The sequence below is a fragment of the Oryza sativa genome, chromosome 8 (assembly GCF_034140825.1).
Source record: "Oryza sativa Japonica Group chromosome 8, ASM3414082v1".
In the NCBI taxonomy this organism is placed as follows: domain Eukaryota; kingdom Viridiplantae; phylum Streptophyta; class Magnoliopsida; order Poales; family Poaceae; genus Oryza; species Oryza sativa.
Window position 1 is genome coordinate 4,510,551 of NC_089042.1, and position 62,220 is coordinate 4,572,770.

At 40.7% G+C, this 62,220-nt stretch overlaps 8 protein-coding genes across 9 annotated transcripts; 5 read left to right on the forward strand and 3 right to left on the reverse strand.

Moving 5' to 3' along the window:
* The first annotated feature begins 946 nt into the window (after positions 1–946).
* LOC9269960 (disease resistance protein RGA5-like) lies at positions 947–10,917 on the forward strand. The gene is made up of 4 exons (XM_015794206.3): positions 947–1,846; positions 6,762–8,862; positions 10,428–10,491; positions 10,588–10,917. Exons 1-4 carry the CDS (start codon positions 966–968, stop codon positions 10,593–10,595), a joined length of 3,054 nt encoding a protein of 1,017 aa, XP_015649692.1. The 5' UTR covers positions 947–965; the 3' UTR covers positions 10,596–10,917.
* Positions 10,918–13,692: 2,775 nt separating this feature from the next.
* Positions 13,693–25,626, forward strand: LOC107281895 (disease resistance protein RGA5-like). Its single transcript, XM_066303336.1, has 4 exons — positions 13,693–14,515; positions 20,748–22,815; positions 24,869–25,018; positions 25,485–25,626. Exons 1-3 carry the CDS (start codon positions 13,695–13,697, stop codon positions 24,956–24,958), a joined length of 2,979 nt encoding a protein of 992 aa, XP_066159433.1. The 5' UTR covers positions 13,693–13,694; the 3' UTR covers positions 24,959–25,018; positions 25,485–25,626.
* Positions 25,627–26,591: 965 nt separating this feature from the next.
* Positions 26,592–27,116, forward strand: LOC136351417 (disease resistance RPP13-like protein 4). Its single transcript, XM_066303510.1, has one exon. It carries the CDS (start codon positions 26,592–26,594, stop codon positions 27,114–27,116), a length of 525 nt encoding a protein of 174 aa, XP_066159607.1.
* Positions 27,117–27,771: 655 nt separating this feature from the next.
* LOC107281879 (disease resistance protein RGA5-like) lies at positions 27,772–30,558 on the forward strand. Its single transcript, XM_015793641.3, has 3 exons — positions 27,772–29,799; positions 29,994–30,126; positions 30,247–30,558. The coding sequence occupies exons 1-2, from the start codon at positions 27,898–27,900 to the stop codon at positions 30,102–30,104; spliced, it is 2,013 nt and encodes a 670-aa protein (XP_015649127.2). The 5' UTR covers positions 27,772–27,897; the 3' UTR covers positions 30,105–30,126; positions 30,247–30,558.
* Positions 30,559–31,640: 1,082 nt separating this feature from the next.
* On the forward strand, positions 31,641–34,186 carry LOC107281896 (uncharacterized). The gene is made up of 4 exons (XM_015793708.1): positions 31,641–31,986; positions 32,532–33,046; positions 33,423–33,607; positions 33,703–34,186. Exons 1-4 carry the CDS (start codon positions 31,641–31,643, stop codon positions 34,184–34,186), a joined length of 1,530 nt encoding a protein of 509 aa, XP_015649194.1.
* Positions 34,187–34,205: 19 nt separating this feature from the next.
* Positions 34,206–34,616, reverse strand: LOC107281897 (protein Rf1, mitochondrial-like). Its single transcript, XM_015793710.1, has one exon. It carries the CDS (start codon positions 34,614–34,616, stop codon positions 34,206–34,208), a length of 411 nt encoding a protein of 136 aa, XP_015649196.1.
* A 993-nt stretch (positions 34,617–35,609) lies between these two features.
* On the reverse strand, positions 35,610–41,103 carry LOC4344798 (protein RAE1). Its single transcript, XM_015795639.3, has 12 exons — positions 40,917–41,103; positions 40,535–40,601; positions 40,317–40,403; positions 40,171–40,236; positions 39,881–40,074; positions 39,273–39,414; positions 39,071–39,151; positions 38,525–38,653; positions 37,505–37,582; positions 36,961–37,032; positions 36,201–36,281; positions 35,610–36,111 (listed from the first exon to the last, which is right to left on the reverse strand). The coding sequence occupies exons 2-12, from the start codon at positions 40,583–40,585 to the stop codon at positions 36,064–36,066; spliced, it is 1,029 nt and encodes a 342-aa protein (XP_015651125.1). The 5' UTR covers positions 40,586–40,601; positions 40,917–41,103; the 3' UTR covers positions 35,610–36,063.
* A 3,536-nt stretch (positions 41,104–44,639) lies between these two features.
* LOC9271290 (transcription factor TGAL10-like) lies at positions 44,640–54,271 on the reverse strand. Of its 2 annotated transcripts, XM_015794973.3 has the most exons (9): positions 53,576–54,271; positions 52,364–52,445; positions 46,645–46,870; positions 46,428–46,541; positions 46,241–46,300; positions 46,064–46,141; positions 45,908–45,965; positions 45,249–45,826; positions 44,640–45,158 (listed from the first exon to the last, which is right to left on the reverse strand). In XM_015794973.3, the coding sequence occupies exons 2-9, from the start codon at positions 52,414–52,416 to the stop codon at positions 45,006–45,008; spliced, it is 1,320 nt and encodes a 439-aa protein (XP_015650459.1). In that variant the 5' UTR covers positions 52,417–52,445; positions 53,576–54,271; the 3' UTR covers positions 44,640–45,005. The 2 variants fall into 2 exon arrangements, with proteins under 2 accessions (XP_015650459.1, XP_066159434.1); XM_066303337.1 differs by lacking the exons at positions 52,364–52,445; positions 53,576–54,271 and having other exon boundaries at positions 46,645–47,092.
* Between the last annotated feature and the right edge of the window lie 7,949 nt (positions 54,272–62,220).

The window sequence follows — 62,220 nt, forward strand, 5'->3', positions numbered from 1 at the left end:
GTGGCCTGATACTACTCCTAATGTGCCTGATATACGTTCCTTCCCACACACCACTTAACTTCTCTCCCTAACACAACAAACAAACGAGTATGGGCTTGAATATGAACAGATGCACCAAGTGAAGCATGTTTTATGTGCATGGAGTCAAATCTGGTTTAGTTTGATGATTTAATATTCTATATTTTCTATCCTTGAATAATTAGGGCGGTTTTCCGTGGAGATCGAGGGCAAGAAATTGTGGAGATTTTGCTTGTTCTCCTACATAGCGTACGATTCGAAATTTACATTATAATATTTAAAAATTAAATATCGAGGATGTGCACAGTACACCAACACTGAACACAAACAATGAACACGAGGTTCATTGACACATCCACGTATCGTGAAATCTGAATGAACCAACCCGTGAGCTCTCTGTCAAACAATTCCTTACCTACGTACTATTTGCCACTCTCTTAAAATGCCAGTGCTTAAATGCCACTCTCCCAAATTTCATTCCTAAATGCCATCCGGATCCACATGTCAGCCTCACTTTCCATTCAAACAAAAGTGATGCGGGACCCGATACTGAGTGAGACTGGCATATGGGCCCGGATGATATTTAGGAATGAAAATTTGGGAGAGTGGCATTTGAGCACTGATATTTTGAGAGAGTGGCAAATAGTAAATTACGTGGGAGGCTGAAAGAACAGCTCTATATGCTTACAAAATGCAACATTTTCTTTCTAGACACATATCTACACAGGATATGGATGACGTATAACTGCTACAAAACAAGAGGCGAGGGAGGCAGGTTACAGTCAGCCGAACGGAGAAAGTGCTTTCAATAGGAAAACGATGAGAAGGTTGTAAATAATTAATTAATATTGACAGTTGACCCCATAGACCTTAATTTCTTTCATGACAATAAATAATAGAGCCACCAATTCCTGTGGCTTCTACTACAGTATCTACCAGCTCAGTGCATGCTCAGCGTCGACAAGAGAGAGAGACAAGAGATCGATCGATCAGCCATGGTGGGCGCGCTTGCGAGCGCTTCCACGGGGGTGATGAACTCCGTCATCGCGAAGCTCTCCAAGCTGCTGGAAGACGAGTACGCCAAGCTCAAGGGCGTGCAGCAGCAGATCGCCTTCCTGCGTGACGAGCTCCGCGCCATGAACGCCACGCTCCGCGTGCTGGCCGATGTAGAGGAAGACCTCGACCCCCCCGTGAAGAGGTGGAGGGACAAGGTCCGTGAGCTCACATTCGACATCGACGACTGCATCGACTCGTTTGAGGTCCGTGTAATAAGCCATCAGCAGGAGAGAGGCGAGGGCCTCATCAAGGGGATCATTCGCAAGCTGAAGAAGCTGAGAGCTCGCCATGAGATTGCCAACCAGATCGAGGCACTCAAGGCCCATGTCGTCGAGGAGAGCAAGCGACACAAGAGGTATGATCTTCTCAAGCCATGGTCCAGCAGCTCTGCCACTTTTACTATCGACCCTCGACTGCCGGCGCTCTACGAGGAAGTAGATAAGCTTGTTGGCATCAAAGGGCCTAGGGAGCACATCATTGAATGGTTGACCAACAAGAGGAGTGATAGATCAAGAGAAGATCTTAAAGTCGTGTCCATTGTGGGTTGTGGCGGTCTTGGCAAGACTACTCTGGCTAACCAGGTGTTCAAGGAAATCAGACACCAATTTGATTGTTCAGCCTTTGTGTCTGTGTCCCGGAACCCTGACATAAAGAAGATATTAAGAGACATGCTGAAAGAAGTGAACAGTCTTGACAACACACAACCATGGTCTCCTAATGATGATGAGAGGCAACTAGTCAATAAACTTAGAGATACACTCCAAGATAAAAGGTATGCAAACAGCCATGGCATTTTACATGCATGATTGTGGAATTAAAATTCGTATTTGATCCTAGATAGATATAGCAGATGCTTACATGGTCTAAGTAACATTCTTTGATAAGGTTTAATGCATATAAATATTGCATCAGTTTTTTTTTAAAAAAAAAATTCTTCAATTGTTGTGATATATGCGCCCCAACCGATTTGAACTCTCAATGTAGGACTAATATATTCCCGGGTATTATGTTCACCTCCATTAATGAATGATATGATGCCCTCAGCGGCTCAGCGGCAAACCGTATGTGCAACTGATATCCAGAACCACGGCTTGTACATGATCGTGTTGTATGCCCATCCAGGGTCCTATATACACGTGCTTGTGTAGGGAAGGTTTAAACGCTAATACCAATTGTAACATCCCTAGCTTCCAAAATCCACATTAACCTAGCTCTTCCATGGAGCAGGTCCATGTAAATAGCGCCGTACCCAAGAATTTGAGGCCCTAGCAGGATTTACGATTCTGAGATGGCCTTCCGTTTTGGGCATACAACAAATTTCCTTTTTTATAAACCAAAATTTGAATACAAATTCAAATTCGTAAACCAAAATTTGTAGATTCCGAACAAATTTCATAAACCAAAATTTGAATACAAATTCTCTGAGTTTACCGATAAGCTTGTGAAAACCGGTCGGCTTTGGCGAAATTCCGAGCGAAATCATCGAAATTTCAATCAATAACTATAAATAGAGGTAAACTAAAATTGTTTTCCTTTTTTAATTCGTTATTCTTTTCTTTCCTATTGTAAATTTCAGTAAATACATGGAATACATCAGTTTTTTTGAAAATTTATATCCCAATAGGTTCTATGAATATCATACTATTTATAAGATTTTATTTGATTTTTTCCTTTTTTATCAATTTAAATTTGAATTTGGATGAAACTCATCGAAATCTCAGACGGCTTCTACTTTCGAGCCTCGTCGAAACCTCGAAATTTCGCGGAATTTGACCGGTTTTCGTCGAAATTATGAACATATATAGGATGGAGGGACTAAGAAATTAATTCACAAACCATGGTAGCACTTTGCCTAATTTTGGGAAGAAAGGGTTGTGACATTCAGTTTTCTGTAGCAAGTACAAAAAAAAATCTTCAATGTTTGAAAAGCGTGTTCTTATCATTAACATGAACTACAGTTATTTGATGCAGCCCTGATTACCATTGTACACTTATTGGAGAAAAGAAAAACAATCTTGTTATAACCAGATTAGTGAAGGAGAAATAAGACTGGAACTTGAAAAATAGAATGAGAAAGTCCTGAAACATGTTGTAACACACTGGCTTGGATTGAAATAAATTTGTTTTGAGGCCCCTAATTTTAGGGACCTGCAGGGTCGCTCATCTTGCACTTGCCTAGATACGAGCCTACACGTACCCCTAGCATCCAGGCACACTTTTATCATCATTTTGTGTAAAATGGTATAATTCAGAGGTAGAGTACTAAGGTTGGAACTCATGACTCGAGTTTATATGCCGCCCCCATCACATCTGAACTCACCATGTGGACTAATCCCACCAACATGTACCAGACGCTATGGCCAGATGGGCCAACTACTACTTGTACAATTTGTAGCATCACCCTCCCTGATTATTGTCTCACTATCTTACTTTTGCACGGTGTGCAATACGCTTTGTTTCACCATTCCCTTCCATTGGGGAGATTTGCAATAATAACACTGCAAACATTAATCCCTACTTAATTAACAAGGAAATTAGTAAATTAAAGTAATTAAGGCTAATGCAAGAATATACTCCATCCGTCTCAAATTATAGGGCACCCCTTTTAAGGAAAATCAAACTCGGTAGCTTTTGACTAATAATCATACTAACTATATCTATACTAAGTATTATACATGCTATATCACTAAATTAATATTTTAAAGTAGTTTATGTGATGCTAATTTTATATTTGTTGGGATCATAGAATGAAATAAAGTACTAGACAAAGTATGTTATTGAAGACCGTGTAAAAAAAGTATAGCCTTATAATTTGGGACGGATGGAACATTAGTCTCCCATGCTACAATAATCGATATAAACTTCCAATCGATTTTAGTCTACTACATTACAGATTAAATCATATATAGTCTATATGTAGTTGTATGTATTTTATATGTAAGCTTATATCTCACTAGGCTTGCCTTGGCTTAAAAAATTTTCTAGATCCGCCCCTGCTATGATCTATCTTGAACAGCTAGCCATGCAAAGAATTTGTATTATTCAATGGTATTCAGATCTTCCAAATTATTTCTGTGCACGGCATGTTGGCTACTTGGCTGAGCCAATGAATGGAACTATGCAATATAGGTAGACTAGACTTAAATGCATAGCAGATACTCCCTCCATAAAAAAAAAAGAGTAAATTGCACTAGCGGTCCTTAAACTTGTAACGATGTTTCACTTAGGTCCACGAACTTGTAAAGCGCACATCGAGATTCCTAAACTTGGTTTATTGTATCATCCCGGTCCAAAGCCGCGTTTAACCATGGTCTTGCCTACGTGGCGTGCCACGTAGACGATGACATGGCACAAATTTTAATTTTCCTTTTTTTCTCCCCATCTTTTCTCTCCTTCCTCACCTCGTGTGGTCGGAGGGGACGCGGGGCAGGAGCGGCGCGGGCGTGCTCGGGCGCCGGCCGACGGGAGGAGAGGAGCGGCGCGCGTGCGCGGCCAGCGGCCGGCGAGAAAGGAGCGGCGCGCGGGTGTCGGCTGGCGGGAGGAGAGAAGCCGCAGCAGCGGGGCAGCAGGGCGAGCTCGTGCTCAGCGGCGTAAGCTCGACGGCGACAACGGCCATGTGAGGGCAACCGCCGGAGTGGTGGGGCGAAGAGGCCGAGGCGCGCACGGGGGGTGGTGTCGCCAGCCGCTCCCGGGGGGAGGGGTCGCCGACCGCGGCCGCGCGTGCGGGGGGAGGCGTCGGCGGGCCCGAGCTCGACGACGGCAGCGGGGCGGTGGGGCGAGCTCGAGCTGGGCAGCGCGAGCTCGACGGCGACAACGGCCATGTGGGGGCCACCGCCGGAGTGGTGGGGCGAAGAGGAGGGCGGCACGTCATTCATGCGGAAGCGGCTGAGGTGCGCGAGGGGGGAGGTGTCGCCGGGGCAGCCAAAGCCTCATTGACGGGAGGGAGGGAGGACGACGGTGATTGGGGGAGGACACGCCGCGCGGCGCCTCCCAGCCGCGTGTCCCTTCCTCCTCTCCTCCCCTCGGCGTCGCCTCCTAGCCGCGCGTGGCCAAGCCACCGCGCCGCACCACCTTCCTCCTGAGCTGTGCAACCTCCCTCCCGTGCGCGCGCCCGGCCGTGCCGCCGCGCTCGGCCACCGCCCCGCTGCCTCGTGCCACGCCCGGCCTGGGCAGCCTCCTCTCCCACACCGAGCTCCCCTCCCTTATCCCACCGCTGCCCCTCTCCCGGCGCCATGCCAAGCTGCGCCGCGCCTACACGCCGCTGTCGCCTCAGCCGCGTCGTCGCGTGCCGGCTGCCTCGCACGCGACCGCCCGCGCCGACGCCACTGCCCTGAGCTCCCCCGTGCCGGCCTCTCCCTTCCATCGCCGCCGCCCGTTTCCGCTCGAGCCAAGACGACGCCGCCGCCGAGTTTTCCTCTCCTCTCGACAGTCGCTAGCTCCTCTCTCCTGCACCGCCGCCAGGTCGCCGACCCCGGCCACAGCCTCCTCGCACCGGTCGGCAACCGCCTCTCCCCGCCTCTCTCCTGCGCCGCCGGCAGGTCGCCGACCCCGCCCACGGCCTCCTCGCACCGGTCTCGCTGGCTCCCTCTCTCCCTTTGCCTGCCACATATGCATCTAGAGGTGGAGGAAGGAGAGAAAAAAGGAAAATTAAAATTTGTGCCATGTCATCGTCCATGTGGCGTGCCACGTAGGCAAGACCACGGTCAAACGCGGCTTTGGATCGGGATGATACAATAAACCAAGTTTAGAGACCTCGATGTGCGCTTTGCAAGTTCGTGGACCTAAGTGAAACCTCGTTACAAGTTTAAGGACCGCTAGTGCAATTTACCATGGTTTCCGTGTCCAACTTTGACTGTCCGTCTTATATGAAATTTTTTTATAATTTGTATTTTCATTCTTGTTAGGTGATAAAACATGATTAATATTTTATGCGTGACTTGTCTTTTTAATTTTTTTTCATAATTTTTTCAAATAAGACGGACGGTCAAACGTTGGACACGGAAACTAGGGTTTTTCTTTTTTTTTTGACTGAGAAAGTAGTATCTTACCAAATTGCAGGCCCACTAGTGATAGGATATTACTAAAAGGTTTCATGAACTCTCTTGAACCTCATCTTGCCATTTCATAAAGAGTCGCATTTAATTCTACCAAAGTGATTTTTATAGTCCTTGTTTAGCCAACCTCTCCTCTATAGTATGTCTGCTGTCCAGACTCTGTTCCACAGAACCAGCCATGTAAAGAATTTGCATTTCGGTGGCGCCCAACATTTTCAAATTGTCTCATTGAAAATTGTTCTCGCTGCCCCTAGGAATTGGAGTCTGTAAACTGTGCTGTGTATTCCCTGCTCAGGGTGAGCTTCCAGACGATGCTGTTGTGGCGTTGTCCCAATGGGGCCATATTGTGTATCGAGGTTCATAGCTCAACTTATTGTCGAAGGTGTTCTCCCACCGTAATTTGGAATGAATTTAATTGATCTCATACACATTCTTGCTGAGGTCAGGGTCCATTTTTGGTTGAATTTTTTTGTATGGTCCATTCTTGAAATAAATTTCTGAAAAGATCCAAATAGTCAAAATTTCAGCAAAGAGACAACCACTTCCCTCTTCCTGTTCTTTCACCTTCACCATAGCAAAATGCCTAATGAAATCATAACCTTTAAGCACTGATTCAAATCTAAAATCCTGCAGGTACTTAGTTGTAATAGATGATGTATGGGCTACAGAAGCATGGGAAACTATTAAACTTGCATTGCTGAGCAACAACTGTGACAGCAGAATAATCACGACAACACGTAACACTGCTGTTGCATCAAAGTGCTCTTATCATGGAGGCTATGTTTATCATATGGAACCTCTCAGCTTTGTCGACTCTAAAAGGTTGTTTTTTAAAAGAGCTTTTGGTTCAGAAAACCTATACTATCCTCATCTGGAAGAAGTTTCTAATGGAATTATAAAAAAATGTGGTGGCCTACCATTGGCAGTTATAACTATTTCTAGTTTGTTGGCTGATCAGTATGCAAAAGATGAATGGGTGAGGGTGCTAGCAGCAATCGGTTCTGCACTTGCAAAGGATCCTAATGCTGGAAATATGAGAAGAATATTGTCTTTCAGTTACTATGATCTTCCTTACCATGTAAGAACTTGTTTATTGTACTTAAGTCTATTTCCAGAAGATCACAAGATCAACAAACAGCGGTTGATAAACAGATGGATTGCTGAAGGCCTCATTCATGAAGAAGAGGGAAGTGCATATAAAACCGGTGAGCATTATTTCCATGAACTCATCAATAGAAGCTTGATCCAACCAGTTGATGTCCAATATGGTAAACCAGTGGCATGTCGGGTTCATGACATCATTCTTGATTTCATAACATGCAAGGCAGCTGAAGAGAACTTCACCACTTTATTAGATACAACAGAGTTCAAACCCATCCCAATTGACGAACCTCGTAGAGTATATTTCCAGAATAACAGAAAGGAAAACGTCATCATGGCAACAAACCTGAGTCTGAAAAATGTCCGATCACTTACTATATTTGGTTACTTTGTGAAAACTCCATCATTGTTGGATTTCAAAGTTCTACGTGTGCTAGATTTAAAAGATTGTAGAAAGTTACAAAACCATCATCTTACTGGTATAGAAATGTTGCTTCATCTGAAATATTTGAGTCTCGGATCAAGGTATATAACTGAGCTCCCAAAAAAACTCGGAGAATTACGATATTTGGAAACACTGGACATAAGAGAGACTATGATAAAATCCCTTCCATCAGCAATTACAACATTCCAGAGGTTAGTTCGTCTACTTATCAATCATGACACTACATTTCCAGATGGAATTGGAAGGATGCAAAGCTTGGAAGAGTTACAAACTTTTGACATTTTTACATACTCATCAAGAAATTCTTTACAAGAATTCGGCCAGCTTACAAAACTAAGAAAGTTGAGGGTGACATGGAACCTTGATAACTCATTAGAAGATCATAGAACAACCATAGAAGGTTCAATGAAACATTTATTATCTCTATGTGACCTACATTATCTCCTTATCTGGAATGATTGTCCTGGCCTCTCACTGGATTCATGGTGCCCTGTTACTCTCAGTAGCCTCCGGGAGTTCCAGATCGAATACGGTAGCATAGCTAATGTTCCGAAATGGATGAACATGCTTGCATGTCTCACAGAATTAGATCTCACTCTGTGCAGCACAAAACAGGAAGATATTGATATCCTTGGGGAGATACCTGCCCTGCTTGTTCTCAGGCTCACTACTTCTCATGGCACCAATGGAAGGATCTTCATCAGCAGCTACAATGCTTTCCGATGCTTGAAATACTTCTTTCTTCACATAAATATGTGTGGAACATTATTGGAATTTGAAGAAGGATCTATGCCAAAGCTCCAACACCTTATGATCAAGTTCAATGCACATAGATGGAAGTGTCTGAATGGTGCTTCTGATTTAGGCATCCGACATCTCTCCAACCTCACCATGGCTGAGGTCATTATTGGTACAGATTATAGTCATGGATGCTATAACCCAGAGGAAGAGTTAATGAAAAGCAGCACCAATTTTGCTGCTAGTTTGATCCAGTCTGCAGTTGAGACACTTCCCAACCGTCCTGTTCTCCGTTTTCAGTTACAGCGTGAAGCATGCATACAGTTTGAAGAGAGGAGTGTGAATTATGAAATAGAGGTCAATCTAGGCGAAGTAAGAGATGTTGGCAAGGTGGATCAAGGTGAAACAAGAGTTGGATCAACTAAAGAGCCACTTTACACGATATTTGAGGTATTAATGGATTTTATCGATCGGTTCACCATCAAATAGTTATTTATGTTTGTTTTATGATGCTTTTTACTACTCCCTCCGTTTCAGGTTATAAGACGTTTTAACTTTAGTCAAAGTCAAACTGCTTTTAAGTTTGACCAAGTTTGTAGAATAAAGTAGTAACATTTTCAACCCAAAACAAATTTATTATGAAAATATATTCAATTATTGATTTGATGAAACTAATTTAGTATTATAAATATTATTATACTACTCCATACTCATAAAGGAAGTCGTTTAGGACAATGTTTAAGTCAAACCTTGAAAATATAAATCATGAATAACTCTCAATTTGTTAAGTTTGAAAATGTAAAAATTATATGTATAGATTTGTCTTAAAAAATACTTTCATAAAAGTATACATATATCACTTTTCAATAAATATTTTTATAGAAATAAGAAGTCAATGTTATGTTTTGGAGACTGAGTCGCTGTCCTAAACGACTTCCTTTACGAGTATGGAGGGAGTATTTGTTTATAAACTTGGTCAAAACTTAAAATAGTTTGACTTTGACCAAAGTCAAAATGTCTTATAACCAGAAATGGAGAGACCAGAAATGGAGAGAGTACTTAGTTATTTTTTATAATCATACTCCATCCATTCCATAATATAAGACACAACTACATTTTAAAGTTGTTTCATAATATAAGGCATGTATGCAAGCATATCATTAACTAGCACATCTTTTTCACTAAAATATTATTATGTAAATTTAAGTAAAAAAATATTATTATGTAAATCATTCACGATCAAGATCTCTAATTTTATTGGGTGAATATATTCTATTTATTAGGGAAACCCAAACTATGAGGTGATAATAATTATTTCTTAGTCTTTGAGTTAAGGGTGTTTGTGCCTTATATTTTAGAATGGAGGGAGTATTTATTTGTACCACCACATCAAATACTAGTACTGAATATATTATTTTTCTAATGGTAGTAGTAGAACACATAAATCAACGATGGACAACACTTTCTACCACCTACGGGCCCCTTTGATTTGGAGGAAAAATATAGGAATTTTGGAGGATTTCAATCCTACAGAAAAATTTTCTATGAAGCTCTTTGAAACAAAGGATTGAATCCTATCCAATCCATTGAAATTCCTATGGAATGGACAATCCTATTTTGAAGGAAATTTAGCAAGAGCTTCAACCTCCTGGTAACTTTCTTTTGAGTCTATCTCTCTCATCCAATTTCTGTATTTTTCCTATAGTTCAATCAAACGATCATTCCTATGTTTTTCCTGCGTTTTGCAATCCTCTGTTTTACACTTACATTCCTACCAAAATTTTACGTTTTTCCTATTTCTATGTTTTCTTAATCCTGCGATTCAAAGGGGCAAATGTGCTTATAGATTAATGTATGTTTCTCGTAGATAATATGCTTTTTTTTATCATCCTTCTCATCATTCATTTTTATTTTCTTTTAGTTCCTTTCCTTTCTGTTTTTTCTTCATCTAGCATGACTGAGAAGGAAATGATACAACCTTTCTGCGTTCTTGACCCAATCCTGTGTGGTGGTAGGGACGGGAGGGGAAGGGCTCTCCGTGCCAGGGTGGTCAAGACAGCGTTAAGCAATTATCCGAAGGTATAAACAGATTCTCATGCACAGATGCACTGGTTACAACTTATAGGTCGGACTGATACAATAGTGTGACTAGTGGCTTGTTTTTCTTGATTGCAGGAGATTAATATAGGCTTGGGCGGGTCCAGAAAATGTATTAGAGGGGGCTAAATATAATAGGATAGTAACATATTAAAAGACACCAAGCTTTCCATGACCAATAAACATGAAGGGAGGCTAGGGGGACTCCACTGGTCCAGACGTTCGATCCACCCCTTGGATGAAGGAAGACCTATTGTTGAATCTTCCTTTCACCACTGTCTTTGGGTACCTTCAGGTTTTGCACATTATTCCTGCAGAAACATGTTATCATATACAAACAATCTTGAAAACAGAGGGCTCAGTCAGTCTACTGTTTGATGGTGAATTTTGTTGAATTTATGTTTTTTTTTAAGAAGGGTGTTTCGTTGAATTCTGAGGAATGGTTGATGCTAAGTGTACAGGTTGCAGCTATCCAGCTAGAGAATGATGACCACAGGACTCCTTGGTATTTGAGTTAAACTCATCAATGAGGTAAAATAGGATCTAAATGAAACCAACAACAATTAGTCTATATAGGGGTGAAAACGGATCGGATTCGGACGGATAATAGCTATACCATATCTTAAACCATTTTTTTTAAGCGGATGTGGATGACGTGCGGATGCGGATGCGGAGCGGATTATTTCGGACGTCGGATTCGGTGCGGAGTCGGTACGGGGTTCGAAAATGGATAAAAAGTTGTCGGATGTCAAGTTTGTATTCAATCCATACAACAAGAGGGCGGCAATACAATTAGCCCTAATACAATGGCAAAACATCATTAGTTCACTACGTTCATTTCAATAGTATAACTATAAGTGTTCACTGTTCAGTTCAATAGTTCACTAGTCAAAATAATCCAAGATGCATCCATGATCCATCAAAAACATAATATAAATGTTCAGTTCAATAGTTCACTGGTCACTGCGTTGCTTAGAATGTAAAAATAAAAGTCATCACTCATCCGCATGAGGCAAGCCATACAAGCATACAACACAGAGCAGTAGAGCATACAGGATCCTAATAAATGAATAAATGATGAACAATTAATCAAATTATAACTTGCTATTGATGTAATTTCCGCAAGCAAAGCTCATCTTTACATTTCTAATACCCAAATTTGAAACTTCAAATAATCAAATTGGATTGCAAGTGTACAAGAAAACAATACATCAATAGTTCAATACCTAATCTATCGTTGGCCGTCACCTCGTGTCCTCGTCGATACAGGCCGACGGGCCGACAACTGTCTATACTGGGGCTGGCGGCGGCGGCGCCAGCTGGAGCTGAAGAGAAGCGGCTGGCGCGCCATCACCTCGTATCCTCGTCGGTACAGGCTGACGGGCCGACGATGGGGATGGTGGCGGCGCCGAGAAGCCGACGACGAGCAGCGGCGGCGCCAACTGGAGCTGAGGAGGAGCGACGCTGGCTGGAGCTAAAGAGGAGCGGCCGGCGCGAATGGAGGATCGGCGGCACCACCAGCCGACAGTGGCGCTCCGGCGGCGCGTGTGGGAAACGAGGTGAAGAGGAAGAGACAGACGGCGCAGGCATTTGGCAGAGAGAGAGAGAGAGAGAGAGATTTGGGGAGGATTGAGTGGATTAGGTCACAATAGATGGGCTACAATAGATGGGCTACAATAGATGGGCTGAAAGACTAAAAGTTGCGGATTATCCGCCAAATAGTACATCGGATAATCCGATCAAAATATCGGATAATCCGCATCCGTCGGATATCGTTGATACCACATCCGCATGATAAAATCCGCATCCGCATCCGCATCTGGCCGGATATCTAAAAACCCTTACCATATCCTCACATCGGACGGATTCGGAGCGGATCGGAGCGGATAATATCCGCTCCGTTTTCACCCCTAAGTCTATACCCCCTTCTTGTTCAAATAAATGGCATTACTGACTTTATTTAGTTAAGCTTTTGAAACTTTGAGCATCAAATATATGGCAAACTCCCCAACTACATATATGGAGTAGTTTTCACCGGTGATGGACACAAATGTGATTACAAACGCCCTTTTGCCACCGGTCATCCATGGATGTGCGACCGTTTCTTCATCGATCGATCTCCCACCGGATAACCTCATTCAAATACCTATCTAGTTTGACCTTCGAGAAGTTTTACGGTCCTTGAGAAAGTACCTCGAGGTACCTAAATTTTACACTAATTATTTTTTACCTCGATGTACTTAATACCTGAAGGTTTCAAGTTTTATACTTAAAAACTTTGATATATACTTTCCAGTAATTTCTCAAGGATGGTAATATTGTCCTGGCTCCAATCATTGCACATTTGCATGACTAGTTGTGTATTCCATCCGTCCCATAAAAAACTCAATTCTAACTCTAAATTTGGATACTTGCTTGTCAAGATTCATAGCTAGAGTTGATCTTTTTTTTTAAACGGAGGGTGTGTGTCACTTTCATGGATAGGTATGTACATGGAAATTGTCAAAGATAGAGATTGGTTCCAACTCTATAGATGTTAATGCACAACTACCTCACTTGCCGTATTTTCATTGACATTTTCTTTGTACATAGTCAAAAAAGCTTGACGCGTCTATATATTATAAGCTGCAAAAATTTAGTATACACCGTAATTAACATGCTTATAGTAATTGGTGCTGGTGCAAAGATAAACAAGATGAAGCTTCACTGGAGCTCATAGTGCACGCATCGTACAGCAATGGAGGCTGCTCTTGTCAGAGCTTCCACTGGGCTGATGAAAGAATGAGTGCGCAAGAAATTCATACACCATACGAGCATTAGTTAATTATTGCCTACTCTGTTTCAGGTTATAAGACTTTCTAGCATTGCCACATTTATATAGATGTTAATGAATCTAGGCACATATATGTCTAGATTCATTGACATATATATCTAGCATTGCCACATTTATATAGATGTTAATGAATCTAGGCACATATATGTCTAGATTCATTGACATATATATGAATACGAGCAAGTTAGAAATTCTTATAATATATGAAACGGAGGAAGTATTATATTTTTGGTTTAATTGATTGAGACACATCATATCGTTGAAAATTTTGAGTACACATGCACCCCAAACCAACCTAACCTAGCAATGTTCCCCTTCCCCAGCTCACATTACCCACACACATCAGAGAACAATGGAGGCTGCTATTGTGAGCGTTTCCACGGGGGTGATGAAACCCCTCCTTTCCAAGCTCTCCAAGCAGCTGGAGGAAGAGTATACCAAGCTCAAGGGAGTACGCGTGCACAAGAAGATTATGTTCATAAGAGATGAGTTGAGTACCATGAGAGCTGCACTCCAAATGTTGGCGGATTCAGAAGAGCTCAACCCTCGAATGAAAGATTGGAGGGACAAGGTGCGTGAGCTAGCCTACGACATGGAGGATTGCATTGATGCCTTCACGTCTCGCGTTGATCACAACAACGATGGATCGACCGGGTTCAAGGAGTTCTTTCACAAGTTCAAGAAACTAAAAGCTCGCCATAAGATTGCCAATGAGATCGAAGAACTCAAGACCCGCGTGATGGAGGTAAGCGAGAGGCACAAGAGGTATGATTTTGTGAATCAGGAGCTGACCAAATCTAGTTCTTTTGCCATTGATCCTCGACTGCATGCACTTTATGTGGAGGTTGACAGACTTGTGGGTATCGAGGGTCCAACAAAGCATATTATTGACAAGTTAATAACCAATGAGGATGAGGATTCCTACAGACAACTTAAAGTGGTGTCAATTGTTGGTTTTGGAGGTCTTGGTAAGACTACTCTTGCAAACCAAGTGTACCATGCCCTCAGAAGCCAATTTTTGTGCTCGGCTTTCATTTCAGTTTCTCGAAAGCCCAATCTGGAAAAGGTTCTAAGAAAGATTGCTCAAGGAGTGACGTTACCCACTGGAAAAATACCGGATGGCGATATCCACCAATTGGTTGATAAACTCAGAACGTACATCCAAGATAAAAGGTTAGTTTATTTCTTAAAAAAATCAAAATGTTAGCAGAACATATACTTAATCCTGTAGCTTATTCCTATAACATTAGCATTTACATGCATATTTTGTGTTACGAGAGAGATGAGATTGGAATTAGGAATTTTAGTGTATAGATTGATTTAGGCAAAGACCATATATAAAGTGCATACAAAGAATGTGAAAAGACTGTCCACTACACATATATCCTTAACACCGTCACTCAAATGCAACGTCTATGTAATAACGTTGCATTTGGAAATTACAACTAAACACTAGGATAGTCCAAACGCAATGCTTGAAGATGTTGTCGAAGTGTGCAACTCTTGAATGATGATGAAGATGAAAATCCATCCCCTCCTCAATGAAGAGGACCTTTTTTTAGATAATAATGAAGAGGACCTTGGAGCCTTCGCAAACTCTTCTTCAGCCCCTTTGGTACTTTAAATCCTTCACGAATTCGTTCTTCAGCCATCCACTAATTCGGAGATATGGATATGATGATGAAGAGGATGAAGGCCCTTCACAAACTGTTCTTCGAACCTTCATAGATTTAGAAATGTTGATGGTTATGATGACGGACCTTCACAAACTGTTATTCGATCCTTGACTAATGATGATGGCCAGCTCAACATGGAACTAGTGAACTGATGATTGAGCTTCGACAGGATGTTGATGATGATGGTTAACTCCGATGGGAGTTGATGATGATGAGGCTAGCTTTGACATGAAGCTAGTGAAGAGAGAAAGAGAGGCTAGAGTAGAATGACTTCGACGAATTGATGATAGGCAATAGACTTTGGGGTGGACTTAATGGATAACAAATGAGTTAAAGTAGTAGTAAATGACGCTAGCATGAAAGGTGGATACTGGACATATATGGAAGAACAGTTGATGCGGATGGACCAAATGCAATATCAGTTAGATGGACATGGACATGGAGCTGTATGCCTTGGTTTTCAGTTGCCTGACCCAAGCAGAAACACAATGATACAATAGGAAAAGACCTATGGATATTAGTAGACAGTATGCAGCATCGGCTGATTTAGTGTTTTTCTGCAGGACATGGTAGTAGCAATGTAGATATTATATCAAGAAATATAGGCCCTGTTTAAATCCCACATAAAAATTTTACACCTTGTCACATCAAACGTTTAAACGTCTGCATGAAGTATTAAATATAGTCTAAAAATAACTAATTGCACAGATTGCGACTAATTTGCGAGGCGAATCTTTTGAACCTAATTGCTCAATGATTTGACAATGTGGAGCTACAATAAACATTTGCTAATAACGGATTAATTAGGCTTAATAAATTCGTCTCGCAGTTTACTGACGGATTCTGTAATTAGTTTTTTTATTAGTGCCCGAGCACCCCATGCGACACCCTACGTAATATCCGATGTGACACGCTAAAACTTTACACACCCCTGATGTAAACACCCCGTACTATATATAGCAGCACCAAGCAGTGGACAATAGCAAAACATGTGCTAGATGGCAGCAAACAACTAGCATAACAATCAGTTGCAAGAAGAATATTGGTGCTTGAACATGAACTGAACAGCACTACGTGTGGTTGCTGCTTGATGAGGATTAGAACAAAGGATTGCTGCTGCTGCTGCAGATTGAGGAGCAGAGGCTTGATTTGAGCCTAAACTCAACAGATCTGAAGAGGAAGAAGAAAAATGAGCAGATAAACCTTTGCTTTGCTGTTGGTTGTTGCTATTGGTTTGCTGCTTGAAGATGAAAGACGACAAGGCATATGCTGCTACAGTGCTACTGCTATCTCAATGGGAGGTCAAAAAGAGGGCTGCTGCTTGTTGGTGGTTTTGCTGCCTAAAGATGGGCAACCAGATGAGACCGACGACTAGAGAAGACACCAGATCTGGCGCCCTGCCGGCCGGCGGCGGTGACGGCCGAAGCTCAAGATCCCGGCGACGACCTGGACAGGCCGCCGCGACGAGCGGGCGACGACGATTGTGGCGTTGACGAGAACCAGGAAGGGCGGCGAGGACGACGGGTGGCGACGATTAGCGACGGCTGCGGATGACGAGGCAGCTCGCGGTGGATTTTTTTTTATTATTTTTTTTTAGAGAAGGGTATTTTTTACCCGGCCTCTATATCCAACCAGATATATACGGCCATTGAAATAGGGAACTTAACCCTGCAAACAACCCAATCTGAAATTCGCTCCATAGGAGATTTGAACTCAGAACCTTGGGGTACTACTCAGGTCACTGTAACCACTAGACTCACGGTGGATGACGGCCTGCGGCGGGGGACGAGGGGTCTGAACCGTTGATCCTCCGCGACCATCTCCAGCATCATCTCCAGCACCTCCATCGGCCTCCCCTGCATCGATCCCCTATCACCGCCAGTGAAGAAGGTGGCCTCCAACACCGACACACCGTCGTACACCATGACTTCAGTATCGTCGCACCGTCGAAGCCGTCACGCCCGCCCACGAGTAGAAGCACTGCTAAAAATCCCTAGCCTCGAGCAGCCGCCACCTCCACATCTGACGCAGCAGCACGGTCGCTACCCAGCCCTGCCGTCGCCGCCGTCGTAAATATCTCCGCCTCAGGCCTCCATCGCCCCCACCCCTTCCTCCTCCCGGTCATCTGCTCGCCTAGGAATGCAAGCGGGCTGACCCACGAGTTTACTTATAGGTCAAATAAATGATAAATCATGGGTTTTCGCGTCGTGGTCCGGTTTACCGCATATAGATATGTAAGTGGGTCGATCTATAAACCCATTTATAGGTCAAATTAATAGGTAACCCGCTGGTCTAGTTTGCATACTAATTTTGCCTATAAGCGGGTTCGTGGATAAGCCCACTTGCACCCCTAGCTCCGCCCATCTCGCCTCGCTTCTCGCCCTCGACTTGGGCAGCAGCGGGACAATCGGCATGAGATCCACCCGTGGCCGCAGCGGCAGGGCATAACGACAGCGAGCATCGCCGCTGCCTCCCGCTCGCCGCCTGCTCTTGAGCGCCGGAGTGAGAGAAGAAGGGATGAGCAATGGCAATGTGAAGAGAGCGGCGCTGCTAGTGAGATGGGAGACGAGGTGGTAGAGGGGCCGGTGAGGGAGGGCTCGGCTATAGCCGTTGCATGGCTCGGGGAAAGGGGAGAAAAGAGGAGGAAGGAGAAGGAAGGGTATTCAAGGCCGATATACGGGTCCCGTTGTCATAGACTCATAATGAAGAGTCTGAAGAGTCTGTTGGAGTCTGTCCCGGGTCTTGCCGTCGTACTTGTCGATGCCCATCGTCTTGAAGTTAGATGGCCATTATACTCCGCGGAGTGGCTTGGTGAAGGCTGGGATCCCTTTGAACAGGTCGTCGCGACAGCGTCTTAGCTCCGGGGAGAGGTCGATGTATTCGTGGAGTGGACGATGAACGACGATGCAGCCGTTTGGCCTGGTCTTGGCGCGTCGCGGCCCCCCTTCATCTTCGATGTTGTGGATGCGTAGCCGTTCCGCCTCCCGTAGTCGGCGTCATTCGTTCATGATGTTGCGCAGGTCGGCGTTGAGACGCTGGTTGGATGTTGAGATGCTGGTTGGATTCGATCCTATCTCGCAGATTGCTCGGACGAAGGCTTGGATGAGAGCTCCCCGCTTGCAAGGGTTGGCGGAGATCCGTGGGCGGACAAGATGGCTATTTAGACGTCGATGCGCCGGTTGTGGATATGGTAGGGGCGTCGCCATGTGCTAGACGGTAGCGGCTTCGACCATTGCCTTGATTTGCCCGATCGTGGAGTTAATTGCCGAGTCTTCAGGGAACTTAATGTTGTCAAGTAGCGCCTTGGTCGCCACGATGTTGTGCTGAGGGGTCATGAAGACGTCGTGTTCGCCTAGCTTGGCCTTGAGAATGGCTTCCTGAGTCGCTCGGCCGTGCTATCGTAGCTCCTCCATGCGCTTTGTGAGCTCTTCTTGCTGTTGCCTGATGCGTCGTTCTTCTTCTCCGCGCTCCTGTCGCTCGGCGTCAGTCTCCGACTGAAGTATCATGAAGATGTCACTCGGCTTGTGACTGGAAGTTGGTGTTGTTGGAGCTCTCTTCCACCGCGAGTAAGGGAGGCACGCGGACGTGTCGAGGAATCCGACCCATCGGGACCCGAGCTCCCGAGGCAGTCAGGGTCGGCGATGCTTGGATCGGCCGTGATGCCCGGGTCGCCTTGGTGGAGTTGTGGTGACCCTGCCGCGAGCGGAGAAGTTGTCGACGTGGCCAATCTTGGCGGCGACGGCAGTGAAATTGGCAAGGCCAAAAGGCACTAGGGACGTCGCGGCTGGGGATGAAGCACGGGGAGTCATGGGTCGGAGTACGCCGGCCTTGTTGGTAGTGAAGTTCAGTTCTCCAAAACGAAACCTGGCTCCTGCAGGGAATCGAATGTCTTGGATAGAAACGACCACGCCGGGGCTGACTTGCTGAATTTGGCCGGAGGCGTCGAAGACGAAGTCGAAGGTGCCAAAGGAGAACATGGTGGTGGTGGGGAAGGTGGTGGGATTCACGAAGGTGATTCCCTAAGATGCCATCTCCTCCTTGAAAAAAAAAGAAAATCAAGCGCACCCCTACCTGGCGCGCCAACCGTCGATTTATATAATCGACAATATAATTTATCGGGTACGCAAGATCAAGGAGAGATGGTGGCACAGATGTTTATACTGGTTTAGGCTCTTGATGTGAGGTAATACCCTAGTCTAGTTGTATGTAAATTGAAGGTAATACCTAGTCCAGTTGTATGCAAATTGGATTTGTGTAGATATGCGCAGCACGGCATTGGAATAGCACATGGGCACATATGTTGGAGTATGGCACTAGTTGTGGCCATCATCCCCAATCTCTGGACCCCTACCCCTCTTATATAGGATGTGGGGGGAGGGTTACAAGGAAGTATCTAGTTGATTGCAACTAGATCTCTCTATTCTCATCTATAAAAGATATGCATGATCCCCGTGATTTATTTCTTATCCCAGGAATATCTTTTACTTAATTTACAAGATAGCCACATGGTTCTAGGGCTCTTGGCTCACCCAATGTCTCATGGCCCAAAGGCTTCTTCACGGGTACCAAGGTATCATATACCCCACAGGCTTGTTTGGTTCGCGTCCTGAGGCTTGTATGCCTGGCCGGAGCGCTGCCTGAGCTCCAACAACTACATGTTTGGTTTGTTCCCTGGTGTATCCTAGATTTTTTCAGCCTTTTTTATGTTTTAATTTTATTAATAGACCATTTCTAAAAGTATTTTCAAATTTGAACCTTTTGGCCACGCCAGCCCGCCTGGCGTGGCGAAATAACTCTATCACGCCACGTGTAGCTGGCGTGGCAGCGTTGTCCTGCCACTCCAAAAGGTTTAATTTTCAGAAATATTTTTTGGAAAGGTCTATTAATAAAATTAAAACATTAAAAAGTCTAAAAAATAAAAAAAATCTGTATCCTGAGCTAGCCTGACCTGACTCTTCATTAGCATGCTAAATCCTCAGGCGACTTTATTAGCTTGAACCAGGCCATCGAATTTGGACGCCTGAGCTTCAGGCAACTACTCTTAATGATGCATGTGTCATTTATTTCATGAGCAATTCTACAGTCCTTGAGGAGGTACCATATGGTACCAAAAATTTAGTGTAAAATTTGGTACCTCATGGTACGTACCTCATAATACCTTGGTACCATGAGGTACCATTTTTTCTATTGTAAATTTGGTACCTCCTCAAGGACTATAAAATTGCTCGTATTTCATACTTTGCGTTGGTAAAAGTTGCTTTTTGACATTTTATTATTCTTCAGGGCTTGTGCACGATCCAAACACACAAAGTGTTGCTTCTCCCAAGTCCCAACGCTGCCTGTCCGGCGTGAGTTTTTTCTCAGGCATGACCCTCAAGACACAAACCAAACAGCCCTTAAGTAACTAGTATGCCTAGTCAAATCAGATAGAGAGTTGGTTATATGTGTGTTTGGAGAGTTCGATTTGGATAGTCTGTTAGAGAAGCTCTAATATACATACAAGGATGTGAAAAGACTAAATTGTCCGCTACATATATATCCTTAACATTTTGAACCAAAATAGATGGGAAAACCAATCTTCATTTAAAGTTTGACCAAATGCATATTCAAAATGACAAATATTTATTTAATGAGACCCACTGCACTTCATGTTACCTATGAACAAAGAATTTTCACATCATATGTTTTGGGCGCCAATTGAATAATTCTTTGTCAAAATCATGTCTCAGGTACTTTATTGTAATTGATGACTTATGGGGCACGGAAGAATGGAAATCTATCCGTCTTGCTCTGTTCAATAATAAGTGTGGTAGCAGAATTATCACCACAACACGTAGTGCTGCAGTTGCATCATTTTCCTGTTGTGATGGCGGTTACGTTTACCTAATGGAACCACTTAACTTTGCAGACTCCAAAAGGTTGTTTTTAAAAAGAGCATTCGGTTCTGAAGAATTATTGTATCCTCATCTTGAAGAAGTCTTTCATGGGATATTGGAGAAATGTGGTGGTCTACCATTAGCCATAAATACTATATCCAGTTTGCTGGTCGATCAACATGCAAAAGAAGAATGGGACAGGATGCTAACTGCTATTGGCTCTGCACTTGCAAAAAATCCTGATGTTGAGAATATGACAAAGATATTATCTCTCAGTTACCTGGATCTTCCTCATCATCTAAGAACTTGTTTGTTGTACTTAAGTGTATTTCCAGAAGATTATGTAATAGACAAACAACAGTTGATAAATAGATGGATTGCAGAAGAATTCATTCATGAAGAGCAAGGCCGGAGCACATACGAAGTTGGTGAGCGTTATTTCCTTGATCTCATCGACCGAAGCTTGATTCAACCTGTTGATGTAAAGTATGGTCAGGTAGAGGCATGTCGAGTTCATGACATCATTCTTGATTTCATCGCGTGCAAGGCCGCTGAAGAGAATTTTGTCACCTCATTGGATACTGCAGATTTTGGCCAAGTTTCGGATCGCAGGGTTCGTAGGCTAAGTGTCATGAATATCAGTGAAGACCATGCCACCATATCAGCAAGCCAAATCGATCTCTCTCATATTCGATCACTTACTTTATTTGGGCGTTTCATGCAAACTCCTTTGGTGGATTTACCAGCTATACGTGTGTTGGATTTAGAAGAATGTGAAAACATGGGAGACAACCATCCTATTCTTGCGAATGTAGAAACGCTGCTCCATTTGAAGTACTTGCGTATTGGAATGTTGTGTCCGATAACTGAGCTCCCAAGAAATATTGGAGAACTGCGTCATCTAGAAACACTGGACATGCGATTTGCATGTCAAGTCAAAGAATTGCCATCAACTATTACAAGGCTTCAACGATTGGCCCGCCTATATGTCCATCACAACACTAGACTCCCTGATGGGGTAATTGGAAAGATTCAGAACTTGGAAGAGCTAGAGGAGTTTGGTGTCGTCTCCTGCGAGAAAGGGAAATCTCTGCAAGAATTCGGTCAGCTACCCAAGCTGAGGACGCTGAAAGTAAGATGCAGTAGTACTACAGATGATTTGGAAGGAAGGAAGCGAGCCGAGGACCTCTGGAATTATATTGGAACTTTGATATCTTCATGCAATCTTCATCATCTTTGTATCCTCCACCGACAGGATGATCCAGATCATCTCCCAATGTCACTGGAATCATGGTGCCCCCCTAGTGATAATTGTAGCCTCCGGAAGCTCCACATCACACATTACTACATCTCTAAGCTTCCAAGTTGGATGGGTTCCCTTGCAAATCTCAAGGAATTACTACTATATTTCTACAGAATGAGGCCTGAAGATGTTGACATCCTTGAAGCAATACCTAGCTTGGTTTTACTCAGAGTAAGAACACTATACAGCAGCAATGGGAGGATCACGTTCCGTGGCAACAAAGGATTCAGATGTTTGAAATATTTCTCTCTAGATATTGACCTTTGTGGGACAGAGCTGGAGTTTGAAGCTGGGGCAATGCCAAAGATTGAGCATCTCAAGATTAATTTCCCTGTGCATTCTTGGACGGCGTCTGTGAATGGTGCTTCTGATTTTGGTATCCAGCACCTGTCCACCCTCACCGAAGTTGAGGTTGGTCTTGGTTGCTTCTTTATACCTGACACCAGAAGGATGTACCATCCGACGACGGAAGATACGGACGACAGTCCGATGGAAGATGACGGCGAAGCTAACGTTGTCAAATGTTTTGAAAGTCGCATCAAGTCTGCCGTTGAGGCACTTCCTAACCGTCCCACATGCAAATTCAACCTGAACACTGCTATTGTGCCTTGTCCATCGGTAAGTTTCCAGTCAGAATTGTAGGGATACCACAAAAATATTTGGTGCCCGTTTAATTAATGGCAAAATTTGTTCTAAGACACTTCAGATTTGTGGTATTTATTTTAGGGCACTCTAATTTTATAGCATTTGCTCTAGAATACTCTAGTTACTTTTTTTTTTTCAAAAGACTACTTTACCTTGAACCACCTTCTATAATTAAAATTTGAACACACTTTAGCTGATTCTAAACATTTTGTAAAATTTAGAAGTTGTCTGAAATTACAGAAATCAAAAATATTTTACAAAAATTTGTTTAAATTTAGACAATATTATTTAAAGTTTTAAAACTCTTTTGGAAACTTTCAATGTATTTGATTTCCGTAATTAAATTAGGGACAGGTTTTTAATTTGGGTACTTTTACCATCCTTACAATGGATAATGAGAGGTATCACTAATTATAATAACTTTAGAGATACCAAAATTAGGTACCCCCAAGTGTGAAATTTTAGTACCTTACAAGTTATAGAGAAAATTTCTTATGTGCCCCTCAAGTTCTTGCTCAATCTCTACTAGTATGTCGGGTTTTGCTACATCCTCAGTACATACCATTTCGCTTAGTTAACTACCATAAATTAATCATTTTTTTTCAAAATAAACATAATGCCCCTCATAACCATAAGCGATAAGTTTGCCCCGCACAAAAATAAATGCCCCTAAATTCCTTAGTTTTGGAAAAAAAAGAAGAGGTGGAATGAATCAAATCAAACCATATAAATATTTACTCATTTTTATAATTTTCTAAAAAAATTAAAATAATATATATATTTTCAAATAATTTCGATCAAACTAAACTTGAAACCAAAGTTTGATTTTTATTTTTTTTCAACAGAAAAAGAACAATGGGGAGGTGCATTACCCTAATCACCATTTTTTTTGTTATTTTATCCAAAATTGTAAAACTAAAACTTGAATTCTAAATGAATTTAAAATTTGGTTGAAGTTCAACCTTATGAGATAAGGGTAACATGGTCATGTTGAGAAAAAAAATGGTGGTAAACTGAGAGACATAAAAAAGGATGGAACTCGGAGGATGGGTGGGGGGGGGGGGGGGTTTATTGAGTGGAAACTGTAACAATTTTATTATCTCTTGGGCACATTTGGAAAGACCGGAAAAAAACTGAAACATTAAGTGTACTTATTTTTCAATCTTTTGCTTATATATTTTTTTCATTCTTCTTCCAGTGTTTTGAGTACAAGAGGAAACACCCGAGCTTTCCTGTAGGTTCAGTTAAAGCAGTTAGGGATGTTCGTATAAGTTCATCAGCGATTCAAGATAATTCCATGGGGCTTCGCCGCCGGCGGCCAGCAAATCAGCCGTTTCGATTCGGCTGGGCAGGGCTGCAGTATTAAGACTCTGCTTGGCATGGCAGGGCTGCAACTCTAAAATTTACAGCTTCAATACTCCATCCCATCTTTAAGTACAGCCATGGTTTTACACACCCAACTTTAACCGTCTGTCTTATTTAAAAAAAATTTGAATAAATTTAAAAACATAAGTCACTTGTAAAGTACTATTCATGTTTTATCATCTCATAACAACAAAAATATTAATTATAAAAAGATTCAAATAAAACAAACGATCAAAGTTGGACGTGAAAACTTATGGTTATGGTTGCACTTAAAATAGAACGGAGAGAGTAATCGTTAAGGTTCGGGCACCCCTCTCCACAGTAGAGCTGGAGCTGATAATGGCTGTTTGGCTATAAAGTTTTATTGGGACGACAAAGACTATTCATGATTGTTTTCACTTGCATTTCTTTCTTGGAGCTGTAGAAGTTAGCAGCTAACTTCATGAATATGGTTTCTGACTACTTGCTGCAACTAATTATTTACGTACTAAAATTTTTAGCAGCTATAAATCTTATAAATAGAGGGTCTTTTACAGTACCTCCCACTACTATAGTGGTAGTAAAGTCGTAGAGATCTAATCTGACCGTTGATTATAATTGTGTGTTAGACATTTAATCCAATACCCATATTCGACTTCCAATTTATAATTCATTTGTGCAGAACAGATGGCTCGCGTTAACCTTTGTTGATCGGCTTCTATCATCGCTGGCTAGCTACCCAGCTTGTGGCATCGCCAGCGAGAGCCAGTAGTACAGAACCGGGCATCCCAATTGGCCCATCTGTGACGGAGGCTATCGGTCCATTACAAAGGTACGCATATTTATCGGGCCGCAAAAAACCCTGTCACAATAAGCCGAGAGAGGATGTATCTTAGTCCTCTGGGTTAGGCATGTCACCAATGACCCTCATCGGTGATGGGCCAAAACAAAACACCGTCACTGATGAGGGTCATCTGTGATGGGCCCAGTGTTACGGCCTGACAAAGATGAGTGTGAAGCCTATCACCGATGACCCTCATTCTTTGACGGGGTTTGGTTGTGCTTCGTTACGGATAATCCATAGTATAAATACCCCCAGGGTATTCGAAGAACAGCTATCCTAATTAACCCAGTGTATGGTTTACATTTTGGAAAAGAGAGCAAGACGGGAGAATTTTTGCTCTTTATTTTTCTAGAAAAAACAAAATGCTCCCAAGATAATAATAAATTATTACTACAATTTCCGTGTAATAACTAGCTACATATACATAACTTTTATTTTTTTTCATAATTTGCAGATGGACAGAAGATGGATGTACAAAAGTGATCGATTGAGCATAGAGTATGGAAAGGGCATTACCGATTCCATCAATGTCGTAGAGCAAGAGAAAAACATGACAAATAATGAATAAACAACTTGTCCATGCTTTGATTGTAGGAATGAGAAGATGTTTAACGATAGTGTCAGAATACGCACACATCTGATGGTGATGTCATCACAACATTGCTCTTCATTAAAACAACCTATTCCCTATTTCTAAATACTTGTCACTTTTTTTCCTTTTTTCAAATCACAAATAACAAGGAAACAGTTCCAGATGAAGTTTTGGGAAATAAAAAAGTGACCAAAATTTTGTACAGTAATATCTCTGATTGATCAAAGTAGATCAAGATAGGCGTGAATATCAATTATTCTCTGCATGAGCATATGATGTCTGCCATCTCTTTTAAAAGGAGATTGGCCCTAACAGATTGTACTGGACATAAATCAAAATAAATCAACTAAATATAATACAACAACTTGAGGTCAAGCCACTAGCTAATTGACAAAGCTGCTGCCAAACTTTGTATAATCCAGGCACATTATGACCAGTGACAACTACAAACTAAATATTTGCAGGTGACAAACCAGAGACCCACAAGAGAAAACTTATTGCTAGTTTCTATTATGACATGCACATGTGAATTATCACTTCAACAAGTTGCCTAATAGAAAATCGAGACAAAGATGGAAAGGACACTTTTTATGATTTTAGAAAAATAAAGCAGCTGCAATTGGTGTAGTGTATCATCTTCTGTCTGAATGCAAATAGACAATTCCTTTTCTCCCTTTTGAAAGGAGTGCTGCCTATATCAACTGAACATAATCACACTACCACATTATCACACTCTCACTTCCTTAGCTCGCATGTAGCATAGAATCCAGACACAGGAGAGCAATGGCGGCAATGCATGTGGATGCTTCCACAGGGGTGATGAACACTCTCCTACCCAAGCTCTCCAAGCTTCTTGAAGAGTACACGAATATCAAAGGCGCTGCGCGCAACCAAGCATGAAGCCTGTGCTAGAGATGCTTGCAGATGCAGATGATGGGCTCGATCCTCTGAAGAGGGAATGGCGGCACAATGTGCGTGAGCTGGCCTTCGACATGGTTCTTCCGCAAATTGAAGAAGTTGAAGGCTTGCCCTGAGATCGCTGATGCGATCGATGAACTGATCAAGAAATGTGCAATGGAGGGAAGCAAGAGGCACAAAAGGTATAATTCTGTCAATGTGGCATCCAATTCTAGCACTTTTGGTGTTGATCCTCGCATGCTGATGCTTTATGATGAAGTTGATAAACTTGTGGGAGTCAATCGCGCAAAGAAACATATAATTGATTGGTTTACCAAGGAGAAAGGTGAGAAAAATCTCAAGGTACTGACATTCGCAGATTTTGGAAGTCTTCGCAAGTCTAATCTTGCCATCAAAATCTACTCTCAGCTGGAAGACCAATTTCAGTGCACATTTTTTTTGTCATTGTCTCGAAATCTCTGTAGAGAAAAGATTTTGAGAATGATTCATACAAACCTAGGGATCACCTATAACACATCAGATGACGAAGGGAAACTCATTGATAGGATAAGAGACTACCTAAAAGATAAAAGGTAAACCTTGTAATTTGTAACACTGCTATGTACTCTTTACTACTACCTCTGTATTTAATATGACAGTATGAAACTATTGACTTTATTCGGTCTTTGGTGTACAACTTTAACCACTAGTTTTCTATTAGAATAAAATGATAATATTTAACAAAATTATAACATTGTAAAAGTAATTATAAGAAGAAACTATTCATATGTTTTTAATGTTTCTAAATGAAATATTTTGAGTTATTGATGGTCAAAATTTTAAAAGTTTGACCAAATAAAGTTGATAGTGTCATATATTTAAATATGGTGGGAGTACTTTTCTACATTTCGTTAAACAGATCATGACATGGACTGCACACATTTATTGAGCAATTATAATTAGTTATCTGAATATATATTTACAATCTACTGCCTTTTTTCTGTTCACAAAGAGTGTAAATATGTGCTAGAGACTAGTGGCAATCCTGTGCTTAACTTATGCTTCTTTAGTTTCAAATCAAGTGGACTTGAGCTAGCTGCAAGCAAATACTTTTCATAGAAATGATCAATTGATCATCTATATTCAATTAATTTAATGCTGATGGCGGCTTTATATGCTTAAAAGATATTGATATCTAGCTTTGCTAAAATTCTATAATAGGTACTTCATTGTGATTGATGATGTGAGGGACGCAGAAGCATGGAAAGCTATTGAGCTTGCTTTGTTCAACAACACATGTGGTAGCAGAATTGTTATAACAACACGTAATTCCGCAGTTGCATCATGTTGTTCACATGATGGTGGTTATGTCTATCGAATGGAACCTCTTAGCCTCAAAAACTCCAAAATGTTGTTTTTCAAAAGAGCATTTGGTTCCGAGGATTTGCCAAATCCTCAATTGGAAAAAGTATCTGATGGGATATTACAGAAATGCGGCGGCCTTCCATTGGCTATTATGATCATGTCTAGCTTGTTAGCCGATCAGAATGAAGAAGATGAATGGAAAAGGGTGCTAACTGCTATTGGTTCTGTACTTGCAAAGGACCCAGATGATGATATCATGAAAAGTATATTATCTCTCAGTTACTATGATCTTCCTCACCATTTAAGAGCTTGTTTATTGTACCTAAGCATATTTCCAGAAGATTACGAGATCAACAAACAACGTTTGATAAATAGATGGATCGCGGAAGGATTCATTCTCGAAGAACAAGGGTTAACTTCATATGAAGTTGGTGAACGCTATTTTAACTACCTTATCAATAGATGCTTGATCCAACCAGTTGGTTCAAAGCATGGTCAAGCAAAGGCATGCCAAGTTCATGGCATCATTCTTGATTTCCTCGCATGCAAGGCTTCTGAAGAGAATTTTGTTACCCCATTCAATGATGATGCAGAGCAAGGGCTTGTTTCAGAAAACAAGGTCAGGGTTCGTAGGCTTCATGTGAATAATCACAACAAAAAGGAGGTTGCCAGATTAACAGGCCCAGTTCTCTCTCATGTTCGATCGCTTACTCTTTTCGGTGATTTTGGGAGAATTCCTATGTCAGCATTCACAGCTCTTCGTGTGATGGATCAAGAAGATAATTGGGACCTAGGAGGAAACTGGGGCTTAGGAAGCAACCATCACATGGCGCATATCGAAATGATGTTACATCTGAGGTACTTGCGTCTAAATTCCCCTTTATTAGATTTTGTGCTCACTGCAAGAACAGGAGGGTTGGAGAATCTAGAAACACTGGACCTACTAGGTGTGTCAGTTGTAGAACTGCCTTCAGCTATCACAAGGCTTCGCCGATTGGCCCGGCTTTATATCTCTCACTTAGCTAGATTTCCTAAAGGAACAATTGCAAAGTTGCAGAGCTTGGAAGAGCTAAGCGAGTTTGGTTTCGTGTCGTTCCACCAACAGTGGGAATGCTTGCAAGAATTTAGTCAGCTAACCAAGCTGAGGATGTTGAAGGTAAAATGGGATTTTGATTGGTCTTTTGTTCAAGATGAGGAGGGCCTTCAGAGTTATATGCATGCTTTAATTTCTTCATGCAATGTTCATAATCTATATATCGGCAATATCCACATTTGGCCGGGTCCTTACCCACTTTCACTGGAATCTTGCTGCCCTACTACTACTTGTAGCCTCCAGAAGCTGCACATCACATATTGTTTCATCTGTAAGGTTCCAAATTGGATGAGCTCACTTGGAAATCTCAAGGAATTAAAGCTTTATATCTACTGTCTAAGAGCAGAAGATGTTAAGATACTTGGAGCAATACCAACCTTGATTTTTCTCAAGCTAAAAACCTTTTACGGCACCGATGGGAGGATCTTTATCCCTGGTTATAAAGGATTCAGATGCTTGAAATATTTTGGCCTGGTCATGATATCTTGTGGAACCACACCAGAATTTGAAGAAGGATCAATGCCAAACCTTGAACATCTCAAGCTTAGGTTCTGTGTTCATGAGATGGAGTGCATAAATGGTGCTACCAATTTCGGCATCCGGCACCTCTCCACCCTCAACAAGGTTGAGGTCCATATCTATGGGTGCTCAGTTAGTCACAAAGACTATGATCCAGAGGCTGATAGGGAAGATAGCAATGCCAAAAATGCTGCTTTCCTCATCAAAGCCGCCGTTAAGGCGCTTCCGAACCGTGTCACTTGCAGTTTTGAACTAGCAAAAACTTATGGAAACATTGGAACTTTCCATGGGCTTATCAAAATTGTAAGTCACCTGTAAGAAATACTAGGACTTGTCGTTTGATTCGTTTCATCCTCTAAGTTGTTACTAGTCCTACATTTCTTTCTTTCATCCTGCAAATTCTATGTAATTTGATATTTAATACCACATTTAATATATGTTATCCCTCACTTGTTACTCCCATGTTTGGGTCAATTTTCTTATGGTGTTTGATGCAGTTGAATCGACATAATGGAATATCGGTTGAGAGACTCCTTCAAGAAATGCTTAAGTCGAGGGTGAAGCAAATGATTCAAAACAATATGGCGCGGGCACGGGGCCTCTTCTAGACAGAAATGGTAAATTCAAGAGGTGAGCGAGAGTTCTCTCACTGATTCCACCAGTGCAATGTTTCATGTCAATATGATCCCACAATATCATAAAGAAAATAACTCATATTCATTCATTTCCATGTATTGGCACATCAAACAGGATGAGACGAACCAAGACGAAGAAGTGAAGAACACGTTGGGAATGAATTGCAGATGGTGTGCTATGAAAGGTGCAGTTTGTGTGCTAGCTGCTAGAGAGCTGGAGTCAGCGAATCCACTATAAATTTCTACAACTCTATTGAAATTTCTTGGAGTATCTGTTGAAGTCTTTGTTTGTTGTGGTTGTTAGTGTACAATTTGGAGCTGCTCTGTGTTGGTTTGAGTCGAATGGTGATTTAAAGTATGTACCTATCTGTTAAACCTGGTGCTTCTATAATTCTTCATATAAATAAAGTGAGTTGGGTTTAGTCCCACATCTGTAATTGATGATAGAGGAGCACGACTTAAAAAGGTGGGGGCAATCCTCACCATCAGACTAGTCTTTTGGATTGTGTAGGTTCAGGATCTAAAGTCGTGGCTTCGGTTGGACCTGTGGTGGAGCAGGCCTTGACCTGGGTGGCCCATGGTTGGTGGGCCGGGCTGCGCACTCTAACAAGACCTAAAGTTGTGACTTCGGTTAGGCCTGTAACAGAGCAGGCCCTATGTGACCTGGGTGGCCTATGGTTGGTGGGCCAGGTTGCGCACTCTAACAGTTGTTACTTAGGTAAAATTTTATACCAACTGGTAAAAATATTAAAATAATAGAATAATGAGAATAAAATTTTATACCAACTGGTAAAAATATTTAAATATTAAAATAATAGAATAATGAGAAAATATATAGTGCTGTTTTTATGGAAAAGGAAAAAAACTGCATGGCAGCATTAATATATGCATTTGTTGACATGTATGCTGCTTTTACCTGGAGGCAAGAAGCTTAAATATGTCTGTCTTAGCGTTAAAGGTATCTAGAGATGCCACAGATTGACATTAAAAAGTAACATGAATTTCTCTTCGTTTCCTAGAAGAATTGCCTATATATTATGGTACAAATTGTTCTTTTATTTTGAGAAACAGGCTTCAAGCCTAAAGCAACTAATCAGTGCTTAAGGGGTTACAGTCCTCAACTAACAGAGAAGAAATACATAAAGGTGGAACTGAAAACCAGGTTGAACACTCCTCACTTGTCAGGCACATTTTGGCTAGGCTATGTACCACCTTGTTTGCAGACCGGCGAACCCAAATGACTTTAAATTCCTGGAACGCACTACACCTACTCTTGACTGAGGTATGTATGTATGTATGTCTACATCTCCTCCAGGCTCCAGCTTTGGAGCTTCCTTGGTTCCTCTCTATTTCCCAATCAATTAATCAGATCAGCCACTGTTTCACTATTGTTTCCTTGATAGTATGTCTGTGTCTCATATTTCACTTCTGAACATTATCTTAAAAAAGTTCACTTCTGAAATCTGAACATTTTCACATTTTCAGTCGTACATTATTTGCTCAAGCAAGATGAAGAGAAAGACAATCGATTGCTATTATAACCCGGTTGTTTCAAGGGTGAACTCCACTGAAAATCCTAGTCCAATCATTGCCCAAGATATTGACCCAGTTGATTTGCAAGCTGCTAATGAAAATGCGGCTACACTACCATCACTAGAAGCTGAACAGGGGCAGGAAATTGTAGCTACAGCATTTGAGAGGGACCCAGGGAAACGGGCTCAAATATTTGAACTTCCTGCTGATCAACAAGATGAAGCTCGAAGATTTTATATATCTGAGGGTCCTTTTCGACCAATCTTGCAAGAACAAGAGTATCCTTTGAATGATGCTAAGCACCGTCGTCGATTTCGCAGCAGTTGGTCTAAACAATTTTGTTGGCTGGAGTATTCACGCCACACAGATTGTGCTTATTGTTTAACATGCTTTATCTTTTCAAAGAAGCCAACTGGGAAGGCTGGATCAAATGCATCCACAGTCAATGGGTTTCAAAATTGGAAGAAAGTTAATGTAGGAAAGGAGTGTTCTTTTCTAAAACACATGGGGGATGCTAGCTCAGCTCATAATTATTCAGTTGGGTGCTTTAATAATCTCAAAAATAGTATGGCTCAAATTGACAAGGTGATGGTTAGACAAAGTGACAAAATAGTTGCAATAGCAAGACTAAGGCTGACTACTACTATTGATTCCATTCGGTAATAACATGAATTCATTTCAATATTTTTTTAGAACAGTGCATTTATAATAAATCTAAGTATCTAACGATTTCTTTTGTTTATATGATAGGTGGCTAACATTTCAAGGGTGTCCCTTTAGAGGCCATGATGAACCTTTAGATTCCATAAATCGAGGTAATTTTCTTGAAATAGAATTCCATAAATCGAGGTAATTTTCTTGAAATAGATAAGCTTTTGGCATCATATAATAAGGAGGTTAAAGAAGTTGTGTTGGAAAATGCTCCAAAAAATGCAAAGTATACCTCATCTGAAGTCCAAAAGGAAATTCTAAGCATAGTTGCTCGAAAAGTGCAAAAATCAATTAGAGAAGAAATTGGCACTAGCAAGTTTTGCATAATGGCTGATGAAGCTCGAGATGAATCTAAGAAAGAGCAGATGGCGATAGTTCTACGGTTTGTCAACAAAGAAGGGCTTATAAAAGAGTGTTTCCTTGATCTTGTTCATGTTAGTGACACTCATGCGTTGACTCTTAAGAACTCAATTTGTGCGGTCTTGTCTGGTAATAACTTGAATGTGCAAGATATTAGAAGTCAAGGTTATGATGGGGCAAGTAACATGCGAGGGGAATGGAATGGATTGAAGGCTCTAATTCTCAATGAGTGCCCATATGCATACTACATCCATTGCTTGGCTCATCAGCTCCAATTGGCTCTTGTCGCAGCATCAAGGGAAGTACAAGAGGTACACAATTTTTTTCAGCATGCAAATTTCATAATAAATGTTGTTAGTGCTTCTCCAAAGCGCAACGATGAGTTGTTAGCAAACCAAACCACAGAAATTGCTCGTGAAATTGAATTGGGAGAGCTTGATAGATACTGGACGAGGGGCAAATCAGGTGGGCTCTCTACAAAGGCCAGGGGACACTAGATGGAGTTCCCATTATAAATCGATTCAGAGCTTAAAAAAAATGTTTGGTGCCACAATTTCAGTCCTTCGTAGCATTGCACATAATTGTTCAGTTACAAAGTATTCTAGGGGAGATGCTGCAGGTGCCCTACGAATGATTTTCACGTTTGATTTTGTGTTTATTCTTCTCATGATGGAAAATATTATGAAGATCACTGATGTCCTATGCCAAACACTCCAAAAGAAAGCTATTGATATTTTAAATGCATTGGATTCTGTTTCTAACACAAAAGCATTGCTTGCTGATTTGCGAAATGAGGGTTGGGAACCTCTTGTCCAGGAGGTCAAATCTTTTTGTGAGAAGCATGAGATTGATATTCCGAATCTGAATAACAAGTATGTTCTTCTGCCTAGGTTTTAAATATGAATGGCAATATGTGACTGTTATTTTTGTAGATTTTTATTTCTTATTTATGTTCCCAAATTTGCAGGTATGTTGATGTGACAAAATCTCAAAACAAGAATGACAACACTACAGCTTTTCACTATTACAAAGTTGATGTGTTTAATGTTGCAATTGATCAACAAATGATTGAGCTAGAAGACCGATTCGGTTCTCAAGCTACAGATCTGTTAGCCCTGTGTGTTTGCTTGGAGTCAAGACTTGAGTCATTTGACATGGCAAAGGTATGCACCCTTGTAGAGAAGTATTATCCTGCTGATTTCTCAAGTCAAGAAAGAGCTCAATTGGAGTGCCAACTACCACATTTTCAACTTGATGTCTGCAACCATCCAGACTTGAGCATATTGCCATCTCTTGCAGAAATAACAAGTGGACTTCTTAAGACAGGGAAAAGTTGTTCCTATCCAATGGTGGATAGATTGTTAAGATTAATCTTGACTCTTCCAGTGTCAACTGCAACTACAGAGAGCTTTTTCAGCTATGAAAATTGTGAAGACACGTCTTCGAAATAAAATGGGAGACGGCTACCCATCACATCACATCCAAGAGTTGGTGCATCTCAACAAGAGATCCTTCACTAGCATACCCATGAAGCAGAGTACCGTATGTAGCACTATTAGGCTTGTGGCCCCTCTTGACCATAGAATCAAAGATCTTTCTAGCTTCCATGGATCTTCCATTCTTGCAGAGATAGTCCATGAGCATGTTATAAGTGACTACATTCGGTTCAACACCATCTCTGCACATTTTTCTGAAAATCCCAATGGCCTCTTTGGGCTTTCCCGATGAGCAATATCCATGCAAAAGACTATTGTACGTGATGCAATCAGGCATAACACCATTCTTGACCATCCTAGTAAGGACCTCCCTAGCCTTTTCCATTGCTTGAGCCTTGGATAGGGTAGCGACGATTGAGCTGTAAGTCACAACATTAGGCGACATCCCCTGATCCAGCATTTCATCAAACAGGCAATAAGCTTTGTCCAGTTGACCCTCTCTTCACTCTCTCTCTTAATTAATATAGTGTCACATAAGCTAAAAGTTATATATGGCAATGTAGTTAATGCCATAGACACCATCCTAGGTGGAGGGTTGAGACTGCCCTTACTCCGATGTTTTATCTGGTTGTGTTTTAGTTCACACCAAAATTAAAAGTTTAATTGAAATTGGAACAATGCGACGGAAAAAATTAAAAGTTTGTGTGTGTAGGAAAGTTTTGATGTGATGGAAAAGTTAAAAGTTTGAAGAAAAAGTTGGGAACTAAACCAGGCCTCTCTTTTTCTCGGCCATTCTCAATTTCTCATCTCCTTACATTTCCTTTTTATGGGTATCTCGAACAGGATGGGATGGAATGATGGAACAGTGAAGAGTAGCAAGAGGATGACGACAATGACAGATCGATATCACTGTGTTGATGTTTCAGGATGTTCAGTCTTATTAGTAGTTGGGTTTCTTCTTGTTTTGAAGTTTTGATGGACCTCTGATCTTGGGTCTTCTTGTTGTAGACACAAAAAAAAATTTCCTGTTGACATACCCGATATCTTCATGATAAGATGTTAGCGCTTTGTTCATTCTGCCTGGCCTGGGACGCTGGGTTTGTCTTTGATGTTAAGGTTTGCTAGCAGGTAAAGCCAGCGCTGTTACTTGTAACACACATGATTAGCTTAAAATAAAACTGGGTGATGCGCATATCCTCTGCTGAAACATGTTGCAAGCAGTCCCTTACTATTCGCCGCCTCCCAGTCCCAGAATCGCCGGCATCCAACACTTGCATTTGATGTTTCTGGGACAACTTTTGCTTAGTTCAACTTTTGCCCTACCAGATCTGACGGTAACGTCAGACAGAGTGTACATGAATACCAATCAAAATGAGCTGAACATGTTAATCGTATTTTTCAGACAGCTACCATTTCAAATTCAAGTAGGCCATTCAGATTCACGGGCCAAAACCAGAAAGTCAGCATCCACTGGTTTCTCACGGGTAAATTTAGTACATCTCAGAACGTGGCGATAATTCTAACGAAATATGAATCTACATTTGCAATAATTTACATCACTTGCAACACCTCCCTTAGAAACGGTTCGGGCTGATCTGATTATATCGACAACATAAGACTCGCATAAACTTGGTAAACATAACTTAAATAGAACTAGACACTGCAAACTGATGCATGCTAAAACCTGCGACTAAACCCCCTATCTTCAGTGACTACGAGTAGACTGACATTTACATCTACCAGATGCTAACACCAGACTGGACACAACAAAATTGATGACCAACCAAGAGAAAAGCATCCTACACGATGGACAGAGGTCCTGGAGAAACGTTTTTGTCTTCCAATGTACATGATTTCTTGTGCACTCTTTGGTTTTGCGTAGCTGGATGTAATCACTTTCTACTTGTTGCGATTCTCGGCTTCCCTTTAACCTCAGATTCCTATTCAAAATGAGGGAACGTCAGTGTAAATGCATTGTGAGACAAACTCAGGAAAGAATCTCAGGATGATAACTGTAAACAACTATTACCTGTGGACTGTGAAGATAGATGGATGTCTTTGCAGTGGCAGGGTTGTGGTTTTCAGCCCCACGGCTCCAGTCATAGCAGACCTGGTTAACAGTAAACATGGTTAACTAACCAAACTGTAGTCTTTTTCTTCAAAACTTGGAGCCTCAGTTAGAACTATCACTTAGCATTTTTACAGCTCAACAAGAACAAGCATTTCATTTGAATTCAAAATCCAAGGGAATGCATTTGACATACAGGTTAAACAGGACCGGGCATCCATTTGAACTCAAAGTCTATCTAATGAATGGAAAACATCAGGCACTTCTTTCACCATGTTTAGGCCCTATTGTTTCAGCTTAAGATTATTGTAATCTAGATTATTGAGCCAGATAACTATAAGTTGGATTATAATGAGCCGACATAGAATAAGCTGTTAGCTGTTTGTTTCTCTGGATTATTAGCTGTTAGCCACCCAAAAATCTAAAAAAGCACCTTTAGAGTAGATTACCAGATTATAGTAATATGGCTTATAGATTGTAATGATCTATCATAATAAGCTATCTGTTTGTTTCAGCTTACTCCTAATAATCCAGATTATAATAATCCTAAGTTGAATCAAACAGGGCCTCAATATGTGCATTCAAGATGTCTAGTTCATTGCAGAACTGTGGCATGGGAAACAATAAAATACATCTAAATTCAACCTGGTCAGAAAACATGGTTGCATATAGTCACAAACTAATAAAGTACAACAAGATACTCAAGCATCACTTGACTTACTGCATAAGCAAATATCGACCCATCACTGTTGAAGGTACTGCAAGGAATAGGAAGAGGGCACCGACTAAAAGCCTGTGTAAAAAAAGTGACATGGGAAGTGAATGATTATATTCTGTATAAAATAAAGGGATGCATGTGAGAAATTGACTGCAACAAAACAAAATTAGCAAACACAAATGACCTGCCTTGTACTAAGCACCCATATGATTGCAAATTAGGCAGATTGCTCATGCAATAAGAGAATCCATGCCATCGAGTAAAAATATGAGCATTTTCACTAAAAAATAATTGCATAACACTAATTACATGGTTGAGCAGATACAAACAGATGATTTTTTCTTGAACACTGTTCTGAATTTACAAAAGTAAGTTCATGAGCTTTATCTTGGTTTGGTTTCCAGATGTGTGCAAGAATATTTATGCAGCACACTAAAATAACAGATAAAGCAATTATGACTATTAAAAATCACTGAATACTCAAGGGAACAAAAATACAAGTGCAATAACCAGTACAAATGGAACTTCAAAAGAGCCAACATCAAACCTTCAGTCTTTGTTTGCTATCCTTATCCCAGAAATTAAATGCGCCATCTGATCCAGCAGTTGCAAACGTGTGATGAACCTGTGCCACGTGATAGAAAATATGAAACCTTAAATATAACTCCGCAAACTATGATTTCCAGACTTCAAAAACCAGTAAGTCGGCAATGCTTTTCTCAATGAAACATATCCTAGAGATGTATTCATCAATGAAGCATACCAATTTAATGAAAAAGATCCTATAACTGAAAATATCATAACCAAAAGAAGAAAAGGTGTTCTATGATGTATGCATAACATTCAATAGTCATAATATGGAATTGTTCGATGGAATCGTAAATAGGACATTTTTGGAGTATTTTGAGACATATCTTTATGAGAATTGCAACATCTGCATGATCAGATTATATACGGTTGTTAGATTAAGTCTTAACATTTGACGTTCCTTACTTGGAAGTATCCTACATTCCAACGTAGAACTTCAACCAGTACTTTGTGAATAACTGCAAAAAAAATGTGTTGCCGTAGGTGCTAGGCCCTGTGGCAGGTTGACACCTAACACCTCCAAGTTGGGCTACAGGCTGTCTAGTAGTTCAGTTGCCTAGGCATGGTGCTAGTGCTGAGCAAAGACAGACACCAACAGGCACACTAATCAAGATCATATGAGAGAACTTTGGGGTATGAAACCAATGGTGCCACTCGTATATAGTATATATTGCCAGAATTCATTGGTCAAAATATATAAAGTTAGAATTGTGCAAAACATGTATACTGTTCAATGGAAAGAGAATTAGAGGTATTTTGTGGAAGAAGAAACTGTGTTTTTACTGTTCTACAAATCAAGTGATGGTTAAGAAAAAAAATGCACCATAACTCAGCATAACTCTCCCGCATAAGCATTTCCAATAAAAGCAAAAGTGCTATATGGCATTCATGTGTACTCCACAGCAAGGTAAGACCATTCAGAAAAAATATCATAAATATGCTAAGGTATAGGAAAACAAGAGACAGACGGAGATCTTACTGGGTGAAAATTGAGTGAATTGACAGAGAAAATATCATTCCCTTCCCTGTGACATTTGAACGTGAAATTTTTGCTTTGCTGTGAGTCATCAATATGATGCACACCAACTCTTCCTTCTATGGAACCCACCTTGAAACAAAATTAGGGTCAGAGTCAGACACATGGAAATATACCTCTTGTATAATGTCAGATAGAAATTATTCTTAGGTAACGCTGAGCACTCTATCCGAACAAGGTCATTGCTGATTATGGGTAAAGGTAAACATTGGTTGGTTCAAGCATATACAAAACCTACCTTGCTAGACATCTCTAGGCAGATTATAAATGGGAAGATGCACAACTATAGAAATTGCTAAACACAATTTTTCGTATTGAACCTTGTACCAATTTTTTTGGTGTCAAATATATACTAGCTGAAGACAATACCATTGGGTGAATACCAACCAAGAAAAAGACCATAAGTACATAACAATGCATTGCTAGAATAGTTATCTATTTAAGCATTTAGAATAGACTAGAAATTTTTACAAAAAAAAGTTGCATTACCAAAAATCCTTGTTGATCCGGGAATGCAGCAAGACACCTAGTCTGGTATTTGAGTGGCGATTGGATGCGCTTGAACTCCGTCTAATGACCAAAACAGGAAACAATAAAAACACTCAGTTCAATATGAGAAGTTGCAGATGAAAAACGAGTGATCCCCATTATTCATTTTTAATGGACATGTGCGATGTTCACAAAGACCAACCTGAGGATTCTGCAAGTTGAAGACGACCAGATTACGATCAGCAGTTCCCACAATCATAAGGGGATAATTCACTGTAAGTGCGTAACAGCGCTCAGGAAGTTGCTGAACATGGACAGGATTTGATTGCCTTGTGTCCCAATACCTATAAATAGCAAAGTGGTCAGTATTGGATTGACTAGAACAGATCACTGTAACCACAAGAACAGAGGCCTATGTGCTGCGATGAGATTAAGAAAAAGTTCCCTAAATTTTTTGGTAATGCTCATACAACTTATGTCACATTACCAAAGTTTGGCTGTCTATGGTGGCAAACCAAATATGGGCCAATATAAAATGCATGCCTAATTGCCTATTAATCAAATAGACAGCTTGAACTTAGATGCTTGACCTCAAGCTTCCTAAATCAAATATCAATAGCAATTAGGGTCTCCCCAACAATATAAGCTAAAATTAACAAATATTTTTAGGAACGATCACAAGGTGTATATTTTGAATCCATAGTTACTACTTACTAGCGAATAACTATCTGAGTAAATAGAGTGGTTGATATGAATTCGAATTCCATGTAAAAAGGAATACCGAGGCTGCAAGGATTGGATTTTTCACACCTTAGAGTCTTATCCCAGCTTCCAGAGACAAGAAGATTCATTTGAGGAATCCAAGCGATCTCCTTGACAGGTGCGTCATGCATTGCAACAGTCTGAGCCTGCCCACCAGACAACAGAGGCCACATTTTTACTTGTTTATCACAGCCTCCAGAGAACACAGTAGTTCCATCATCCTTCCAAGCTGAACAGAGGACCTGATAGAAAACAAATCAATGAGCACACTAAATACTAGGAAAATCAATACTGTACATTATGTGAATGTGGTCTTGAGAGAAATATTGAGATCATACTGGCTGGTCATGCGATATAGATGCCTTTGGTTGACTACTCCCACCAACAATCTCCCAGCACCGCACCTGCACAAAACTCAAAGTCAAACCTGGTAAGAACACATTGATAAATGCATACTGAAAGTTTACAGGAAAAATAAACTTACCTGGTTATCCCAGGAAGTTGCCACCAGAAGGTTGCTCTTTGGGCTAAAACTGAGGCTCGATACGGAGTCACCTGGATTAGGCAGTACCTGCATTTACAATTTAAACATAATAAATAACTTACAAAGTAAATACTAGTATGATTTATTATTTACAGAATGTGAGGACCAACACAAGCACAGATAGAAAAGGAGGACAATTGTTGCATAAAGCATCACACCTCAAATGACTTGTTTGGATTCATGTTTGGGGCAAGACCAAGAGTCGCCATCTCCTTCTACCTGATCCTTCAATTCAAATTTAACAAAATATCGTAAGAAACAAAACAAGAGAAACCAACTCAAGCTGTTAGCACATTCCAACTTAGAAACAGCACAAAGCATAGAGAGACAATAGCAATCCGATCTCCCGCAAAAGCACCACGCATGGGCGGATCTAACATGGGACATGGGGGTTCAGTTGAACCCCCAAACTTTTTGGGAACAAATTAACAAACTGCTACTAGTATTAAGGAATTTCTAGAACAGAAGAAGCTAGGGTTAACGCAAATTCGATATAGTGAGAGCGTGGGTAGAGAGAGATGGGAAGGAGGATGTGCTAACCAGGACCAGGATGCGGCGGAAGCGCTCGCTCGCTCGCGGGATGGATGGGATCGGCTCAGGCGGCCGCGGCGGTGGCGGCAGGACGAGCGCCGGCGCCGCCTCTGCTCGCTCGAGTTCGAGTCGCGGGACGGATGGGGATCGGCGCAGGCCCTCCCTACGATACGACCTACGGATTTTGGTTCACTTCAACCATCGGTTCAATAAAATAATCAATTTATACTAGTATATTTTATTTATAGAGAATTTTGGTTTAATCAACACATAAAATATAATACTATATAATTGTTTTGTTTCTAAAACCATTGTAGCAACTAAGCCCAAACAGTCAGGTGCACATGCATGGTAATAATGGGCGAAAATTTGAGGGTTGGGTCTAAAATGCCATGTGCACACTTTTTATACTTTTTAGCATGAAAAATATTTAAGGGTTAGGTAGGGTTTTGAAAGAACCCACAAGCCATGTCCATCGGGGTCTCGATTCCAGACCAGCTTAGTTTTCCTTTGGTTCTGCAAAAAACCATCCGATTTAAATGATTTTTCTCAAGTCAATTACATCTCCATCTCCAGACTAAGCACCAGGGTTTGCAAAACTGCCGGTAACCGCGTGGTTACTGCGCTTACCGCGGGGTACGGTAAAAGGAAAACCATGGCAACCTTCTTAAATTCAAATAAATTTAAAAAATAATTTGAAATTTTGATAAATTTTACACGGTTTCATATGGTTTGCCACGATTACCGCGTGGTAACCTCGGACCCGGTGGTTTAGGAACCCTGCTAAGCACTGGTCCGGTTTTTCTTACACCACGGGTTCGGTTCGATTTTTACAACTAGACTATTGAGATGCCACTGGAGAGAATAATTCTTTGCAAATGCCAATTTTGCATATGTAGAAGGACATGTCACATTACCAACATGGAGGTGGCAAGAAAATGACCCATTTGCCCTTGTTTGATCTTAGTGTACATTGAGTATGCGGATAATATACACCTACAATACTTGAGCAACTATATACAAACATATATGCTAGTAGATCCAATAGATTTATTGTACTTCAAAATATTTTCGTTACAAATTTATCCTCTCATATCTTGTTCACATTACTAAAATTTTTGCACGAGATAAGTCCATAAAATAACTGAACACATGAAAATCTATTTATATTGTCGAGGGGGCAGTCCCTCGGATAGAGGGGAGTGGAGACCCCTCTCCGGGTGTGAAGATTCGACTAGGGGGTTAGTAGGAGAGCAGTGCGAGGTATCTGCGATCACGGCAATTTTGCGGCGCCCATCCACCCCGTGAGGAGAAGAAGGCAAGAGGTTATACAGGTTTAGGGCATCCGGAGGTGTAATACCCTACTCATGTGTTGGTATTCGTTATCTTCTCTAGATCAGCTAAGTACAAGAGAGGCTTTGCAAGCTACAAAGCGGAAGTACTGACCTAGCAAAAAGCAACCCTTCATCCGTATCTAGTCTCCTTCCTTTTATAGTCCAATGAGGGGCTCACATTATTACAAATCTTTCCTTTGGTCTTGTCTCATCAACCTTCTTCTTGTTGTCGGCTGGTGTCATAATGCAGCCCTCAAGAAACCCTTCAAGTCTTACGGTTCATATTACCCTAGGCTCCTAGGCTTCGTCTGAGAATGTTGGGCGGGCCTCCGCCAATGTGCTCACCACGTGGTGCGTGGTGGGCCTGACGAGGCCCGACCTTCCCGAAACAGCGCCACGGTTACTTCTCTGCCCCTTTGGTTGAATCAAGTGGCACGAGGCATGTGCGACGCGTGTCCTAGGCGCCACCGTCCAAAGTGACTTAGCGTTGGCGTCTTGTCCATGTCCTTTCAACTCAGACTGCCCAGGGATCCCCCAATAAACCTGTTTCATTTATGGTGGGGCGTGCTGCCTTACAGTTGGCTGTGGAGCACGTCCAACTTCCCGGAAGTTTCTAAGGTCACACCGTGCTGCGCTTAAAGAAGGTTCATTATTCCTTGATGAGCTTCTCGAAGGCGTTCTTGATGAAAGAATATCTTGAGATTGTGCGTCTTGTATCTTCTGGCGCCCCTCTAAGGCCCTATTTGATTCAGCTTAGGATTATTATAATCTAACTTATTAGGAGTAAGCTGAAACAAACAAATAGATTATTATAATCTATAAGCCAGATTGTTATAATCTAATAAGCTGCTCTAAAGGAGCTTTTTTCAGATTATTGAGTGGCTAAAGACCCACTACCCCTACATACTTGAGAAAAATTACCCACCTATGCCATCAACCAAACAGATAGCTGAGGGTATTATAGACTTTAGTCTTTCAAACCCAATAATCCATGCCTCCAATAATCCAGACAAACAAACAACTCACAACTTTATTTTATATCAGCTTATTATAATCCAGCTTATAGCAATCTGGTTTAATAATCTAGATTATAATAATCATAAGCTGAAACAAACAGGGCCTAAGCCGAGGGACGCGAGCTATACAAGGTCCAAGGTGAGCCCAAGGCCTGAGGCAAGGCTAGGCCAAAGCACACCTTGGATCACGCTTTTATGCTTAGCAAGCCTCATCACCATTCTTCCTTGTGCAACGTGTGACTTGTACGCGCTAAGGCAAGCCCAGGGCCCAGAGCTAGGCTGGGCCCGAGGCAGATCTTAGCTCATCTTCTTAAGATATAGCTCTTGCATGTTTCTATGCCTCTCTTGCCGAGGATCATAGAACCTGCAAGGGGCCCAGGGCCGAGCCCAAGGCTAACCTTAAACTATACTCTTAAGGCACGTTTGGGGGTATGCTTGTGACCCAAGCCAGGCTGCAAGCCACTTATCCCTTCTTTCTATAAATTTAAGGCCAAAAGCTCAAACCTCGTGCTTCCACGTCATCATCAAATTGTGAACCATTGGATGAATGCATTAGATCGCTTCTCAGACGTTGGATGGAATGCAGCATAGAGCCTAACCCATCAGTCACCGGGCGAAGTCTTCGCCTCCTCAGTGCCAAATGTAGCCCATATAAACACATTGGCCCATCTCTACACACATCTACATGTATCCAGGTCGTCAATCTGTATAAAATAGCTTTATGGCTGAATGCTCCTTCAGTTGACATGTGCTACCTAAATTATCTACAAATTTTGGATAGGGCTGCTAAAAAAAATTTCTTCAAAAAAGCTATTTGTTTCTTTTGTTTCTTCTTGAGATTATACCTCCTATCTAACAAATTGATGTTAACCAAGTCTCGCAGCAACACGCGGGGCATCCTCTAGTATACTCAAAGTTTTGAGCCATATACGCAACGTTCTTACTCAGCCAGGAGGAACCCTGTATACGAAATCTTAGGTGGGCCCGAGGCCCTCCAAAAAGGGCCCCTATTGACGTCACCCTAGGGTCTTCTTTTTATTTTCAAAGACATTCTGAGCATGCTGTTTATTTAATAATAATTCTTTTACCAGATAAATGGGTACCCTGGTTTCCATTTCACCGATAAGAGTCTATGTGAAATTTTAGTTCAGATTTTTTTCCCTATTTTTTTAATATGTTTGAAATTTTGCATGTGTTTTTTAGATTTTTACGAGTTATAAGTAAAAATTATATGTTGGAATAATTTTTTTTGTTCAATTGGAGAATTATAAGTAACAGGTTATAGGGGAGTGATAACTGATAAGAACTATTGAATTATCACCCAAGGGTTAAAAAAATGACTGAATCTTTTTCAAACTTCAGGCGCCTGGAATCACTCCCAATTTTTCATATGACCATCCCTGACATTTTTTTTATCCATGGAAATGGCAGCAATTACAAGTTGAGCGACGCAAATAACTACCCAAGCAAGTTAATTACTGTAGTAAATATTTACACGTCTTTTAAATTCAAATTCAAATTCTCCTCCTCCTCCTCCTCCTCCTAGCTACTGCTGCTGCTGCTATCCTATGATGAAGTGAACACGTCCGTTTAATTTCTTTCCTGTCCTTGCAAATGAAAATGCAGAGAACTCAAACTGAGCCACTTGAGCTCCATGTCGTCTTCCCCGGCGAGCTCAGCGACGACATCTTGCTCCTCCTCCGGTGATCGATCAGGCTGGCCGTTGCCGGCGGCGAGCTCAGCTCGCTTTACGCCGGCTCGCGCGGGCGCGCCGCCCAGAGCGAGCTGAGCGCGCGGAGGCGCTGGCAGTAGTCGCCGAGCGCGAGGAGCCCGCGCGCCGCCTGCGGCAGCGTCAGGATCTTGTACATGTTCTGCAGCGTCTCCTGCCGGAGATGGTCGGCCTGCACGTCATCAGCAAGATGTCAGCCGAGCTCTGCTCGTCGTCGGACATGGAGATGGGAGGTAGGTGGTGGTGATCGGCGATGGCGTACATGGTCGACGAACGCGACGAGGTTGCTGAGCCTGCCCATGGCGCTCCCCATCTGCGCCATGTAGCATCCGCCGTCACCGGCGGCGGAGGACGACGGCTCCTCCTCCTCCGGCGGCGGCGGCGGCGGCGAGGCGTCGCAGGAGGTGGAGACGACGACGGCCTCGGCGAGCAGCGAGTCGGCGAGCGTCTGCTTCAGCTTGTCCATGCCCTGCGACAGCGCGTCCTCGAGGTGGCGCGCCTTCTGCTGGAGCCCCTGCACGTCGGCGGCCTGCCGCTCCGTCATCGGCTCCAGCTGCGGCGCGAGCACCCTGATCACCTCGGAGGGGCGGAACCCGGCGATCCAGAGGAAGAACCGCTCGGCGCCGGTGCGCCACACGCCGGACATCACGAAGAACACGTCGCGCCTCGCCGCCTCACGCTTCGCCGCGAACAGCCTGTCGTAGTGCGCCAGCGCCGCCTCCACCACCGCCCGGAGCTCCGGCCCCTCCGCCGCCGCCTGCAGCGACGCCCTCAGCTCCGCCGTCTGCCTCCCCTGCTCCTCCACCCACTGCGCGTACTCCACCTCGAACGTCACCACACCTGAACACAACAAATCAACAAAATTCCATCACAATTCTTGTCGAGCTCGATCAATCGATGGATTCTTGGAGAGAAGCTGACCTGAATCGATGGGCGCTGGTAGGGTGGCTGGGTTGCTGCTGCGGTTGATGTACGCGCTCTGCATAGCTCAGCCATACGTCAGCAATGACAGCCATGGAGAAGAATCTGCTCGTCACAAGCTGGTTTTCTTTTTCTTTTTCTTTTTTTTGTTCTTACCTGTTGCCTTGCTCGGGTGATCTCCTGCTCCAGATGCGCCAGCTTCATCCGGCTCGTCTCCAGGTTCTGGATGTAAGCCTGTCACAAAATCAAACAAACCTAAATTAAATCATATCTTTGAATACAAAATCATGAACAATGAGACGAATAATGTGATGTGATCATGAGCTTGCTCACCTTTTTCCGTAGCCGGCTCTTGCGAGCTGCTTCTCTGTTCTGCGCGAGCCGCCTCTGGATCTAATCGAGAAAAAGGACGAACAATCAATCGAATTATAGTTTGTTAATTCTAATTAAGCTAGTCGTAATTAGCAATAATTTCGGGCGATTAGTTTAGCTAGCTTGTGTCAGAGAGATTTTGTCCCACCTTGTCTCGAGGCTTGGACGCCTCCTGCTCGAAGCTGTCCGACGCATGCCTCGGCGATTCTTGCAGAGCTGCAGCGTTGTCTTGATCGTCTCCATGCTGCAGAGGCAGAGCTAGCTGATCCAACAGCAAGAGCGAATCAAAGATTTTCAAGAAATACATCAGCAAGATGATGGAGGTTGTTGTGTTAATTAATTATTATAAATAAATAAATAATTACCTGGCTCTCGAACTTGGGCTCTGTTAGCGGCGGCGGCGCGACGACCATGGCGGCGGCGGCGGCGTTGCTGGTGCTGGCGGTGGTGTCCGGGCGGATGAAGGGGTGGTCTCCCCAGACGCCGGCGGCGAGGGGATGGTGCCGGCGGTCGTAGATCCCCATCGCCGCCGGCGCCGGCGCAGCGAACTGCGCGGCCGCCGGCGCCGCCGAGGTCATGTACCTTGGCGCGCTGCTCGCCGTCGCCGCCACCACCACACCAAGAAACAATCGATCGATCAATTCAATTCAATTCAACACCGCCACCAATCAAAGAAACGAGAAGAAACAACAGCTCCGATCTCTCTCTCTCTCTCTCACTCAGAGCTGGTTCGGTTCAATGGATATGGAGCTCGGAATAATCCCGACGAGCTCTCTCCCGCTCCTCTCCCCGCTAATGGCGACGACGCATCCCTCTCTCTCATATCGCGTAGTAGTATTTGATTGCTTTGTTGCGTGCTGGCCTGGACCAACTCACACACTACACTCTCTCTCTAGTTTCTCTCTCTACGGCGGCGTCGCTTCCAAAGACGACAAAACGGGGCACAGAAAGGGTGTCGCCTTGTTCGCTTCCGCCGTCGCCGTTATCACTGACGACGTGATGGCGTCAGCGGTGGTGGGGGCTGCGTTTGAGAGTTGAAGAGAAGAAAAAGAACGTCGTTTTTCGCTAGTACGCATCTCAAACTGCTGACTGATGTATTTTAAAAAATATAAAAAGTTAAATTAATTCTTTTTAAAATTTATAATAATTAATATTTAATTAATTAGGCACTAATAGTTTATCTTATTTTGCATATTTTTTCAATGCTTCTCATATATTTTCTTCATCTTAAAATATACCCCCTCCGTCTCGAAAAAAGGCATTCTATAGTAATGGATGTGATATTTCCTATTACAATGATTCTAGATGAAAGCTTGTCCAAATTTGTTGTATCAGAAAATGTCACCTCTAATATTATATTGTCTTTTTTTTTATGGAATCATGGAAGGAGTACTCCTATAAATGATTTCTATAAATGATTTTGGAGGTATAAAAGTACGGCTGAAGACGACGCAGCAAGCCTCGCTGGCGCATGGGGGCACAGGGCGCTTGGGTGGGCCCAGAGGCGGGCGCCCACGTGGCAATGAGTGGGTAGTATGGGTGGGGCCGAGGTGAGATGGCGGTTGCTGCGTGTAGATCCAGTTTGTGGGGGGTACGGTAACTCTGTCAACCGTTAGGTACATCAGTTGTGTGAATTTTTTTTTTGAAAAAAAAATAAAACTAAGGTTATTTTAGTGATGGGTTTGAGTTTTGTTTGTGAATGCTCTGACTATCAAGAGGGGGATTTAGGATTTTAGTTAGGTTGGCTCTTGCATACAAATCCGTACATATACATGTTTCGATTTATAATTATAAGTAGTTACTCCGTTCATATAATAAGCTCATTTTTTCTTCTCACATCTATCTCAAAATATATTTATTTTTAAGTAATCATTCTATCGGAATTTATGAAAGTATAGAGTATAAAGAAATAAATAATTGTATTGGGATTTAATAAAGTGGGAGTGCTATAATTTTTTTTAGTTCTGTAGTATTAATGTGTGGGATGGGTGAAAATTAAATTTATTTTAAGACGAAAGAAGTATAATTTAAGACATGGGAGTATTGCTTTAGTGGCTATCATTATCAAAAGTAATAGAGACTTTTATGCGTACACCAAAATTTGGTTCAATGGTATATACTCCATTGGCATTAGGTATATCATGTGCAACCTATTTTGGATTGTGTGCTCATAGGAAAAGGATATACATTCTAAACTCTTACTAGTACTGTGATGTTATGAGCACATTAATTTTCTCTAATTCCCATTAATTTAAATCAAACAGTCAGGACTTTTCTAAGAGTTATGTAAAAAAAAATAATACGTGTAGCGATGTTATTTCCAATAATAATGTTGAATAGCGTATTCATATGTTAGAAAAATACCTATTGAACTCATTATAAATTGATAAATCAATGTTACGGCACAATCCCATTCAGAAGAAGACATATTTTGACGGAATGAAAAAGACGCACTAGTTACTGGTACGTGCATTTTTTTTGTAACGAAAAGAAAAAAAAGGAAAGTAAATCCATGCACGTAAAACCGTTACTTAGACCGGTACCATGTAAACAAAAGAAGAAGTTCCATGGGTTTCATCACGTAGAGTAAGATCCTAGCTTTCCAAAGGAACACTAAAAAACAAAAACAAAAACACCATTTTTGTCTTCAATTGCGAGGTCACATGTTTTGCCGGTGGATCTCATCGGCAGGAGACGAGACAACGACGGAGAAGCGGGATCCGACGTGGCGGCATCCACGTCATCCCGAGGGTGACAGGCCACCGTGAAATAACAGCAGCTAAGCACTCAAGCTTTTCTTCTCATGGCGACACGTCATCATATTTTAGAGGTTGAATAGTACTTCCTCCGTCTAAAAAAACAATTTACTAGATATTGACACGTCATAATACTACGATCATATATAGTATTACAATGTATCAATACTAGCAACCCCATCGTTTAGTTTATTCGTGGCATATTTGCAATAGAAAAGTAATTTGTAAATAAAATACTTGTTCTTAGTGATCCAAAAACAAAAGCTGAAAAATAAACTTCGATAAAAAAACTTAAAATGAACTTTAAATCTAAGATAGAAAATTTAAATTTCCGCTGATAAATATAAGTATAATCGCCAGCGATGAAGGGAGTACTAGCTTATCTTGTGGAGTAGAGACAGTGACGGCAGCGGGGACCATGTCGTCATTGCTGGCGTCACCCCGCATCAGCACAGTGGGGCCGTACGATTGGCTGGCTCACTGACTGTGGCTTGGCCGGTTGGCCGTGCGGGTGGGCCCAGATATAATAGGCATCCCTTCGATGGTTAAAATGCCTAGTTATCATATTTCTAACAGTAAAAATAAGTCGATCTTAAAAAAGGTCTTTTTAATATGGGCATAATCATTAGAGCATAACTTTGTTCACTATTTATTTTAATTGTAATATATTTATAAATTGTAATTTTATGGCAGTTTTTCTCACAGCAAATGTATGCGCATATGATTCTCGTCCATCGTTATTGCTATTGGTATTTAAATGTTTTCTTAAACATGTAGCAAGGAATTTTACATGGTGTTTTGAATAAGCGCTTCATTTGGGGTGGTTGTTTGGTTAATTATTAGTTGTCACACATATATTGTTGACACTACTGAGTGGGCTAAAGCCCATGTGAAGAATTATTCTTAAGAAAATGATAAAGGTTTTTTTACCATATGTGTAGGATAAAGAACCTTCACTTTCGATGTCCTTTACTGGGATAAGGCGCTGATAAGTTTTCTGGAAAGCGCCCTGGGCGAGTAATCGCTAGTCTTTCCCAATAACTCATCTTTCTCTACGTTCGGGTATTGCGCATCGACACCAACACCAGGCACACATTGCACATGCGGTGCGTGTTACTCCCCGTCAAGACAATCCTCTTCCTGAATAGAACCAGGACTGTTGGTATGTCTCACTCATGTTTCGCATGTTTAATGTGTTCATGTTTAGATCAGTTGAGTTGATTATGTTAGTTTACATGCTTATTGTCATGATTTATTTATAAATAAAATAAATTTATATGTGTTTCTATTTCAAATATATATGGTCTTTGTTTTAATTTCTCCCTTGGTCCACACTCAAGATTAAAATATGTCAACCGAGTAATTTATTCATAATTAAACCGGTTCAAACAAAGTACTTTCTTTCACACTAACTGGTTGTTCGGAACGTGGATATCTCACATAGGTTATGATTGACATGATATTGGTCTAATTCAAAATTCATACACTCCAAAACAACTTCTAATATAACTTACTAGAAAGTGGAAATATAAACTTTTTCACACGAATTGCATGCTTCCAAAGTCATAAACCTAGCCCTTTTGTCAGAAAGGACGGCAACATATATAATTGTCATGGAGTAGTAAAGATAGGAAAAATCTTTTTCTCTCTTTTTTTAATGGTTGGGACCAACTTTGATTAGTTAGCTCTGAGTTAGTTGGCGATGATGCGTCTCTCACAACGTTTGAGCCGTCAGTGCGTCGTCAGCAAATTAACTAGCGGCACTTGGAATCTGACTATTTGTGGGGGGTGGACCCCACAACATGCCACCAGGGCACCAGGGAATCAGGATCTCCTTTGCAGCCACTCCTAGTGCTTTCTGCACTATTCTGGTCAAAATGAACCTCTATTCTAGCTTATAGATTTGTAGTTTGTGAAACCACATGCATATCTAGTACCACTCCAATAATCTAGAGCCATAGGATTTTATGCTTAATTATCTTGATGAGGGATCATGTATTATCTATCATAAAATTTCAGCCGTGCGATGGTATTCGAGGGCATCCTCATCATTTTCACTGGAAAGTATATCCATATTCCTGACTGTGACGATGATAGGAATGTAGTTCGACATTTTATTGGAGGAAACTATATCCCTTGATTTATCATCATCTCTATTTTAACGTAATAGTTGATGTGTTGTTCAGAAGTAATTGTCATGCAAGTTGAGTGTTGACTCCTACTTTTAGTCTCTTAAAGTAATCAAGTGTTCACCTTGGTTTAACTGTTTTGTTATAAGATATTAGGTGCCGCGCTATCTGTTTTGTGGGAGATTATGGATTTTGAAAGAAGTTGACGACCTAGAAGACCTTCAATATTAGGGCGAATCAACTATTTAGACCTCCACGAATGGGTCTTTGTTTTTAGTTCAATCAATTTTTCAAAGTGTAGATTTCAAAGGTAAGGTGAATCTCCAAGGACGAGCATACACGTACACATGTCGAAAAAAATCTCCCTCTCTATGGACTCCCATGTAGCCATGTTGTACCACTAGATGAAGATTCCAAAAGAAGGGCACAGCCCCAATACTGTGGTGGACCTGACCTCACTTTGTTGTTTTTGTAAATAGTCCACTTGATCTGCTAAAGAACTATTAGCACCAACTCTATAATTTAGTGTATAGAGTAAAATGCACCGGCGGTTCTTAAACTTGTCAGCAGGTTTCACTTAGGTCCACGAACTTATAAAGCGCACATCGAGGTCCCCTAAACTTGGTTTATTGTATCATCCCGGTCCAAAGTCGCGTTTGACCGTAGTCTTGCCTACGTGGCACGCCACGTGAACGATGACATGGTTTTTTTTTATTTTTTCTCTCTTCTTCCTTCTCTTTTCTCTTTTATGAAAAGACGATGACATGGACGATGATGTGTATGAGGCATTTTCATCTTTTCGACAAGGAAGAAAGAGAAAAAAAGAAGGAAGAAGGGAGAAAAAATAAAATAAAAATCCATGTCATCGTCCACGTGGTGTGCCACGTAGGCAAGACCACGGTCAAACGCGGCTTTGGACCGGGATAATACAATAAACTAAGTTTAGGGACCTCGATATGCGCTTTGCAAGTTTGTGGACCTAAGCGAAACCTGCTGACAAGTTTAAGAACCGCTGGTGCATTTTACTCTAGTGTATATATATTAGGCATCAGATTATTAAGCTAATTCCACTCTGTTTGCCATGCCTAAGGTTTTACAGAATCACCTTAATTTCTTTTGTGTAAATTCAAATGGAACAATGGGTTTTTTTTAGAACAGAGAAATAATAATAAATGGAACACCAATTAAGAAATTCTTACCTAAGTTTGTGGATGTTGAAATGGTCTTCAAGGTATCCCGGGTAAAGCTCCATATGATTCTTCAGTTGATCACCGTTTATATCTAACATATATTTTCTTTTAAGTGAGAGAGAGAAAGATTGAAAAATCAATTCAACTTTTGAGATACATATGCGGTGTGCCTTCACCAAAAAGAGAACTACATAGATCCTGAAGCATAATGTGTGTTATTGGTATATTTTTTAATGTAGATTATTATTTGATTACTGCTTCAAGTCTAGGATTTGTAGAGTAGTATTTCATGGAAGTGTAGATTCTTAAACGATTTTAAATTCAACAAAGATTAGGTTTTCTCTTTTAAAAGGAAGAGGGGATATATTCTTTTCCCTTGTTTCTGAATGACATAAGAGCAAAAAAGTTGTCGGTACGTCATCTGTGACCAATGGACTAAAGATGTGTGGTGATGCATGAATATGGAAAAAAAAATGCTCTCATGATATATTAGTATAATACCCTATAGAAGATATGATCCTTAAAATAGGTTTACATGTTTGATCATTCTCAACCTCTTAGGAATATAATTACTAACTGGAGAGATGGAGTTCCATTGATTAGGAAATACCATGGTCTATAAAAGGAGATGATTGTGTGCATCCTAGTTGGTGCAGAGGCTGGAAGTAATATTTCTATTAATTATCTAAAAATATTAGTGACAAGAAATTTTTTACATTTGGTTGTTGACAATTGATAGAAGCATAAATACTTGTGGAGAAACAAAGATGATGAGTCATGTTCTTTTTATTTTCAGCGAGCTGTTGCTATTCTGAAAAAAAAAACAGATCCTGATGCTATGATTTAGTTTGCTATGACACTGTATAGTTTTCTTCAAGGAAGATTGTGATAATATACTACAAGGCAAAACATTCTACTTCATGTTTGCCATGCATGGAGATGAACAATGTGATATAAATAAACCTTAAAAAAATTGGCACATTTCTCTGCAAGGAAAAAAACCTACTAGTCCTTCCTTTTTCTTTTTTTCTTCTTTTCTTTTTGCGACGAAAAAATTTCTAGTCCAAGTAACCTGATATTGGCCAAATTTTAAACACCTCCTTTTGTGGTTGAAGTGTGCAAAATAAAATTACTATACTGAAGAAATCAAATAAAAAGTCGACAACTAACTGTAAACCGAATAAATTGAACAAAATAAAAAACCGAGTAGCAAGGTAGTACCTTTCCTGTGAGGATGACCAGACAAGAACCAAATCAACCAAGCAAGAAATGGAGCAAGAAGAAAAATGGCTCAAGAGCTCCTCATATATGCAAGTGCTCTTGCTGAGGTCCAAAGGGCAAACACCACTTGCCCACATGAAACCATGTACCAAGGTTATATAAGGAGCCACCCCTGCTTTTTTCCCCCTCAGAAAGGAAGAGCCAATTGCAGAGCTGCTTTTGCTAAGAAATGTTATCACCAGGGCCTTCATGCTAGCTTAGGATGCACTAATTATTCCTTTTAGTAAACTAATCAGGTGCATATGTCCAAAGTTACCAGTAAATATAATGCATGATCACCTAACTACCAGAAAGATGGTAACTTTGGTGGTGTAAAAGTTAAAAAAGAAGAAGGCTTTTCAAGTACCATTTACTACTGGCACCTGATGAACTACACATATGCACACTGCAAAAAAAAGTGAAGCTTGAGGTTAAGTAGCTCTGTGCACACAACTACACACTGATTAGGCAGAAAGGCATGTATAATGACAGATTAAGAAAAGATAGTATATATACTTACTCTTAACCTAGTCACCAAAGTTTAAAGGGAAAATTAGAGAAGCTTGCTTGATTAAGCAATCCTTCAAAGGCACCTTGTAATCATTACTAGTTTTCAGATTTGCAGCAAGCAAGCAGCCATCTTATTCCAGAATCTCACTGTTTTGATTAGCACATACACAATCAGCTAGCTAAGGATGTGTTAGATCACTAATAAACTTGACCATACTTTAATTTGAAGCAAATTAAATTCTTCATTGACTGTGCCACATTGACTGAACTGAAGGCTCATGAAGACATGCTTATCTACACAAGATTTTAAATTGAGAAAGATTCATAGTAGTACTAGTATACAAAGGACTCTCATGTTACTTGATTCCATATGCATGCATGATGCAAGTATTAATTAATGATCAAGGAAGGATTAACTAGATTCAACACCTTAACTCATGCAATGGAGCTTACCTTTTCTAGCATGTAATCACAAAGAGGCCTCTTTACAGAATTACACCCTCTTTTGTCAGCTATCTGTTCATGATACTGCTGGTGTTCTTCATCCATGTTTGCTTTTTAGGTGCCATATATAGCAAATCATCATGAGCAACATACCTACCAGGTATAGGTTAATTACTGATGTTTCTTTTTAATTAGATAACACATTCTAATTAATTAACCCAACCAAAACAACATACCACATTGTCAACTTAAGATATATAATGAGTAAGTTCAACTTAAACTAAGAAGTAAGATAGTGCCATGTACTTCCTCTCAACTCATGACAGAATTATATCCTAGAATGTATGTAGCCAAAGCAATTAACTATTCTGATCAACTATATAGATTTGAACCTTTTATATGGAATAATGGATGTGACAGAGTAAGTTTGTCATCAATAAATTGTGTTTTTTATGTTATTGTCCCTCTTCGAATATATAAAAAGTAGAATATATAGTGTTCAAAGATATGTTTTGTCAACATTGAAAAACAGATAACATCATTCTTTATCTACTACAAGAGGGAGTATAGATTGGTGCGTGGCAACGAAGCATTCTCCTTTGCTCTAGCTAGAGGCTCCAGAGAAGATAACACACCTTTGGACCTAATTAAAGAAGATATACTCTGATGTAAAGCATGCACAAGGGATTAACAAATTCATCAACAGTGATTAGTTGATTAAACCACAATGGTTTTTTATTATGAGGGCTCTAATGCAATGGGCCCATTGCTGATTGCAGCATTATCAAAAGCTGCCAGCTGCCTCTGTCACTATCCAACATTTCTTTCTGGTTCCCATAGTTCCTTTAATGTCTTGAATGTGTATGGGTTTTCCCCTTAATTTTCTTCTTTCATGGTTTGCACAACTTGATTTTCCACTCCCTCTTCTTAATTTCCCGCTCTTTCGTGGTACCCATGATTTTATTTGTGGCTTTTAATGCTTTGAGAAAAGTTTATTTACCCATGCATCCTTTTTATCAAGTGTGGACCTGTCCATAGAGGCCTACAAGTATCCTCGATGAATTGTATATATTTTGATCTAATTTCCTAGAATTTTATATATATATATATATATATATATATATATATATATATAGAGAGAGAGAGAGAGAGAGAGAGAGAGAGAGAGAGAGAGCAGGAGAATTATACATTTTATTATTATTCATGTACACCTCTTCTATCATCTGGGTCGAATTCATGTAACCTCTAGTACTCCCCTGTGAATTATGTGGGTTATTTGCTCTTTAGCTTATCATCCACAACCAACATTTGAATTTCAAAACTTAACTTTAGAGTTGATTTTGATTTTTTTTACCATATTTTATTTTCAGTATTGGCTTTTTAGATGCTAACAACACATATGTAAAATTTTTGCCCATAAATTATATTTTGGTCGCTAATAAGCGTTACAACTTATAATTAGTTATAGTCAAAACGACCGGACTCATTTGTAGGTGCAAATTTAAAAGTTTTAATTTGTAATGATTATTTCTATATATCTTGTATAAATGATCTAGTGGGATTTTTTTGTGGTACACCAAAACTTTGTGAACCATTCATTCTACAGTCATCCAAGGGCCAATATTTTTCTTACCTCTTGGGTGGTAAGATCTCATATATTATCATTTATTTAAAGGCTATTACTATTAATTACTAATTGAAATATGGAGAGAAGAAATGTTTCCTTGCATGTAATAAATGATCTTGTGACATTTACATTATCCACCAGAGTTTATACAGTCCCATTTCCTTACTACTTTTTTTTCAATATGATACATATAATCATTAAAATGAAGTTAATTCCATAAACACTGAAATTAATTAACTTCAGCCAGATCAGCACATGTCTCATTGTCTGGCCTCACTTCTACAGATGCTGCACTAAAGTGCTTGATTGGCCCAAAAGAAATGTCAGTACCTTGTGTTCAACATGAAGTTAACCATAAACAGCATGGATTCTTCTCAGGAAAAGAGAGAAAAGACTTGGAGGAGAAAAGGAATTTGCATGGGACCAAGGAAAGAAAAAAAAAAGGTTTCGAAAGCATTAGCTAAAAGAAAGAAAGAGTGGAGCCTCAGGTGGTGAGAGGGGTTCTATTTCACTAGAGAGAAGTTAATAAAGAGTGGTGCTGCATGACTAAGATTCTCACATCACTATTGTGCTTGTATATATGCAATCATTCATGGCTACATCAATATATGCATCATGCATGCATGTATACCATATATGTATGTATTTGCAACTTGCTAGGGAATATAGAACTTTAGACACCTAGATTTTGGACCACATATATACACTTTGACGAATACATTATACATACAAGCCTAGCTACTTGGAACATAGATATTTTGCAAGAAGCAATGCAATATTACATGATACTTCTTTTAGAGAGAGAGAGAGATAGATAGATAGATTTTGTGTAATTTGGGAACACAAAATAGTCAGTAAAACTTGGGAAGTTAGTCAATATATTCTGTCATTTCAATTGGAGTCAGTGAAATTAGAGGAATCTCCAAATTGATAATTGTTTCCAAGGTATAAATGTAGCAGGATCTAAATTGGGTCTTACAAAGGAAAATGAGAAATGTTATAGTACTTATGAAAGAAGGTAACATATGGTATCATCTTTTCTAATATAAATTTGGTTCATTATGATATACAAGGTCCTGGAAGGCTTCAAATTTTATGATGCCTCTCAAATATTGTAAAATCACTCAAAGAAAATAACTGAAACCATAAGAGTTTACTATTATATGCACAAGATTAATGTAGTGCAGTTTTCTTCCATGTAATCGACAAAATAAGTAGTGCATGCAGTTTGGTGTGTCATCAGCATGGAGTAGGGACCGCCTCATCAAACATGGCCTGAGTTAGGATCAAAAGTGTCATACAATGAGCAAGCTAGAGTGCAATTTGATAATTTATTCTACTACCAAAAAGAGGCCAAGAACTAGTTAAACATAACAATTACTCAATTAGGTCTTAAGATAATGCTGGATGTCTCATTGTGATGGTTGCTTGTTGATCAATGACTAGATGCGGCCTCAGAAGCCGACGCAGGCAGATGAGAGGTGAACATTTTTTTCTGTGATTTTGGTGATGAGATTTCGTGTGCAAAAGTGATAAGTGCTGAGCACAATAGAATTTGGCCATCTGGCTGCACCATTCGGCGATTCCTTGCATTTGATGCTTTATAAATTTTGCAACTTGCGTTACTGAAGAGGCACCAGGTGACAGATTCAGGAAACTTGCAAATTCTCGCATGAATTAAACTGTTAATTTAACCTTTCAAAAATTCACCAGTCTCCAGTGGCAGATTCAGGGAATTAAACATATTAATTGTGTCGAGTGATACTATGATTGGCATTATTTTAGGTCAAATTAGCAAAGTATATGTTTAATTTAGCCTAACATTCAATTTTATTTTTTCTTCAGAAGGTTATTTTTTTTAAAAAAAAACGCTTGATAGTTATACAACTGCACTAATTGGTTGTAGCTTCGTTGAAGTAAAGGCCAGAATATCCATTTTATTAAAAAAAAGATGACGTCACATGTGTATGAGCTCCCACTCAGATAAAAACAGCCTTTTACACTGTAATTAATCACCATTTGTTATCACCAGTCCGTGATTACCCAAGAGCGCAACACGTAGTCATACACTTAGATTGGCTCACGCATCTACTTTGTCGAATCAAGCAGGTAGAGAAAAATAAGACACGGAGATGAGAAAGAGAGGCGAAGTCTTGGATAACCTCATTGCCAATTTGCCAATATAATAATTTATCAGTTGCAAAGCTTCAACCTTGTTAGTTAAACGCTGATCATTATGAGGAGGACACTTCGTGCACTCAAGTCTGAAGCCAAACTCTTTGACAATATGTGCCAGAAGAATAATTGGCACCACTTGTTTTGTCATCCAGAATCAGAGAAGCAGTCTATTTTTTTTATTAATGAAATGGTTACTTGCAAAGATCTCGAGATTATATTTGCATCTCTCTCTCTGAAAGATACTATTTTAAACAGTACTATTAATTAACAAGAAGCAAGATACAGTCAGGATCAGAGGCTAGCTGAGCAGCAGTGACATGCACATGTCAATGAGATAGGCGTTGACTTGGTTAGTGATCATCAAATGATGGCCTAGCTTGAACCACCAAGCAATTGGGTTCTAGGTAGCAACTAGTGGTTTTTTTGCTGAAAAAAGTGCAGGTTTTCATCTGTAGATGCAGAGAAGGATGATATGAAACAGTGTCCTTGCAGACACATAGGATGAGCCTTTTGTCCCACTCACAATGCAATAATTGGCCAAAGAATACAAGCAATTAATCAGCAAACATAATGCAGCAGGCAATGTCAGTTGTCAAGGTGTCATCTCTGCCTCACCTTTACTTTCCCTTTCTTGATCCTTTGCATGGACAGGTATAGATTGGGTGGTAGCTAGGTGCCAATTTGTGCCACACAATGTACCCCATCGATCTCAGAAAGACTTCATTTCTAAGTGCTCCAACTCTTGTCCCCAAAAGACTTTATTTTTATCTTTTAATCTACTCTAGTTCCGTAAATCGAAAAGTTTTATCTCTTCAATAACTCTTAATTTCCTCTTACCTATTACTCCGCAGCACTATTTTCTTATTAATGAGGGGCATTTTGGTCTTTTACCCTCATCACTAATTTGTCAACTTCGTCTTAAAATTGAAGTCTTTGTGAGACAGAGGGAGTACATATGGAGGACCCCAACCACAAAGGCACGCTGCTTTCACAAGCTTGGTTCAATCTAAGGGGCCTAAAGTTGTGGAGGAATATGTAACTGAATAACACTGCTATGTGCCTCACTAAGACATGACTTTCAGTTGCTTATGAAGCTTTAAGCTGACTGGGGCTTGCAGGAAAGGAGAGGATGCAACTCACCAAAGTGCAGAGAAAGTTGCAAAGATTCACTATCTGTGTGATGCTTTTGACGATGTAGAGATGTATGTTATTCTCATGTAGCTTTCGGTTGGTGCCTGGCTTAATTTTAGAATAGTGCCATGTATTTAGATTTGCTATATTTGCCACTTGCATAACTCTTCACTTATTTGTTTTCATACCAAAAAAATGGGCTCTTGATGGTATTGAACTATCACCATATTATCAAGGCTCCTCATACTATGCTTTGCTATATTTGTAGCATAAGCCTGAATGTAACCTAGCAAGAAATCAACAGAGAATTGCATGCAGATTAGTCTTCTGCTTGCTACACAGCAGGTGATTCATTTTCAGTAGTACACTGGCAGTCAGAACTGTAATTTTAAGCTCTTTTGTATGACACATCACCATATTTTGATGTACCAAAAGATTCATGACTACAATAGCACATTGTACAACATACACATTCATGCGCGGTTTACGATCGCGATACGTTCTATTGTTACCATTGCATAAAAGTAACACAAAAAGAAAGAACTAAAAACCTCTCAATTATGGCCTTTTTTTTTACATCATTTCTTCCCAGAAGCTGTTGGGTAGATCCTCCTGAAAGCCCAAAGGATTCTGCACCCAATCTGCTGCTGCTGCTTCTCCTTGATGCTCACCTGATGCTCATGGCTTCTTGCTGCACTGCCCTTGTGTCCTCTCTGCTGCTGCTGTTGCCCTTTGAGAGAACTGGCCACAGCTGCTTCGTACACCATTGCTGCAGACAAAAACTGCTGTTTTTTTCCCCTTGTCTTCTTGTCAAGAACAGATTGCCAAATTGCCCAAATTGCTTGCCTGCTTCAGGTGACTGAAAAAAAGAGGATGTGATGTCTCATATTTGTAGTGGTTGATGATGCAGCAGAGAGGAATGGCTGTCTTGGCAGCCAAGGAACCGAAACTGGCATGTGTCTGAATTTCTAAATTTCTAGCAGGTAGCAGCCAAGGAACTGAAATTGACATGTGTCTGAATTATGAATTTCTGATGGAGATTGTGGTCAAAGTATGGCTCATTCCACTGAACCAAATGACAAATATTTCCTATGAAAACTCTGGTTTTGGCCTCTTCCTGGAAGCCTGGGAGAGGAAGGTACAATTGAAGGAGTCTAAGTAGATGAATTGATGGATGGTTTCTTTGTGCATTATTTATTATTCGTTTATTCGCTTATTCGCGGAATAAGCGAAACAACATATTTCCAAACAAAAAGTAATTTGTGAATAAAATTTTTATATACGTGTTCTTAGCGATCTAAAAGCAAAAGGCTGAAAAATAAATTTCGATGAAAAAAACCTCAAAATCAGCTCCAAATTTAAGGTTGAAAATTCAAATTTTGGCTGATAAGCATAAGCATAAGCGAAAAGACGAGGCCCTCAGTCTCTTCAAGTAGTCTGACTGTCTACCTTCTTGTTATTGTATTTTTTACAAGAAATTAGATGCCGCCTATCCGTTTGTAGGAGATTTTTTTAAAAAAAAATCGAAACAATGTATGTAGACACTTATATACCCACGTATATATTCATCCCTATAAAAATAAAAGAATTATTACTCATAAATATGATCATCAGTGCTAAGTAAAATACATAGGTGAACAGGTTCCACCCCCCAAAAAAAATAACCAGTATCTACGCTCAGTTCGTGGAGATTTCAAGATTTTGAAAGCAGGTGACTGCTTAGATGTTGGGAGTGAATCAACAGGCTTTAGACCCCACAAATAGGCTTTTGTCATCAATTTGATCAATTTTTCGAAGTGTCCTAAATAGTTCTCCAAAAAAGAAAAGAGTCATAAATTCCAAAGCTAAAGTACTCTGTGACGCAAAATATCTCCCTCCATGAACTCCCACTTAGTCACTACTCCCTCCGTCCCAAAAAAAAGATAAACCCTGGTTTCTGTGTCCAACGTTCGACTGTCCGTCTTATTTGAAAAAGTTATGAAAAAAATAAAAAGACAAGTCACGCATAAAATATTAATCATGTTTTATAATCTAACAACAATAAAAATACAAATTATAAAAAAATTTCATATAAAACGGACAGTCAAAGTTGGACACGGAAATCCAGAGTTTGCCTTTTTTTTTTTGGACGGAGTGTAGTCATGTTTTGCCACTGGATGGAGATTCCAAAAGAAAGGGCATAGCCTAACACTGTAGTGGACCTGATCTCACTTTGTGGTTTGTGCAAATAGTCCACTTGCTCTGCTAAATAACTATTGGCACAACATATTGTGGCATCAAAATATCAAACGATAAGCTTCCGTTCTGTTTGCTTTGTCTAAGGCTTTTTACAGAATCACCTTTCTTTTGTGTAAATTCAAACAGAACACAATATATATATATATATATATATATATATATATATATATATATATATATATATATATATATATATATATATATATATATATATATATATATATATATATATATATATATATATATATATATATATATATATATAATGGAATAATAATAAATGGAACACCAGTTAAAAGTGGTCACCTAAGTTTGTGCAAATAGTCCACTTGCTCTGCTAAATAACTATTGGCACAACATATTGTGGCATCAAAATATCAAACGATAAGCTTCCGTTCTGTTTGCTTTGTCTAAGGCTTTTTACAGAATCACCTTTCTTTTGTGTAAATTCAAACAGAACACAATATATATATATATA

Excerpts from the sequence above, each read along its gene's own strand:
- LOC9269960 (XM_015794206.3), top strand. The coding sequence starts at position 966 with ATGCTCAGCGTCGACAAGAGAGAGAGACAAGAGATCGATCGATCAGCC. Across the intron at positions 1,847-6,761 it reads GATACACTCCAAGATAAAAG|GTACTTAGTTGTAATAGATG; the intron begins GTATGCAAACAG and ends AAAATCCTGCAG. Across the intron at positions 8,863-10,427 it reads CACTTTACACGATATTTGAG|GGACGGGAGGGGAAGGGCTC; the intron begins GTATTAATGGAT and ends GTGTGGTGGTAG.
- LOC107281895 (XM_066303336.1), top strand. The coding sequence starts at position 13,695 with ATGGAGGCTGCTATTGTGAGCGTTTCCACGGGGGTGATGAAACCCCTC. Across the intron at positions 14,516-20,747 it reads ACGTACATCCAAGATAAAAG|GTACTTTATTGTAATTGATG; the intron begins GTTAGTTTATTT and ends ATCATGTCTCAG. Across the intron at positions 22,816-24,868 it reads CTATTGTGCCTTGTCCATCG|AACAGATGGCTCGCGTTAAC; the intron begins GTAAGTTTCCAG and ends TCATTTGTGCAG.
- LOC136351417 (XM_066303510.1), top strand. The coding sequence starts at position 26,592 with ATGTGCGTGAGCTGGCCTTCGACATGGTTCTTCCGCAAATTGAAGAAG.
- LOC107281879 (XM_015793641.3), top strand. The coding sequence starts at position 27,898 with ATGGAACCTCTTAGCCTCAAAAACTCCAAAATGTTGTTTTTCAAAAGA. Across the intron at positions 29,800-29,993 it reads TCCATGGGCTTATCAAAATT|TTGAATCGACATAATGGAAT; the intron begins GTAAGTCACCTG and ends TGTTTGATGCAG.
- LOC107281896 (XM_015793708.1), top strand. The coding sequence starts at position 31,641 with ATGAAGAGAAAGACAATCGATTGCTATTATAACCCGGTTGTTTCAAGG. Across the intron at positions 33,047-33,422 it reads CATCAAGGGAAGTACAAGAG|ATCACTGATGTCCTATGCCA; the intron begins GTACACAATTTT and ends AATATTATGAAG. Across the intron at positions 33,608-33,702 it reads ATTCCGAATCTGAATAACAA|GTATGTTGATGTGACAAAAT; the intron begins GTATGTTCTTCT and ends CCAAATTTGCAG.
- LOC107281897 (XM_015793710.1), bottom strand. The coding sequence starts at position 34,616 with ATGTCGCCTAATGTTGTGACTTACAGCTCAATCGTCGCTACCCTATCC.
- LOC4344798 (XM_015795639.3), bottom strand. The coding sequence starts at position 40,585 with ATGGCGACTCTTGGTCTTGCCCCAAACATGAATCCAAACAAGTCATTT. Across the intron at positions 40,237-40,316 it reads CAACTTCCTGGGATAACCAG|GTGCGGTGCTGGGAGATTGT; the intron begins GTAAGTTTATTT and ends AGTTTTGTGCAG. Across the intron at positions 37,583-38,524 it reads ATTCACTCAATTTTCACCCA|GTTCATCACACGTTTGCAAC; the intron begins GTAAGATCTCCG and ends CACGTGGCACAG.
- LOC9271290 (XM_015794973.3), bottom strand. The coding sequence starts at position 52,416 with ATGGAGCTTTACCCGGGATACCTTGAAGACCATTTCAACATCCACAAA. Across the intron at positions 46,542-46,644 it reads AGCCCAAGTTCGAGAGCCAG|CTAGCTCTGCCTCTGCAGCA; the intron begins GTAATTATTTAT and ends CTGTTGGATCAG. Across the intron at positions 46,301-46,427 it reads CGTCCAAGCCTCGAGACAAG|ATCCAGAGGCGGCTCGCGCA; the intron begins GTGGGACAAAAT and ends TTTCTCGATTAG.